The 72089-nt window shown below is 40.0% G+C and overlaps 2 protein-coding genes across 2 annotated transcripts; both read left to right on the forward strand.

Moving 5' to 3' along the window:
* The first annotated feature begins 17114 nt into the window (after positions 1 to 17114).
* On the forward strand, positions 17115 to 25928 carry CA3 (carbonic anhydrase 3). The gene is made up of 7 exons (XM_080929462.1): positions 17115 to 17273; positions 17924 to 18121; positions 20469 to 20587; positions 21430 to 21522; positions 22322 to 22384; positions 23446 to 23601; positions 24966 to 25928. The coding sequence occupies exons 1-7, from the start codon at positions 17240 to 17242 to the stop codon at positions 25083 to 25085; spliced, it is 783 nt and encodes a 260-aa protein (XP_080785588.1). The 5' UTR covers positions 17115 to 17239; the 3' UTR covers positions 25086 to 25928.
* Positions 25929 to 39057: 13129 nt separating this feature from the next.
* On the forward strand, positions 39058 to 53760 carry CA2 (carbonic anhydrase 2). The gene is made up of 7 exons (XM_080929461.1): positions 39058 to 39274; positions 40301 to 40498; positions 46990 to 47108; positions 47525 to 47617; positions 48760 to 48822; positions 49936 to 50091; positions 52972 to 53760. The coding sequence occupies exons 1-7, from the start codon at positions 39238 to 39240 to the stop codon at positions 53089 to 53091; spliced, it is 786 nt and encodes a 261-aa protein (XP_080785587.1). The 5' UTR covers positions 39058 to 39237; the 3' UTR covers positions 53092 to 53760.
* Positions 53761 to 72089: the final 18329 nt, after the last annotated feature.

Below are 72089 nucleotides of genomic sequence, written 5' to 3' on the forward strand. Positions count from 1 at the left end.
TGTTCTAAATGCAACATGCCTTTGCCTAAGTGAGGTGAGAGAGTAGTAGTATAACTAAAAATTATCCCAGAGTTAAATCACTGTATGCCTGAAACCTGAACTTACAATGATTCCTATCTTCAGCATCTTCACAGAGTTCTGATACTGGCTAGATGCTAGTCAATATTCTTATGGGCAACATAAATGAAGACATATCCACATCTGCCATTGACACAAGCCTGGAAGAGACAGTTAATAGGCTCACAGAGAAGGATGAGGATTCACAGAAATCTACCAGACTGGAACTATGGGTTGAAATTAATACAAGGCTCAAGAAGAACTGGATTAACAAGAATTCACATGAAAAAGACTTGGATATTTTAATTGACAGCCAGCTCTCAATGTGATCCAAAGGTGTGAGCCAGAGGAGCTAAAAGACTCTTATCCTGTATTAGGAGAAATGCAGTGTCCAGAAGAGGAATGCAAGCACATTTCTGGTCTCCCCTATTGTCAGATCCTGTAGTGTTTTGCTGTGCAGGCAATCATTTATAAGTGTGGTTGTCTAAGTGAAGATGGACTCATACGGCGTGGCACTGTTGAGAATTATGGCTTTGTTGAAGTAGGTGTGGTGTAGCTGCAGGACATATATCACTGGAAGAGGGCTTTGAAGTTTCAGAAGCCCATGCCAGGCCCAATGTGATTCTGTCTGCTACCTATCAATCAGAATGTAGAACTTTCAGCTCCCCAATCACCAAGTCTCCTGTGTGCCACCATACTTCCTGCCATGATAACAATGGAGTAAATACCTGAACCTGTAAGCCAGCCCCAGTTAAATGTGTTCCTTTGTAAGAGTTGCTTTAGTCATGGCGTCTCATCCCAGAAATAAAATCCTAACTAAAGAAAAGACCATCAACAAACTGGAGCAAGTTCAGAGAAGAGGGACCAGAAAAATGGAATTGTCATATAAAAAACAGAAAACTTGGAAAAGGAGCACATATACCATATAATGGGGGTGGGATGGGGAAGATAACCAGAAATGATGTATTAGGATTGAAGGATTATTCTAGTTTTGTTTGAGGGAAGCAGTACCTATGAGACAGTGATAGGGCATTCTACTTGTTTAGTATTTTCAAAGATATGGGCAGCTGGGGCAGGGACAGAGCTACTCATGGAAATTGCTCAAGAAGAGTGTTGGTGACTACCTAAAGTTGTTTAATTGAGAATCTTGAACTTCCTTGAGATTGGTTCAATGACTTGTAAGATCTTCATGAATCTTTAAAAAGCAAGACAAATCAATCATAAGTAATTTTCATGATTATTAATGAACATCATTGTATTTAGCCTTACAAGAGTTTATAAATAACTTTTAACTCCCATTTACTAATAACAAAACTGAGGACTTAGACTGAGTAACATTTCTCATTGTGACATATGACACAAACACAGGCTTTGAAATTGTGGCTATAGATAATAAGTTTTCTCCTAAAACTGTATATCTTCATGTCTTTTAGTGTGCTTAATGGGTTAATTATAGGGAGATAGTTTAACTTGTATTCTTTATGCTTAGAGTGAATATGAATGAAGTGTTGAGTGCTGGGCAACTAAATCATTTCAGGTCAACTAGAACTCTTATCTCTTTGGAAATAAAGGTTCATCTCACTGAATTTCTGAATTCTCTGGTTCAGCATAAAATAGCAGACAACTGAGCTCATGTTCTCGGTCTTGAATAATTTTAAGAAAGAGAGTGCCAGAGTATACAGGAGCCGAAAACTTGGTTTCAGATTTTCATTCCTGAACTGGGGTTTCAATGTGCATGCCATGCTAGCAAAGCCTACCAGAGCATGGAATGAATAAATGATAGAGATTACCATATGTACTTACATGTCACACAATTAACTTTCTGTAATATATGTGGTTTTATTTTCTTATTTATATCAGTTGACATTTTTTTTTCACAAACTTGGCAATATGTGTCAATATATGAGGAGAAAAGTGGTAGTGTATTGCCTCAATAAATTTTCTTCTTGACTGGTGTATAGTCATTTGGTTTCATAAGAATATTTTCATGCAAGCATATTAAGTACTTTTGCTGTATTCCTCTAGGATACTGCTTTCTCTAGAAAAAAAACTTAAAATTAAGTATGATGATATCTGTAGCATTGTTCTTTTTGCTCAGGACTGTGTTGACTATCTGAGGTCTATTGTGGGATTTTAGTTTCTTTTTCCACGAATAATGTCCTTAGAGTTTTGATGGGGCTTGCATTGGACCTATAGACAGCTTTGGGTACTACTTCCATTGTGTACAGTATAAATGCTTGTGGTCCATGATATTGGATGCTTTCCATATTCTAGTGTGCCCACCAGTTTCTTTAGTTAGCACATTACAGTGGAGAGAGGTTTTTAACTTTCTTGGTTAGATATATTTCAAGGTATTTTTAAGCTATTGTAAAGAGCATTATTTTCTTATTTATTTTCTTCAGCGTGTTTGTTATTGGAATGTACAAAGGCTACTTATTTTTGTGAGGTGACCTGTATACTGCCACCTTGCTGAATGTGATTATAATTTCTAATAGATTTCTCATGGAATGTTTAGTTTTTTTTTTCATGCATACAATCTTATCATCTGCAAATAAGGATCTTTGGCCTATTTTCAATTTCTATCTCTTATTTTGTCCTTCTTGCCTTATTGTTCAAATGAAGCCTTCAAGCAGTTTAATGAGTAAGTGTAAAAAATGAGCTCTCTTTTCTTATTCTAGAAGTACTTTGAGCTTTTCTTCATTTATTATAACATTGCTACAGGTTTCTCACATGTGACAATATTGTTTTAAACTATGTTTCATTTATTCCTACTTTCTTTAGGGAGGTTTTGTTTTGGTTTGGTTTTTTTGTTTGTTTTGTTTTGTTTTTATGAAGGGATATTGAACCTTATATTGAACACATTTGCTTTGGAACCAGGAAGCTAAAAATCCATCCATCATTCACCTATTATATGAAGTGGAAAAATGTAATATTTTTATATTTTAAGAAATGGAGGAAAGAGCCTACATCTGAGGCTCCACGGAGTGTACAGGGAGGGATCCATGGCTTTAGAAGCACACGCAGCAGAGGATGGCCCTGTCTGACATCAATGAGAGAGGTGGCCCGTGGTTCTGTGGAAGTGTGATGCTCCAGTGTAGGGGGATGCTGGAGCAGAGGGGCAAGAATGTGGGGGGCGTGTAGGAGCACCCTCATAGAGGCAAAGGGGAGAGGGGAGAGTGCGGATGAGATGGGGGGTTGAGGAGGTGTCACTGGGAAGGGGATATCATTTGAGACGTAAATGACAGGAATAATTAGTAAAACAATAGGTAATAAATAAATAAATAAAACAAATTTTATCTTCCAAAAAAAAAAAAAAGATGTAGGTGTACATATTATTCAACTATTCTACCTCTGGGTCCAGATCCAAAAGAAATAGTGCCATCAGAGCCAACTACATCCCTCTCACATGTGCTGCTTTTCACAATAGCTGTTAACAAATAAAGCTAAGAGCCCATCAGGAAAGGAATAAATAGTGATTATGTGGTATGTAAAAATGAAATATTATTTAACTACAAAAGAAATGGAACTGTCATTTGTTCCAAAACAGTTGGAAAATAAATTTTGCATAATCTGCATATGCAATTTTTCCCCTAACAATCTCATAAGAGTACACAATAGGAATTATTAGAAGCTAGGAGATATGGTGAAAATGAGACATCGGCATGTTGACCAAGACCTCAGTTCCAGAGTAAGTGTCACTGTGATAAAACATCGTGCACTGGCTGTGGTTCTCAACAACCTGGTACATATTTATGAATGACTAGAACAGACAGCTTCAAACTAATCACAACACAATGATGAAGGGATAAAATAACATTTAAAATAAATTACCATCATTTGATTGGAGCCTGTTGTATAAATGTATTGAAGTACCATATTCCACTTACAAATATGCACAGCTATTAAGTGTTGGTCAAAATTTAAGACTTTAAAATAGATAATAACTTTAAACATAGCAATTTGTTTTTATACCATATTCACATGTTGAATTCTCACACTGCATACCATAATTTTTTTGATACAACTTTATTTTAAAAAAGAGGGATGTATGTACAGATCTTTAAAATCATTTTGGCATAAAACTATATGAATATATTTTTGTCAGTACTTGATTCTTTTAGAGGTTTGATGGTATGCATTGAAATCTTACTAGTTACCATAAACATAAAATACACAGAATGTAACTTGGAAAGAGTCAAAGTTTTCTTTGTGTGTATAGATTAAACATAATGATTTTTGAATACCAAAAATTATCACAAGGCTATATTCTTAGGTCTTGAATTATTAATGATTTAAAATCTAGGTGTACCACACTCTGAGAGGGTGCTATACATTTTTTTAAGAAGGACTGAGGCTTCTACTTTTCAGCCTTTGTTATTCTTGAGCTTCATATGGCCTGTGAGATGTTTCTGGGGTGTTCAGAGCTTTCTAGGGCTAGTATCCAATTATCAGTGACTGCATATTATGTCTGTTCTTTTGTGACTAGGTTACCTCACTCAGGATGATATTCTCTAGATGCATCCATTTTCTTAGGAATTTCATAAAGTTATTGTTTCTAATAGCTGAGTAGATTATTGTATAAATATATGACATTTTTTGTATCCATTCATCTACTGAAGAACATCTGGGTTTTTTTTTTTCAGCTTCTGGCTATTATAAATAGGGCTGCTTTCAGAAGATGAATGGATACAAAAATTGTGGTACATTTACACAATGGAACACTACTCAGCCACCAGAAACAATGACTTAACCAAATTTTTAAGAAAATGGCTGCATCTAGAGAATATCATCCTGAGTGAGATAACCCAGTCACAAAAGAACAGACATAATATGCAGTCACTGATATTGGGATGCTAACCCCAGAGGCTTGCACTTCCCCAGAAACAACTCACAGACTGTATGAAGTCTAGGAAATAAATAAAACAAAAAATATATATATTTACAAAACAAGAAGACTTTGACAATTTCCATGTTGCGTTTTGTTTTGCATGTACTTTACGCTCATTATAACTATTAGGTTTTCAATGCATACTGTCAAGCCCTTGAAAAAATCAAGTACTGACTAAAAAATATATTCACATAGTTTTATGTAAAAATCTTCTCTACTTGGCTTTTATTATGGTGTCATCAATAGAAAAGGAGCAGATTGGAGGTCAGTCACAGTTAGACATTAAATTGACTTTATACATGTAGTTAATATCCGAGTTGTTTCACCTGTATGGGAGAGATTTTTAGATAGCCTACTTTTGTTCTACATAATATCTAGAGATTTTCAACATATTTCAGTCTTTCATCAAGATTATGAATAGAGCAATTTTTCCCCTAGTTTGAAAGACAATGTCAACCCCTCAGGGCTGTGCCTGAGAAGTTCAGGTTTTCACTCCACCTTCTCCTGACTGCATTTCTCATTCCTGATTGTTCATATGTCAAATAACTATCTGACATTAAACAACTTATATACCATGTGGTTTTAAACAAAATTAGGATTCATCTCTATGAAGCTTACATTTAACCAGGGGCTAGTTAACTGGACTGTAATTGTATTCTACTTTATGATTTTTTATCGGCTAGTAATTATTGAATGTCCATTAAAATTACAAGTATGTTACATGCATTGTCTCTTAATATCTTTTAATTAGTCGGTGTTCTATTGCTGTGAAGAGACATGAGGATCAAGGCAACTCCTATAAAAAAAAGCATTTAATTGTCCCTGGCTTACAGTTTTAAAGGTTTAGTCCACAGTGATTATGACTGGAAGCCTGCCTACATGGAAGTAGACTGCTGCTGAACTCATAGCTTAAGAATTCTACATTTGTATACACAGGGAGAAGGAAAAGAGAGATACTGGGTTGGGTTTGATCTTTTGAAACCTCTCAAAACCTCTCCAATCCCTGACTGAGCCCTAAGATATGTGAGCTTAGAGGGGCTGCTCTTATCCAAATCATTACAGATCCTTTTTATTTGTGTGTGTGTGTGATGAGACTCCTTTTCATCTTAATATATTCTGTTCATCATTTTTACGTTTAGTGGGCTGGCCTTTCTGTTCTTATACACATTCTCATGATGAACACTTACATAATTCATAGCTGTTTATAAAGGCTCTTTTAAGCTCATCAAACATGGTTATAAATAGCCTTAGAGTTTAATTCTATCTTAAAGACAAAAGTAACACCTACTATTCAGAAATCAAAGGGGAAAAGATCCTGTATCCTTAGTCTCAAAAGACCACTCAGACTAATACACGTTTACAAGACATTTTAAAACTCATTTATTTTAACAAATTTTATCTTATCTCTTAAATTCTCTAGTTCTTGATAATATGGAAATTTTGTATAAGGATGCAACCTAGCATATTACACATTTTGCTTTATTATTTCTGTGACAAAACATTCTGATCAAATGTAGTTTGGAAGTTTATTTGGATTGTACATCATAAGCAGAGCTCCTCACTTTGGTAAGCCAGACAGGAGCTGAAGCAGATGCCATGTGTTCTTCTTGACTTGCTCAACATTTCTTATACTACCCAGAACCACCTACCCAAGAGTGGTATTTCCCCCATTGAATTGGAGCCTCCCTGATCAATCATTTATATATATATATATATTCCACAGACTTGCCCGCAGGTCAGTCTTTTGCAGGCTTTTTTCAAATGAGGTTCCTTCTTTCTAGATGACCTTAACTTTCATCAAGGTGACAAAACTTTAAAATACCCAGCACATACACATATATAAATCCAGTGATAACCACAGCATAGAATTTCTACATGTTACTCCTTTTGTACCATTTGACCAGCAGCATCTCATATCTCTTCTATTCAGCAGTTCTCTACTTCTGTTGGTTTAGATATCAGGCCTTTTTAATGTGGTCTCCCTATTTTATGTCTTGCTTAATTTGGCTTAACACAGTTACAAACTGACTCCACTCAGTGTGGCTTCAAGTGGTAACATTTTCTTCCTTTGCAAAGGCTATATAATTCTCTCTCTCTCTCTCTCTCTCTCTCTCTCTCTCTCTCTCTCTCTCTCTCTCTCTCTCTCTGTCTGTCTCTCTCCATGTGTGTACTTGTGCTATACAATCATTTTGTCCATTCCTCTATCAAAGGATATTTATGTTGTTTCTCATTTCTAATAATGTTAAAATGAGCATGTGAGTTCAGGTATCGCCTTACAATTCTATTTCTATTTCATTTAGACTTATACCCCAAAATGGGATGACTGGATAACATATTAATTCCATGTTTAGTTTTTAGTGAATTTGTTTTTAATGTTTTAAAAACTTCTGATTTTAATTTTCTTAATTGGGAGGTTTTGAAGTCTTCCTGACTTTATTTCCAAAGTAATAGACTGCATACATAAATGAAATCAATCACATGAACAAGTAAACACTTATTCTAGCATCTCTCTGTCTTTCTGTAGCTGAAGTTCTGGGAAGGCTCAGGAGAGATTTGTGACTGTGTATCACTGTCTGTTCTGACGTATATCTTATAGACGGATTTTAGGCTAAGTCACACAATGAAGATGACTGAGGGAACTGTCGGTGGTTTCCAAGGTAACTGTTTGTGACTGGTGACCACTCCCCATCTCCAGATGAGGATGGAACCAGGACAGCTTCCAGCATGTCCATTATCTTACTTCACTGTTATCCATAGTGAAATTTTGAGTTGACTTTTGCTTCTTTTGTGCTTCCTCTTTGTGGACCTACATTGTCCTTAATGACCTATGATATTGCGATCTTACTCATATAAGGAGATTATTTTTGCTAAAACAGTCATAATGCAAGTTACTGTGTCCTTTTTGCTTGCTGGCTCCATTTTTATGCATTCCCTGCTTTGGCAACAGTTAATTAATGACAGTTGTGAGTCATGAGTCTTTCCTCCATGTTACACTGTCCAGCTCACCAGTGTGTACCAAACTGAAAGACCAGTTCTTCCTTGTGACCTTTAGGGCCTCCATTACCTAAGCTTTCCTTACACCTTCTCTCTGGCTCCATGTCTTCCAGCTGTAGTGTTCTTAGAGTGCCTGCCACTGTGGAGGCCCTTCCTTGAACTGATTAACAATTAATGCCTTTTCCAAGTGTTAGCTCTGTGACTTTATCTCTTCTGGAAGCTGTCTGAAACTATATTTAAGGGGAAATCTCTCTCCTCTGCTCTCCCCAGTACCTTATTCCCTAGCTCCACCTTTTATTCTAACATGAACCGCAAGCCACAAGCTATCTAAATCCATGGGTTTTTTTCCCCCTTGTTTCTTGACAAGTCTCTGTGCTAAGGATAGAGACTGATACATAAAAATGCTGTGTAAATTGCTGAATGCATAAAAATATAACCCTTCAGTTGTATTCTTTCAACATTTCCTTTTACTGTATTGGGATAGCACTGTATTTGGAATTGTTTGAACCTTGACATGACAAGGTAACCATAGAAGCTTCTGCAAAAATAAGTCATATAATAAATCACCCCTGCATAGCATTTGTCAGAGATTAAAGATTTATGGCTAGACTTGTGATGTTTATGTCAACTGGAAAATCTAAATTAAGATATCTGCTCAAGCCAAAATATATTACATTTATAAAATAGCTTTTGCACTTTCTGGTTTTGGTATAATCAAGTGATTTGATTTTCAGATTTTTTTTTCTCCTAATTTTTCACTACCAAAGAGAGATTATTTTCTTTTCTTCTATAAAAGACCTTGAAAAAAATCTAAAAAGGCTGAAGTACTAGAATTTCAACAGTGGGGAAACATGAAGATTGTACTTGAATCAGAAATACTTTTTTTTTTAATTCAGCTTTGAGGTTGTGCTTATTTTTATTTGTGTCTGGGGAAATTGGCCAGGTGGCTCTTTCTTTCTCTCACCACCCTGGTAGCATAGGCAGTGACTGGTTGCAGAGTCCTAGTCAACAATGACCATCACTCATTCTCCCAGTCAGATATCAAGGTGGGAAGTCTTTCACTTAAGCCAAAGATGAAAGATTTGACCAGCTGTGCCTCTCCGCCTCACTCTGATCCTTGTGTGAAAGGAAGCATACCCTAGGAAAGTACTGTGAGTCTGAATACAATGGCTGCCAAACAGGGAGTCTAGCCCTGTTTATCTTGGAAATGCCTTGTGCATCAGCTGGCTGTGAGCAAGGAATTCTTATGTGAACTTCTGCCCGCAGAGCTAACCAGATTCATCCATCTCAACAGAGCAGAACTTTCTTTGTGGATTGTTTGATTTTTGTACCTGGCACTTTCTGAACAGAAGGATGTCTTTAAGGTCAGTAACAACTGACTATGTATGTGAAACTAAAAACCTCTGATTTGATCAGAATTACCACTCTTGAGGACTGCAGCTTTGATAGAGTCCAGTGGGATAAACTGTCCTTAAGGTTAATATCAACAAAACCTCAGTGTTTAATGAGGGACTAATGGAGGGAACAGAGTGGCTCCAATCCAGCACAGGACACTCTGGTCTCTGCAGCAGGGTCTCCCCCTTCACTTCAAACCTACCCACTGTAGCCCACAAGTTCTGTTTGTCTGATTGATACTTTCTTGGCTCACAAGTGTGGACATGCTTTCCAACTGTCCCATTTGTTGACATTTATAAATATTGCCTAATAGTAATTAGTTGCTCTATCCTATGGAATATGATGGGGTGTGTTTGTTTTTCTGAGCCTCATTAGGCCTGTCTGTCTGTGACCGCAACTCACTTTTGCATGTCACACACATACTTCTCATTCAGTTCTGCTCCTGTATCAGTAGGACACTCTGGTAAGTTAACATTATAAAAAGATTAAAAAATCCAGCTTTTGTTTTTGTCAATTTCTATTATATTTCAAGGTTAAAATATATTTGTATAAAGGAACAATTTTAGTGTCAACTTAAAATTCCTCAAAGTCCTCATAATGCACAATACTTCTGAAACATGAAAATACGAACAATATAAACAAACTAATAATAAAATGCATCCTAGTACAGATAATTTAAATATGGAATTATTATTCTAAAGATCACAAATTATAGTCTCTCACTGTATTGGCTCCAAGAAAATATTCACTCTAGCATGTAACGAAACACATATTTTGGATATTGTCATTCATAGAGACCTATTTGGCTACTTTTGGCTTTGCAGAAATTCATGTCAGTAAATATTCATGCTGTATAGTGTTTTTCAAAGTCACAAGAAAATGATACTGTATCATTATAAAGTGGTAAACTGAACAGCTCAAAAAAGGGAATAGTTAATGTCTAGTGATGCTGCTTGCTCTCATAGCAGACTTTCTTGGTCACAGTTATGTGTTTTGTACATTTAAGTATATGCTAACTATAGTTACCTCGGTGACTACATAGCATAACTCCATTGAGCGCCACAGTTCCATTTTCTTTACAGTGGTAGTTTTTAACAAACAAGTGGGCTTGAGGAAATTCACTTAGAGATTTTATATTTGTTTACTTATTTAAGTATCAAATACCAAAACATACGTTAATGTGTAATTAATATTTTAATTGCCTACTATAATTTATAACCATTGTTAATATTATATCATGATAATTAATTTCTCAAAAACATTATAGGTTTGAAGGGAACTAAACAGAGTAAAACAAAATAGCCAACAGTTATTTATATGAGTGCAATATATGATTTTTCTCAAAATATGCTTCTTTTTATATCTATGTAAAATTTAAAATGTCTAAATAGCTTATGGTTCAGGGTGGCTGGAAGGAAAACACCCAAATGCCTACCCTAGCGTGCAGAAATCACCCAAGAGCCCTCTGTGGGTGACTTTATGGTGGAGACATGGGAGAGAAAATTAAGCTGAGGAATTTATACACTGTGAGGAAAGGTGACAATAGATACTCAATAGCTACAAGGCAGGCATGAGGAGCTTAAGAACCACCGGAGGCCATGGTGATATCTGGCCCAGGCTGCCACCAAGAGCCATGTCTGGGTCTCTGGCCCTGCTGTAGACAGGGTGTGTGTTGATGTTGATGGCCTGGGTTATGACCAACATGTTCCTCATCCAGGCTACTGTCTAAGGCTTTCTTGATATCTAAGCACTGTGCTTATATCAATCCTTTCCCCTCATCTTTGGCTGGAGAGCTTTCCTGGTCTTCATCGGCTGTGGCCAAGAGAGAGGGAGAGAGAGAGAGAGAGAGAGAGAGAGAGAGAGAGAGAGAGAGAGAGAGAGAGAGAGAGAGATGCCCTTCCCCTCCTCACCCGTCACCCTCACTACCTGCAGTAGTCAAGAGGGCTGGCCCACTTATCACTGGCTGCAGAACCTAGGATGAGTGGATCCTATCTTGCTTGGGCAGCACAGCAGAGTTAGCCCTGGTGGTCTGTGGGGCAGGAGAGCTGAAGGGCTGACCACCTACCACCTAGACCCATATGCACAACTCTGAGTTGGCCTACCCCAACATCTACCCTATCTGTGAACTGTTGGAGTGAGTGAGGGGGTTGTTTATACAGATACAAAACTACAAAATCTCACTGACCCTGGATAACTGAGAGAGAGGTCCTGGTGAGGATCCCATCTGATGGTGTGACAGAAGCCAGAGTCTTTGAAGCAGACCAATGACTCATTGCAATGAACATTTCAAGTAAAGATGTGTGGACAAGAGGGTATACTGTGAGACACACTTCAGTTTCCTCAAAGCAACATTTCTGCTTTGCTCTTTTGTTTGTTTGTTTTTATTTGGTGGAGTTGCAGGAGTGGAGAACAGATATGAAGATGAGTGGGATTGAAGGGTATAATATGAAATTCACAATGAATCAATATAAAGTTTTTAACTGTCTAAATAACTTTTCTCAAGTGAATGAAATATAATTAACCATAGCTTTGTCTTATAGGTATATGAGATAATAATATTAATATTATTAATAATAATAATTGGTAGTATTTTTAATTGAACAACTTTATTTTAAAAAACAAAGATAAATGTACAGATCTTAAAAGCATTTTTGCATAAAAGTATATGAATACATTTTTTCAGTACTTGATGTTTTTAAGGGTTTGATAGTATGCCTTAAAATCTTACTAGTTACAATGAACATAAAGTACATGTAAAACAAGATGTAACCTGGAAATAATCAAAATTTTTCTTGGTAGGAAAAGATTAAGCATAATGATTTTTCTTTTTCTTTTTTCTTTCTTTCTTTCTTTTTTTTTGGCCTTTTTTTCTTGAACTTCATATAGTTTGTGAGTTGTTTTCTGGGGTGTTCAAAGGTTTTTGTGTTAGTATCCAATTATCAGTGATTGCATATTATGTCTGTTCTTTTGTGACTGGGTTACCTCACTCAGGATGATATTCCCTAAATGCATCCATTTTCTTAAGAATTTTGTTAAGCCATTGTTTTTGATAGCTGAGTAGTACTCCATTGTGTAAATGTACCACAATTTTTGAATCCATTCATCTACTGAAGGACATCTGGGTTCTTCCCAGCTTCTGGCTATTATAAATAGAGCTGCAATGAACATTGTGGTACATGTGTCTTTGTTGTATGTTGGAGCTTCTCTGGCGTATATGCCCAGAAGTGGAATAACTGGGTCTTCAGGTAGTACTATGCCCAATTTTCTGAGGAACCGCCAGACTGATTTCCAGAGTGGTTGTATCAGTTTACAACCCCACCAACAGTGGAGAAGTGTTCCTCTTTCTCCAAATTCTCACCAGCATCTGCTGTCATCTGAATTTTTGGTCTTAGCCATTCTGGTTGGTGTGAGGTGGAATGTCAGGGTTGTTTTGATTTGCATTTCCCTGATGGCTAAGGATATCAAACATTTCCTTAGATGCTTCTCCGCCATTTGATATTCTCAATTGAGAAATTTTTGTTTAGCTCTGTACCCCATTTTTTAATAGGCTTATTTGGTTCTCTGGTGTCTAATTTCTTGAGTTCTTTAAAACCATTTGGTTGTAGTTCCATTGAAGTTACTTTATTTTTTATGGAACATAAGGTAACCATTTATCTTAAAAATGGAGATATACTGCATTGCATTTCTACAGAAACGTTTTTATTCTTCAATACTGAGGTTTCACACATTAGTACTCAACATTTAAAACATTTAAGAATAGACTTTAAATTTCGTTATTTATTTGGATAAACGGGATGAAATAGTGATAAGATTCATTGTCCAAGTTGAAAACTCCTGTTATTGTTGGTTATCAAATTTTAGGGAAAAATGAATAATGCCGTTTTAGTGTGGTCAGTGAAGATGATTTTGTGCCCTGTCACATGGAAGGGGAAGAAATTCAGTCATTAATATCCTGATGTCGGTAAAATATTGTTATGTTTTGAGGCAGTTTACCTCCCAAAGCTTTCTGAGCTGGTGGGGTAGTGCTGTGTGGTGGAACCTTTAAGAAGTGTGGACCAGGGAAAGGTAGTTTAGTCCTGGGGTTCTATGCTTATGCATGGGCTGATGCTGCCTCTTGAGAATGGGTCAGGTTTCATAGGAGCAGACTAGTTCTCTGGAGGATGGCTGTCTGTGCTGTGTCTGGCACATAAACAACTTTTTTTCATGTGCACTGTTCCTCATTGCCACATGTCCTCCTCTACCCAGATCCTGTCCTCCCAAGGGCCTGTCCAGAGCCAAGTCTCTGCAGAAGTCTCTCCCTACGCCTCTAGAATGCCAGCTCTAGATTTGGGACCCACCCAAGGATGTCCTGTAGAATAGCATTTACAATTCAAAAGCCAATTTTTATTACATAAATTCTTTAAATATATATATATATATATTCAATTATATTTATAACGTGAGAGTAAGAATTGATGTAATGTGTTGATTTTCAAGTGTGAACGCATTACATTGATTGCTGTGGGAACTTAGAGAAGGGGGGGGCTATTCTGAGAAGACATATAATCATCCGAGAGTCACAATTCTTTGCATTGTGAAGTATATAGGGTACCATTAAGGGAATCAAAATAACCTCTTCTAGCTCCTATAGAAATGAAGTTGGTGTATTTTTCTTCCTAGGATGCAAAGTGCTTTACATGACAGTAGATATAAAATTCTTTCTCCTTTCCAAACATGAATCATTGCAACAGGAAGAAGTGCCTTAGCCTTGAGTTAGAATGGCAGCCGAGAACAAAACAAGGCCAGTGTAATGCATCATTGATCTCACACATGACAAGAACTTGACATTTGTATGCACATGACACAGTCTACATAATTGGTGATATGAACTGACTTAAACTATGAAGTACATAAAAACAAAGGAATGGCTGAACCAAAGAAAACTGTTTGAAAAGATACACAGCAAGAGAGAATAAATGCCTTATGAGAATAGTAAAGGAGTCTCTGTAGCTGCTATGAAGTGGAGAGCACACACACCATGCTTTTGAAAACACCCCAAACTCCATTAGGGGTACAGATTTCACTGGAAACAAAAATTCTCATCACCAAGTAGCATGAATTTTAATCCCCATAGGGTGAGTTTTGGGTATTATTGGAGTGCTGAGAGCTCTATTTAACTCTGTTAGATTAATGCATTTTGAACATAATTGGCTCTCTGTGGATGAAAGGCTTGCTATGATTCCTATGGTGTATAAGCCCAAAGCATGACTACTCCAAGCAGTGCAAGACAGTTTGTAGGAAAGGTTGGATGCTGTGGGTATTAACTTTTATTTCATATACTCAAGACAAACCTGTGGGTTAGCACCAATACTTCGTATCATTCAAGGAAGGCACTGTTTATGGCCAACAAGATGACATTGCATGTTAAATGTATTGAGCAATGAATGATTCTAATTTTGCTGAGTGCTCACTCTACTATCCTAAGCTATGTTTTTTGGCTTTCCTTCTGTGCTCTGCCCAACAGTTTCCTAGCAATAGCCAGGTAGGCTAAGCTTGCTATAAAACAAAACAAAACAAAAAATTCCTGTTTGGCCTTTCTGTCTCTCTCTGACTTTCTGATGCTCTGACTGTCTTCTCCCTCTGAACCCTTTCTCCCTTTCTCCCTTTCTCCCTACCCACCTCTCTTTCACATATTCCTGCTGGCCTCCTCTCTCTCTCTCTCTCTCTCTCTCTCTCTCTCTCTCTCTCTCTCTCTCTCTCTCTCTCTCTCTCTGACAGAACCTTATTTTTGTATCCTTGGCCACTCTTGAACTCACTCTGTAGACCAAGCTGGCTGAAATTCACAGATATGGTTGCCTTGTTCACTGCTGATGCTGGGACTAATGGCATAAACTACCTCACCTGGTTTATACTTACATAGTTATTCTAAATTATGTTAAATTATAGTTTTCAATAATTTTATCCAAAGTACTGTTTTGAATATACAAACCAGTTGCAAATTCTACCTCGTGTCTCTTTTAGTATGCCACACTATGTACATCATTAAGGTGCTCATAAAGCATTTAAAAGGATACTCTGGGCATAAACAGCAGTAACATTATGAATTACTAGATTGTACGTATAATTCATTGTCTTTCCTACCTCAGTACTCAATATCAAATAAATCTTGGTAACTATAAGCTATCAATCTCCTAATCATACAGGTCAGAGAAAAGTTTCTGTCACAGTTGATAGCCTGGGATGAGACTACAGTTTACTCACACCAACAATCATGTAGCCGTACTTTAAAGCTCCTCTATTAATCTCACACACAACAGCAGACATCACAGCGAGCTAGAAACCCAGGCACACATGGCCCCTTAACTTAGAGTTAAGGGTATTTGTTTCTCTGTGTTTGCTTGGATCTTCCAAACCGAAGATTCCTGATTCCACAGTGCTATTGTGTGGATCAAGTGATCCCTGGTCACAAAAATACCCTGAGACTGACTCCCCTGGCGTCCAGGTTCTGAGTGTGGTCAGCCATTCCACATACCTAGCCGATGAGCTGTCTTTGCCATGGTGAGAGATTTCCTTCTCAGGTTTTGTTACCCACTAGGGAAAGTAAAATGTAAAAGTCATTTTTATCAAAGTAAAAGTTATGAAAAAAATGCTTGCAGAATTCTTGTTCAAGGCATTTCCAAGATGAGGTTTATCTTTCTGGTTTTAAGATATTCTTGCTCAAACAAGATTTTTTTTTCATAATCGATGCATAGAATTGCAAACATCTATTATACCGGCTTCTTTCATGTGAGCCATAACTAGATGTTTCTAATTATACCTTTGTCATGCACAAGTGGGATATGCCAAGTTTTACTATCCATTTTTGTGGTTTATTGTATTACAGAACACACTAGGACTGAGAAAAAAGTCCTCTTGCCCCCTCCAAACCGATAGGCCTCCCCCACCCCCGTCTCTAATTATGTCTTGGAGAATAAAACTTTTATGCAGCATACTCATTTTTGATGGTACCCTGTCAAAGCTTCGGGTATCTTTGGTGTCCTGAGATGAACGGAGTATAGCTCGTGCTGTAACTCTGTCCCAGACTGCTGCCGACAGGCTGTGGTACAGAGTCCCTCCCTGACTGGAGATTCGGGACTCTGCTCCTGAGTCCTACTAGACAAACGAAGCTAAGCTGAATGTGAAGCCTGGACTGTCTACATCAGAGACTCATCCCTTTAAGGATATCAAGGATATCGAGACTGGAAACATGCAGTCTCAGACTTTTCCTTGTCTCTATTCCCAGGATTTTACACGTTTTCCTTAGGAGAAACACGCACTAGTCAGAGGATCAGAGTTCTTTCCACCCTAACCGGATTCCTGCGGGGAAAGGAACTCGGGAGTCTAGAGACTGCGTCCTTCATTCCGAGGTAAAAGTCTTCTGAGGGAGGCTGCAGGGTGCAACTTTTAGTTGCTAAGTAACACACAGGACTGCAGCCTGAGCCCGCTGCAAGTCCAGACCCCTAAGTGCATGAAAACCGAAGGGAAACAGAACTACCAAAGTCGGAGCTCTTAGAAAGCTCAGCTGCTTGGTAGCTGCAAAGGGAACAGAGGAAGGAGCCAGGATTCTTGCAAGAGCCAAGAAAGGCGCCTTCTGTCCCCCACCACTCCCCCCCCCCGCCCGTTCTTTCCCCCTCCGTGCCTCCTCCCTGCCCCTGCCTTCCACCCTCTCACCCGGACAGCTGTCCAGCTCTTGTGATTCATTGGCTTCCCCCGCCCCGCCTTCCGAGTACCATCCCAATCCAGTTTAGCCCCCTGCCTCACCCGCTGACCTAATAAGGCCATGCACACTGCCGGAGACCTATATAAAAGTGGGGACTCATTTGGAGACCTTGTCCGTCAACAGGAACAAGAGAAAGCAGGAGCTGTCCAGCGCTGAGAAAATTGGCCATGGCTAAGGAGTGGGGCTACGCCAGCCACAATGGTGAGTGGGACCAGGATATTAAGGGTGTGCCTGCATTGCACAGGTATGCAGGTAGGAATAGTTAAGAAATAGCAAACACTGAGAGCTTTCTGGTGTCTCGTGCTGCTGGTCTTTTTAACATGATTCAGTGTTTCCTCTCCACGGAGAAACCTGAAGCTCAGAGACACACTCACTGTCCCTAGCTTACAGTCGGAAGAAGTGTCTAAGAAGTCACTCTGCTCGAACTCAGGTCCAGTTGAATCTTATTCTGTGAAACTGAGCAGTGGGCACTTGGCCTCTGAGCTTGGGGCTCTGAAACAATCTTCGCTTTGACTAAGTCAGCCTTGGGAAAAAGAAGAAAAGTATCCCTTGCAAGCTGCACAGTAATCAAAAAAATATGTGATCAATCCATGATTCATTTCAAAGATAGGCTTTTCTGGTTACGTGATTCTCAAGCCGGGGAAGGGAACGCAGAGATAGAAGTGCTCTTCGAGCACAGGTGAGCAAGGATCTAGATTATGCTTGAAATCAAAGTGCTGTGTTGCTCAACCTGAACCACTGTTTCCTGTAACCGCTCTTTGGCTTCTGTATATTTTGTTGGCATAGTTCACTAGATAGAGGCCTTGGGCTTTACTCTTAAATAAATAAATTTCTTCTCATTTACTTCCTAGGTCCTGAGCACTGGCATGAACTTTACCCAATTGCCAAAGGGGACAACCAGTCACCCATTGAACTGCATACTAAAGACATCAAGCATGACCCCTCTCTGCAGCCCTGGTCAGCATCTTATGATCCTGGCTCTGCTAAGACCATCCTAAACAATGGGAAGACCTGCAGAGTTGTGTTTGATGATACTTACGACAGGTCCAGTAAGTATAGCTCTTAGGAAGGGTCATGTGGGTGTTTTCAGTATCTAATGACAAGATGTAATTTGTGACACAGTAACAGAATTACTGAAAGAGGGAGAAGTTCATCCCTGAAATTGAGATGACTTTAGACTTGGCTCTAGTTGTAAAGAACTATATCCACACAACAAAGAGGAATGTCACACCCTCTCCTTGCTGCAAAATGGACAAGTGCCCAAGATAAAAGTTAGCAAAACACTCCAGAGACTGAGTATGGATTAAGAGGGGATGGCAGAGAGCCCATGTGGTCCTTCTGACCACTGAGACACAACAATCTTATAGTTTCTCAGTGGTATGAAGAGCCAGCTCCCCCGCACTGCAAGAAATAAAACAGGCCCTCTCTTACCTGGTGGCTGGAAGGAGGCTAATTAATGTGAAAAGGCGGGGCTACTATGTGAAGGTGGCCTGGCTTCCGTCAGTATCTCAGTGGTGTTAATGCACAGAATCTTTGTGCTGAGTGTTTCTGATGTATATGACCACTTTTCCTTGGGTCAATGTTAGTGTGAAATTGGAACATTCATGGGAGTTTTCCTTAATCACATTAGTAATCAATCTGTGAAACAAAATAAGACTAATTTGAAATACTTTGAATATTTGAATACTAATCTGAAATTTCAGAAAGGCTTAGTGACTCACACCTGTAATCCTAATACTCAAGAGGCAAAGACAAGAGGATTACCACAAATACAAGGCTAACACGGTGTTCCTAATGAGTTCCAGGCCAGCTTGGGCTATAGAGTAAAACTTTGTCTCAAAAAAAAAAAAAAAAAAAAAAAAAAAAAAAAAAAAAAATCGCAAGCTTTATTTCATTGCAAACAAGTCTAACTGAGAATTAGTCTCAAGTAATTAAGAATGCAATTTCCTCATTAAGCTAAAATTTTCTTTGTTGATAAATATAAAGGACCATTTTGGTGATGTCATAAGAAATAATGATAAAGTGACATACAACTTCCCCTTCCAGGGTAAGAAGAGGTCAGATGTTTACTACTTGTTGAGCAATTGCTACATGTTACTCTTTCCCAGTTTTTCTTAGCCTTAAAAGCTGAAGTGTCATTTAAGAAAAAAAAAAAAAACCAACAACAAAAAATGAAATCAAAGGCCACTCACAAAGTAGAAACACATAAAATAGTATTTCTTTAGAGAAATATAGTTGAATGTTAGAGATTTAATAACTAGGTAATAAATAGATTAATAATAAATAATTAACAATAAACTAAACAAATAATTACTAATAAATTAATGGTAATTAGTAAATAAATTACACTCATATCCAAATCATAGCTATTCACAGTGACTGGTCAGGAAACTACAAAAGATCAAACCACTTCTCTCCCATATGATCAAGCTAGTTCAAGCCTAAAATTATTGCTTAAGTCTGTACTGTGGGGTTTCCAGTGTTACTGAGAGAAATCAAGCCTTTCGAAAATAGCTGGCATTACAATGCTATTTGCATTGATCATACCTTGCTATATCTTGATTTTAGGGTTTCCATGCAATTTTCATCATCCTTGGGAAGATATCTGAACCTTTAAATTACTAGCTAAGCAGAAGAAATTGAGACCAACTTCCATGGGAGATATATATATATATATAGATAGATAGATAGATAGATAGATAGATAGATAGATAGATAGATAGAGTGGGGAGGGAGGGAGGGAGGGAGGGAGGGAGGGAGGGAGGGAGGGAGAGAGTCTTCGAACTTGACTAGCTTCCTAGGAAATTCCTGAAAGTTTGTGCCATCTGGCTTGAGTAGACAGAGTCTAAAGCAGATGCACTTGGGAGTTCTTTCTGTCTTGTCTTCTAAGGAAAAACACAACTTGAAGTGGCACTTCAAAAGAGGATTTCCTGCCTGCTCCGAGATCTCTGACAGGGGCAGTGTGAGACGAACTTAAATCTCAGTTAATCCTCACAGTGACTCACAAAGTGTGGAATTATTATCACCTTCTTAGAGATTCAAAGACAAGTGCAGAGAAGTTGATCGTCTTGCCTGAACTTACACAACTATGAGGGTGTGAACTCAGAATGGTACCTAAAGCCTGTCAAATGTGTGTCCCTTCCTGCTAACCTGTTCTCTGCTACTTTAATTTGTTTTCTAGAGTGTTAAACTGACAAGCAAGCAAAAAATAAGAGAGAGAAGAAAATTCTTACTTTGATATGTTCTGACTTAAAGTCACAAGCACTGTGGGGACGGTTCCATGTTCCCAGACGGTGACATCTTTTATTCACGGAGTCTTTTGTAGAGTTCTGGTTTCAGACAGGGCTCTGCAGAGGCAGGCTGAACTCACCAGTCACCTTGTTTCCTTACTCACAGTGCTGAGGGGTGGCCCTCTCTCTGGACCATACCGACTTCGTCAGTTCCATCTTCACTGGGGTTCCTCCGATGACCATGGCTCTGAGCACACAGTGGATGGAGTGAAATATGCAGCTGAGGTAGGAAGAACTGCCCAGCTCACTGTATGTCTCTAACAGTCAAAACCGGAAAATCAGAAACTCTTTGTTTCAAGCCTTTCATTGTAGATATTTCAGGTTTAACACAAAGTGGGGTCAGGGAGAAGTGGACAAGTGTATTGTTATGAATATTCCTCAGATTACACTGAACAGTAAGGAAGCAAATTCATGTGAAGTACCTATATGAATTAACCCATCAGATCCCCACTGCAACCTTATGTACAATGTTACAAATGGGCAACTCCAAGAAACTCCAAGTACTGACCAGGCCTGGCCATGGTTGGCTTCCATATTAGAAGAGATCAGGCACATCGAAGAGGGTATAGCCATTCCTCTACAGCCAATCTAGAGAGAAACAAATTATTAGGAATGTCTTTCTGCTAGACATTTCCTCCACTGCTGGAGAAGTTTCAGGCTAATTTTTTCCAAATGTAGAAAAGGATTTGAGTACAATATTTGAACCTGGAATTATCACACATGTTTTGAACTTGAATATAACATTTTAAAGGACATAAACTATTCTCTTGCCTCTGCAACTAACTCAAAATGGACAACTTTATTATTTAAGCTGTGCTCGTATCCAAAACTAAGATAACCCAGACACTGGAGCTCTTCTAAGTGAAGACAGGAGCTTTCATACACTTTTTATTTCAACGGTTGAAATTTCACTAAAGTATCACTTTTCAATATTTATGAATGTCATCAACTCTATGCAAATGTTCGGCAACAACCTTGAGACTGCATGCATTTGGGTCTCTTGTGAACAATAGTGCCCATTTCCATAGTGAAGGATTTATCTCACACCCTGTGTTTGGTGGTTGCAGCTTCACCTGGTTCACTGGAATCCAAAGTATAACACCTTTGGAGAGGCTCTGAAGCAACCAGACGGTATTGCTGTAGTTGGCATTTTTCTGAAGGTGAGGCAGACACTGTTACTAATTTCTTCTCGATCCGAATATAGTCCCTTACTACTGTTTAGGAGAGCATGATTCCATTCTTTCCTTGTAGTTGAGGCATGTGTGAGGGCAGAAGACTCAGAGCTTCCAACGGCAAGAGCAATCGCTGACATGCATTCATTTCCCTTCTCCGTTACTCCATTTCAATCACACTGGAAACCAAAAAGCTAGAGCTGGGAACTTCTGTGATGCCAAGTGCCTGGCTAGACCTCTCCTTGGCTTAAAGAGGCCACCACCCACAAGATCTCGGGCTAGGGTGGCAGAAGGAATGTGTGTGTTGTTCAGCCAACCTTGGTTTAAAGTGGACTTAGTGTCATTAACACATGAACTTCATGGTAACCCAATCTGAATTTTAAGCTAGCAGTGAAAATCTGGCTCTTTATTTTCCATTCCAAATGACCTAGTTTGTTCTAGGTTCAGAATTCACTGACTGTGAGTGGAAAGAGGAAAGATTTGGCTGTGGATACAAAACCTACTCTGGTTTTTACTCCTTTAGAGAATGGGTGGGGTGACTTTGCAGAGGGTCAAGGGCCAACGTGTAATTCTGTGGTTTTGCACTTCAGAGAACTGAAATCCAAATTTAGATCAGAAAATATAGACTCCACAATCTTTCAGGGTGAATTTGGCGTGGATTTGGCTTAGCCTGAGAATATGGAAGACATGAATATCGATTATATGTGGATGGGTCAAATCAGTTAATAAGATGATCTTCAGTTATGGTGGAAGGGAAAATATCTCATTGGGTGTCATCTTCTTACAGATAGGACGGGAGAAGGGGGAGTTCCAGATTCTTCTTGATGCCCTGGACAAAATTAAGACCAAGGTAAGAGCAAATCATGTTTCCTCTGAAAACCTAAGACAGTATCAATTGCCATTTTGAATTTCAGGTAGAGTCTGCCACTGTCTGATGGACATTTGCCAACAAAAGTAAATGTTGTGACATTTAGTACTGAGGCCTTAGAGCACTGTCATGGCTGTTGTTTCAATTGCCAGTCATCCTGTTAGATAAGGCCGTTCTCTAGGAAGAAAGGGAGAGATCCTGGGCTCTCCTGTCCCCTCTCCTGCCACCGTGAGCACAGGGTCACCGAGGTTCATCAGGCTAGCCACTTTCACTCTTTCCGCTCTGGTATTGTCCTTTTCTGGTAGCCCTACATATTTAAAATATTCATAGTAAACTTTTCTAACTAATAGACACATTTTAGTTGTCTTTGAGATTATTCTAAGGAGCTGCTTTTAGGTGCAATACTAGGAGTAAGTATTCTAAGCCACCAGTGTACTAAAGTGCAAGACTTCATATCAAACCTCCAAGAAGTAATTCTATTCCAGCCTGAGTCTCCTCTGGGAGAAAGGGCAGACTCGCAGGTTCACCGTGTAAACAAAGAATAAAATATTACCGACTATGGCAGATAAAGTTGGAACGCCAAGCAGATTCCTTTTGGTCTGTGGTTGACAAGTGAAAAGCCTGAACCTGTTCAAATACCTGCTTTCCCTTTTGCTATTGAAATATGAAGTTCAAGAAAAAAAGAGGGGGAAGAAAATGAAAAACCATTATGCTTAATCTTTACAGACCAAGGAAACTTTGACTAATTCCAGGTTACATCTTGTTTTACATGTGCTTTATGCTCATGGTAACTAGTAAGATTTTAATGCATACTATCAAACCTTAAAAAAAAAAAAACCAAGTACTGACAAAAATGTATTTGTATACTTTTATGCAAAAATGCTTAAAATCTGTACGTTTATCTTTGTTCCTTAAAATAAAATTGTTCAATTAAAAATTTTTTTAAAAAAATAGAAAGGAAATCAGTTCTCATGAACCGATGAGGCCTCTAGGGGGCGCTTGGTGCCCTTGCCTACTTAGACAGCCTGCTTGGTGTCTTCCAGGGCAAGGAGGCTCCTTTTACACACTTCGACCCATCATGCCTGTTCCCTGCTTGCCGGGACTATTGGACCTATCATGGCTCCTTCACCACCCCGCCCTGCGAGGAGTGCATTGTGTGGCTGTTGCTGAAGGAGCCCATGACTGTGAGCTCAGACCAGGTGAGCCCAACTGCAGAGCCCTGTGTATGAGCTGTGGACTACACACACCTAAAAGCTGAAATAGATGTTGAGAGTCAGATTGCTGGCTTGGTCCTCAGCTGTCTCACAGCTTGGCCTGTAGAAATACTCTCAGCTTGTTCCGTTCAATTCCAGGATGCTTCCCAAGGGTAGTCGGACAACACAATCCTATAAGAACCGGTGGGATCATGAACATATATTCATTAGTAACAGTGAAGACTGGCTAGTTGATGGGGTAGCAAATTCAGGTCCGAGGAAGAGAAAGGTACAAAAATTACATAGCAAGACACCTTTTTGAAGAGTGTTGCATTTCTCTAGTTTTTACCAAAAAAGAACTTGAGGCTCAGAAACAAAACTATTTCTTCATAAGGGCAACCAAGTGCAAATTCTTCATCCCTGGCCCAGCGTGTCTACTTCCAAGAGTCCCTAATTTCTCTTTTCACTCCTACCTAACTTCCATTTATCTAAAGAATGTGCTGACAGCACTTACTAGACCTGGCTTCAAGAAAAGCTAAATGGGTGTGGGCATGGAGAAATAGTTAAAGCAGTGAACCCCACAGGGCTCACCGCCTGGAACAGGATGTCTCACAGTGAAGTCACTTTACCAGCCTGACTCCTTGGCTTAAAAGAGCAGCTTGTATGTTTCTTCTAGGGTGGACCCAAGAATAAACCAAAGCTTAAAAAAAAAAAAAAAAAATTAAGATTCAGCTTTAACAGTCTTGCTTATTGGCATAAAGATTTTTAAAAGTAGAAGAACAATTTTTAAAGGGAGAAAGCTAAAAGAATATTTAATACTGAACCATATTTTAACATTAACAGTGTAGCCATGATGTTCAGAGGACAACATGCAGCCCTCCACCTCATGGGTTCAGGTTGTCAGGCTTGGCCATAGCTCCCGAACCTGAACCCTCTCGACTACCAAGTCATACTATTTTTATGAGAATTCCCTATTTTCTGATCCTTTAAGAAAAAAAAATCGTTCACGGTTTAACTTACAGCTTGGTTTTAATTTCTTCCTAGTCCTTTAAAATGTAACTCCATAAATACTTGACTACACAGTGGGAGCCTATGAAAGTTTTTCTTACTTGCAGGCATATGATAAACCCTCACCCCCTTCTATGTAAAGTGTATACATACTTCATGCTGAACCCTCTATTTAAAACCGAAGAGAAATCCGGGTGAGGGAGGGGTTATCTAGAGAGCAGGGGATTCTGGATGTAACGAAATGTCTATGTTATGAACTGGGGCTTGCAAACTCAGGGTCTATCCCTGGAGCCTGCTGGTTTGTGGTTTGTCTGGCCACGTTTGAAGGCCTGTGGTTTCTAACAGTCTGCTTCCCCTTGCAGATGGCCAAGCTGCGCAGCCTGTTTGCCAGCGCAGAGAATGAGCCTCCGGTGCCTCTGGTGGGGAACTGGCGCCCTCCTCAGCCGGTCAAGGGCAGGGTGGTGAGAGCCTCCTTCAAGTAAAGCTCTGGGCTTGTCCTCTTCGGGAAAGGAATTCTGCCCCTGAAGAGCCAGCCCGCCTCCTCCTGGTGCTCCCTGCTTCAAGCTCCCTGCTACAACACCTAGAGGAGGAAGAGAAGCAGTCACATGAAGCCTTTTGACATGATCTAACCCAGAAGCATGTATTTCACACCTAACCTTTTTAATAGTCACCTTTTCTTTAAAAATTAGTACTTCTAGTATGAACCCTAGTGAAGAAGAAATAGATGGAAAAACAACGATAGAGAACAGTGGCTTGTTGGGCATATTAAATTTCTCAGTCTCAGCACTTCTGCTTTCAGGCTGAGTTTCTGAGAAGTGGTGGGCCCATGCTGTGTGTGGGTATGAAGGTGAATGCCGACCTTACCCCATTCAGTAAAAGCACAAGATAAGATCATTATAGATTTCAAATCCTGAATTCATAATAGCAGCAGTACCCCATCACTTGTTAAAAATCTGCCTACTACCAAGTCTGCCTGGTTTTAATTACCTATAGAACACACACCCATAAGGCCAGGTGTTTAAAACTTTTTGATCCAGCATTTAAATTTCTTCTTCATAAAGATGGTTTTCTTTGCCCAAAGTAGGGCCATATATTTTTTATTTCACTACTTTGATCTTTGCATGCCTATTCAAAACAACAAAAAAAAAAAGACAAAAAATAAAACAACAATGATAAAAAAAAAAAAAGAATGCCCTGTCGCTGGTGTCTTTTGAGTTGGAGGCTGGAGTGACTGGTTCTTGGAACAGGAAGGAGGAGAAAGCCAACACCGAAGCCAAGAGTTTGTATTGATCACAGAAACAATAAAGACAGGATGCAAGTGAAAAGCGTGTGTACCTTCTTCTTTAACTGAAATTCAGAGTAAATCATTTGTTTTAAGGTAGCATATGCAGTGACAAGTTCCACTGTGGCATTTTCACGCATGTTAGTAATTATATTTAGTTGTACACAATTCCACCCTCCATTACTGCCCTCTCCCTGTGACAGCTGCCCCCCTAAGCCTCCTCCTCTGCTTCGATGTCCCAGGAATTCCATTGTCCTCTTCCTTTAAGATCTATCTCTTCCTCGGCTGTTCTAGTTTCATGAGCCCCGATAAGTCTACACACATGCAATTACAATCCTAAACTTCATGTACGAAAGTTTCTGAATCCTGCCTATTTGTGGGGAATAGGACTGAGCCGTGTGTGCATACAATTCATGGAAAACCAGCACAAATGACAAGAGAACGGAAGGCCAGAGAGAAAACTTTCCAAGTCAGCGTGTTTGCGTTTTTTGTTAGTTTTGTAACTGAAGTAGCGATAAAAGACCCAAGTTCTGACTTCAGCTGCTACCATGGGAGTCTGCCAGCCTGGGCAGTGGTGTTGGTCCATCTCATCATGTGAATGTTCCCAAAGCATCAAGTCAAAGTTGACTAGAGCTCTAGGATTCAGGCCAGTGCAGCAAGCTAGTGTTCTTCGTAGGCATAGCAGCACCTTTTATAGATTTTTTCTAAATGTACTTCAACATGACATGTCCCAACAATGCAGAAATGCAATTAATACACTTAACATTTCTAACACAAAGTCCAGTTGTACAGTCAAAAGCTGGTTATCTTTCAACCCTTTAAGTGACTGATATGTTAGTGGCTGTAAAAAGGGAAGGGGGTGGGCAGCAATAGGCAGTGAGAACAGTCCTGGGTCAGGAGAGCCCGAGGCACTGGAAGTAAAGCCTTGTGGTAAAAGTCCTGTGAGGCTGAAGTTATTTAATAGATTACCACTTGGGTGAGGCAAAACCAGGTTGGTCAGTGTGAAGAGGATGTGTTAATTAAATCCCTTGAAATTAGGAGGTGTGGAGCTCTGATCATTAGTGGTAATGTACAAGCTGCTTGTCTCAGGGCATTTAGCTTGTAATGCTCCGAGCTCTGTAACGACTGTATCCGTTATTTAAGCTATGTGTGGGAGGCACGTGGATTAGAAATGGCTACTATTCTCCTACCTCACCAGGACAAGGCTGGAGGGGGCTGTCTCCCTGGACCTTAACCTCCGAGAGGGCATAGGCTCCATTTCTTCCACTGGCACCTAATACTGTGAACAGCATAGTTTAATCACGTGCCAAGTTTTAGGTGAACAGATGATGTCATAGAGAGTGGTCCAAGGAAGGCTTAGCCTCTCGAACCTCACAGCACTTTGAATACTAATATGAATACTGACTTCCTTTATCTGAGTTTACATCTTGGGAAATTATTTCGTTGACTTTAGGTAGAAACTTCCCCTTGCCCAGTCTGCCCGCACTGTCAGCGATTAATGGAGCATACAACCATCGCCCATCTTACCCTGCCCGCCAGCTTCTCGCTGCCTTTAAAGTTTGCTGCCCTAATAACCTTCTTTTGGAGTACTGAAAACAGACACGAGCTTCTGCTCTCAAGGGACCATCATTTTCCAGCTTAGGTACAGGCCTCCAAACAGTAGCACTTCAGGCTTCTGTAGTTTGTGTAGCAGTTTGCCATGAGCTGCCATCTAAAAAGGCACCGGAGCCTGCCAACCTTATTCTTCTGGGTATAATTGCGGGTATCCCAACATTTCAAAGTGGGGAGAAGCCGATGTAAATGAAGTGTTTCGTAAGGTTCATATAATAGCATGCTTAAAAGCCAGTATGAAGAGCAAGGCTGGCAGAAGTCGTTAGACTGAGGGGCGCAAATGCATTTTAATTCCTATATTTGTAAATTATATAATTGGGGACTCCAATGTAAAACGTTTCAAAATGTAAGATATGTGGCTAGTTTTGTAGACAACTACAGTCCTCAGGATCTAACTGGGGCCATTTATGTGACTAAACAAATCTAGTGAAATGAACCAGGCAAAAACAAGTACATTCGATATAAGAATAATAACCGAAACAAGCAAAACTGAGCTAAAAATTAGCTGCATAATCCAATAACACCTTAGCTGCATTTACTGAAAATTAGCTCTAGATTTTCTACAATATAAGAATGAACTTTGGACATGCATAGTATGTTATTTAGCTTAAAAATTACAAAATGAGTAAGAAGAAACAAGAACTCTGTATGTCAGATTTTAGTTCATACTTAGTGAATTTTAATAACTGAATCCCTGGGAGTAAGACTTAAATTGTACATGTTATTACATGTTATTTTCATTTTGAACACTAGATGGCAATAAAATCTCTGTTACAAAATAATGGCTCCTAAAAGCCACCTTGTGTTTCAATCATGTAGGTGTTTAAGTTGCTAAGTTTTTCAAAGTTTTTTTGAACTGATACCATGTTTCCTTTTCTCACAGGTTTAATATTATCTATTCATAGTTATTGACTAAAAAGATAAAGAATTTTTTTTTTTTACTTATTCTTAAGAAACTTAGCTGAAAAAAAAAGGGGGTTGAGGCTAACTGGGAAGCAGTTATCAAAAGAGAGACTGAGAAGCACTGAGTATCTGAAGCCCTGTGTAGTGTGTAGAAGGAGGGGAAAATCACACAGCATCTGCTGGACAGGACACCATGGGGGGTTGTAATCTGTGTGCCTGTGTGGATGAAAACAGTATCTATAAGGAGGGTTATTTTAAGAATTAAATCAACACACTTAAAATACAAAGAAGTGACATTCTGACAAATTTCCCAGTAAGAGTTAACACCTTTTCAAAACCAATTTTGCTTCAAGCTAGAAAAACTCCAATGGCTTAATACAATCCCAAACAGCCTGTGTTTATGTAGCTGTTCGCAGGGATCTACATCTCATCTGTTCAGACTGGAGGAAAAGATGAGAATTCTCATTTATTTTTGCTTATATCTGGTGAATTTCTTACAAAAGTGTGTGTGTGTGTGTGTGTGTGTGTGTGTGTGTGTGTGTGTGTGAGTGTATGTATGTGTGCGTGCGCGTGCACTTTTGGTCGTCAATTTGTTTCTTATACTATGTGGGTCTTGAAGAATGTAACTTACGTCTTTAATCTTGGCAACAGGAGACTTTACCATCTGCTGGCCCAGTGATGACAGTTAAAGCAAAAACCCATGTACTAAATACGCAGCAAAGGAAAGCGTGGCCACACTGAAGGAACCCATTGCCGAAAGAAGGAGTTTGGAGGAAGGTTAAACAGTTTTTCCTAGGGAAGTTTCTGCTTTGGAGGAGACGCATGATTAGTCAGACAGACATCCAGCAAACCAGGCAGAGAGCAGAGTCCAAAGAATTACAATGTTCATTTCTGTTTGGCACTGGCCTTTCAAATGTCATGAAACGGGGTCCCCTACAGTACATTGTGAGGGCGAATAATCCATCTTGATACTGAAGGCAGAAAGACTCCTGTGGTGAAATTAATTTTGAGCATGCCTGGGCATGTCCTACAGTGAGCATGCCAAACGTGATACACAGATCGCACGGGAAGAAAGTGATTGTGCTTCTGAGGAGTCTCAACTCTAATGGAACAGAGTGAAGTCAGGCAGTCTAAGCACAACATCTTGGACCAAGGGGATGGCCAGTGCTAATGATGTGTCCTCTGCAGATGAGAGGGTGTTCGGCAGGGACAAGCTGTGACAGCTTGGCCAGGTAGATAATCACAGGTGATCAGCCAGAGTAAGAGAGAGTAACAGCACAGTCCCGGGGGACAGGGTGCACTGCGGCAGCACGAGCCCAGTGATCTAAAAGCTAATTTTAGCCACTTGAGAAGCTGCTCTGCAGTAAACAGGGAACCAGGTTCTCCTTTGTATTTGAGTCAGTCCCAGGCAGAGAAGCCTGAAACCTCTGGGAAAATACGTTTTTCCATAAAGTAAATACTTTCTCCGTTCCGACTTGCCTGTACATTTCTGTCCCATCCATGGGCTCTTTTGAAATGTGCATGGTTCCAAACACATTTGTTAAAAGAAAGTCAGTCCCTAAAGGCCTCTTGATTCCCATGGAAGCATGGTACAAATGGAAGGGCTGGAAGATACAAGGCTTACAGAAATCACACTTCTGCCTCTCCGTGAACAGTTTAGAGCAGGACCTCAGGTCACCAGGGGCATACCTGGAGGGAGCGAGAGCCCTAGAGAAACTGGCAAAGGGGATGTGATTGAACAAGTCAAGGAGAACCAAGTTAGAGTAGGGCCCACTGCTGGGTGGAAATGAGAGAGAAGGGTATGTGCTGATGTGAATGTGATGAACCTAGTGGGGAGTACTAGGTTTCATGGCAGTTATGAACTTGGTCTCGAGGTCTGAGGACCTAAGTTAGAACCAGGCACCTGTTAGAACTCAGACTGTATATGTGTAACAGAGGAGGGAGGGATAGATGGTAAGATGAGACTTTTGTAGTATAGTTGTTAGTCTTTGTCAGCACTCCTGTGAAAATTATTTCCTCTCTCTTTGGAAGTCAGAGATAGTTCAACGAGGTTTTGGAGTATTGGAGGATCCAAGTTTGTTACTGAAGAAAATGTGTGAGAAAAACGCAGTTTTACATGTATCAAAATGCCCGGTGCTTATGAACTGAAAACTGAACTCGGTAAAGAAGAGATGTGTTTCAGGAGATAGAGAAGGGAATTCTGTACTTGGGTTCTTATCTCAGGTAGCACCTTTGCCTCTGTGTGCACACTGGAAAGGGGCTGGCACTGTGCCCGTGGAATAGGATCCAGCAGCGCTCATTTGTACCAGCACCCCGTGTTCTTTTTCTGTCTAGAAGTTTTCCTTAATTTCTCCAGTAGTGACTTTAGTTCCCCAGTTGTCCCAAGTTTTGTGTGAGGATAGTTAAAGTGATTCCATATACCTGGGTCTAATCTTTGCCTCACGGTCAGAAATCAGGGAACAGAATACTTTTGAAGATTCAGTAAGCACTCCCAACTGATACAGTCCACTAAGTTCAGGGACATGGGCCCTCCACATTGAGCACAGACAAACATATTATCAAGTATGTTCATGTGCTTATAATTGCTATTATATGTGTATGATACTTGTCCTCAACCACAGCTACTACATTCTGACTCCTCTCTATTGTCGCCATCATTATCATCATTTAATTCTGAGACAAATTTGCATTAAATGATTAAGGTTTGTATTGAGCTTATGGTTTTCTCACTCGGCCTGTCTGATGCTTAAGACACTGGGTATACAAGGCAAGGCCATCTTGATATTTTTGGAAAAATAAAAACTGAAATGTGGCCTTAGATAATTAAGAGAAGGATTATTTTGGTATGGGAAGGTTGGGTAATTCTTTGTGTTTGAGCTCATAGGTTGATTTGTATTTTTCTAGCTGCCTGCTGAAAATTCTTTTCTTTTAAAGGAATACTTTCTTTCATTAAAGAAAGTCTAATTTCTCCTGTTTGCTTTGTTTTCTTCAAAGGGCCTGTTGTCAAGATTGTGAGGTATGCTGAGTCTCTTGTCCTTAGCAGCCTAATTGATAGAAAAACATAGATTGGGCCCCAGGAGGAAGGGAGCGTTCCAGAAGAGTAGGGAAACAAGCAAGGGCTCCTTGAAAAGATGTGGCAAGAAGCAATGCCTTTGGCTGAGCAAGCATTCTATATGAGACACATGTTACAAATATATACACATGTAACTTTGTCAAGCCTCTTCTCAGAATGAGCCTATGCTTTTCTAATGTGCTCCTTTGTCAAGAGCACAAGAGATCAAACCAGGTCAATAAACTACTTGGATGCAGGAAGGAGAAGAGAACAGGAATATTGAAGAATATTCTTCAATGTCTGAGCATTGCTGATTTGGGCTGTGGCTCCCAAAAGGAGGGCTTATCAGGCACAGGCACCCCAGCAACACTGGGCAGTGCTCACTAGAGATATCAGCACCCGCTAGAAAGGACATTTAGATAACTGGGTTTGGAGCAGGTGACCTGAAAAGCGTGGTTGTATGTCAGCAGGCCTGAGGGCCCACAGCGAACTCAGGCATATTTGGGATGATGTGAGTGAGCCCCAGGCACACAGCCCCCAAACCAGACTTTTTTTAAAAGTTACATAGGAATGCATGTAACTTACATATGTGTTATATAAAATAAAAGTAGATAATTTTAGAGGATGAAAAAATTAATCATAAACACAAGTTCCATTTTCTCCCTGCCTCGAAGTGACACACCATGGGTACCTCTGAACTGTGGAGTACTTTCTCTGGAAAGCTGGGTGGAGATTTCTGCTTACAAGAGCAGCAGTGGTCTCCTGTCTGTCCAGCCTGTCTGCCTTACCAAGTGAACACCTGAAAATGAAATAAAAAGAGTCAGGCATCATGAACATTAGAAAGGCAGAAAATCCTGCCATGGTGGAAGAAGGGAAGCATGTAGCCTTGACTTCAGCATTAGCATTTGGTGGGTGTATCTTGAATTGTTTTTAACCCTTTCAGTTTGGTCAGACAAGCCAAAAAGAAAAGAAAAAAAGAAAGAAAGAAAGGAAGAAAGAAAGAAAGAAAGAAAGAAAAAGAGAAAAAGAAAGAAGGTTTAAAGGGCACCTGTTGTAGTAGAAGAATGGAGGAAGGTAGGAAAGGAAGAGAAAAGAAAACCCAAAGGAGGACAAGGGAGGGAAGTAAAGAGGAGAAACAGAAGAGAGAGAAAGCACATTTTGTCATATATGAGCCAAGTGACAATTTGTCTGCCAACTGAAATGACATTCAGTTATTCATTCAAATGTGTGTATTTATCTTTCAGACACTGTAAGGTGGGTCAGGAAGGAAAGACAGAAGCATAGAAATACTGTTGACAATTACAGAGTACAATTTTGAAATTTTCATGTTAAGCGGTTAAAACGCATACAATTATTTTATGAAGCAAAGATGCTTAAAGAAAATGCTGTCAGCATCAAAGTCAGACCAATCTTCTTAGCTTATATGCGTTTGTTCTTCCTGAATCCTGATTTTGAGTAGTACAAAACTTTTAAAACATTTTTTTTTGTCTGAATAAAAATACATTTTCTTTCTGCTTCTGAATTAACTTGACTGGGCATAAAATGAGAAAGTCAGAGTTATAAAGTGCAGCTAAGTTCATTCTCTGAAGCCCACTCACACAGGTTACAGGACTGTGACAGTGCTGGCTGCGTGTGCTGTCTGCTCCTGTGAACAACACGGCTGACTTGGGCCTCCTGCCCTTAAGCAAGAGGAAGCATTTAGTTCTGAGGCCTTCACCCCTGCACGGAAAGTGTTAGAGTGCTTCTGTTCGTAAGAGGAAGTCAGAAATTCCCCAGAGTGGTGATTTATTGGTAAAAGAGAAGTTTAATCATGCGGTGAAGCTAACGCTCACCTAACAAGCTGTTCGGATCTGGTAGTGCTGGGTGCACATTCAGGCAGCATAGACTGACAATTTCCCCAGTGCAATGGCAGTGTGGGTTCTGTTCTTTTCTCCTCAATGCACTGGGCCAATGACAAGTGAGGGAAAATTAGGAACATAGCACTGTTGTGGGTCTCAGATGTTTTTGAATGCAAAGGTAATTATCATAATTGTTTCCCAGACCTTTGAGAAAAGAATTACCTTATAGTGTGTGTGTGTGTGTGTGTGTGTGTGTGTGTGTGTGTGTGTGTGTGTGTATGGGGCAGACACAGAGACACAGACAGAGATACACATGGAGAATGAACCCAAGACTCTGACGTGGTAGGCAAGCATTCTACTTCTAGGTTCTATCACCCTTTTATAGAATAGACAGTCTTATGTAAGAATTTCACAGAATGACATAGTGGGACTTCCCTTATTTGAGGGATTTCTACTCCTACCTCAAAATGTAGATAGAAAACACACACACACACACACACACACTCATACACACATACACACACACACACACACACACAAATTGCTATTCTTAAGTATTCTGCAGCTTTGGCACAGAGTTCTAGAGTTACTCTGTCCCCCCATGTTTCATGCCCTGCTTACGACTTTTGTGCTATGGGCCATCACTATGTAAAACAGGTATTGCTTGAACAAAATCCTTTGATACACGGGCAGTCGATCTGGTAACCACGATGTCTGCAAAATAGATATTGGCAGGTAGTGTTCACAGCACGGTTACCCTGGGCAAAGGATGGGCCATGTCCTGGGTGGGAAGAAGCAGAACACTGTTGGGTTTCACGAGAATAGTGGATGATAAAAATCTTAGAAATTGTCTATTTCAGGAATTTCCCGTTTACGACTTCCTGTATATGGCTAACCATGGGTACCTGAGGCAAATAACAAAATGGGTAAGAGAAGTTGTACTAAGGAGGTGGCACTGGGGGCTAATATCTCCAAGTGTCTTCCTCGTGCATTGGAGCATATGTAGTGCACCTTCGGAATGTGTCCATTGGATGCCAGCCACACAGCACCCCTGTCTCCCAAACTGGAAAATCCAGAAATATATCCAGTAATATATTCCAGTAATGTTCCTTATAAGGCAAATCGGTTAAGAATGGATGTTCTAAAAGGATGTAGGCCTTTGTTATATTTAGAGTGTTGTTTCTGGTCAATGGCAGCTTCGCTGAAGAACCAAATATTAAAAAGGTATAATTTGCAGACAAGTCTAATTTTCTCATTTTTAAGTTGATTCCACTTCTGCGTAAAATGGAAACTTGTTAACATACTTGAGTTCATTGGCTACTTTAGATGATTTTAGTTCTTATAGAAGTTAGCAGGTATCATAAAAAAGCAAAGACATTTTAAAGGTCTTTACATTTGGAAATGTACATACTGCAAACTTATTTTTCTAATCTAAAAATAGAGCTTGCTAAGGGCAGTTGAACTCAACTATTTGTAGATGTAACGTTAATGTTATCTCTGACCCATATTTTAGTTAGAGAGACTTTGGCAGGCAGGATCCTGTAAAGGTGTTTGGCATGTTGAACACAACTTGGCACTGTAGAGTAAAACTGCACATACAATCGTCACCCATTGCTACTCCAGCACCGTGGAGCAGGGTCCTTGACAAGGAGGAATGCCCTGACTCTTAGTGGGCCAAAGGACAGGTGGCCGAGGGATCAAACCGGAGCTGGCAGTTTGGTTCACACCTGGCTTTCCTGCTTGCTCACTGAGTGACTTGTACTCAAGAAACTTGTTTCTGTCCCCCAGGGTTCCTGCTTCAGTGTAGACTGATGTGGAGCATTTGGTAGATACATGTTTTTATTTTTTTCTTTAGAGTTGTATTGGTAAATTAATACTTTTAGAAAGTTTAGAACATAAAAACTCAAACACGCTAATTAAATGCACTTTTCCATTCAAGTTGGTGGCACAGAAAAGACTTTTTTTTTTTTTTTAGTGAAAAGTATTATAATAACCATTATATTATTTATCCAGGCATGAAACCACACCAGGACTTTGAGATATTCCAGACCCTCATTCTTACAATATGCTGGAACTAAAATTCTCCCTCATCAGTTTACAGTGGGGTAGGGAAGTTTCCAGAAACTGCCTGTCTTGCTTAGGCTATACTGAAGCCCTATGATGGACTCAGCTCACGCTGAAAGCTTAATTCTAATTTCACAAATGGGCACTTTTTCCTACAATGGCAGGGACGCTAAGGAGGAGCTAATAACACAGGAAGCCTCAGCTAAGCCACATAAACGAAGTTTGTCGCTCAGCAACCTCGGTATACTCTATACATTACACACATGAACATGGAGGCTTGAAGCCTAGATTAAATCATGGAGGCTTATGCAGTAGGTGAGACCTAGGGACCCAGTACAAACCCACAAGACCAGGGTCTCATTCTCTAAGAGGAACTCTGGTAGATTCACAGGGCAAAAGGGAAGCCAGAGCCAGAATTAGATGACTTTCTATACCAGGGAGACCTGGACTCTTTCTGGATGATTCTTAGAAAGGCACACACAAAGGCACGGGTAGCAGGAGTCACACAGACCCTCTGTTTGATTCTTGTCTGTAAAATGAGGATTTGGAATGGATTGCCTAAAACTCTATTGTCTTAGTTATAGTTAGTGTCATTCTCTCCTTTGCATGGCTTCCTTGTCCACTTAACAGAAAACCTCTCCTTGGTACAGTGGTCTGTTCGGTTCTCCTGTCTTGGAGTCCTGCCTGGCTCTGATGTCACTCCTTTTCTTCTTTTTCTTTATCCCAGTGGTAAATCAGCAAGCGTTTCTATTCTAGAACCTTCTTTGTGCAGGCTTTATACCTCTTTGCTGTACTTGAGCCGTTCTGTCCCTGGTCATTCCTTACTAGCTCTTGAAGGACTTCCTTCAGCAGGGCTTCTAGGACCCTTGGCCTACAAGTGGCCTCTTCTCCTATGCCACTCTGACTCATTTCTGGCTCATGAGCTTCACACTGGCTGGCACAGGTGGAATTCACTTTGCTTATGTTCGCTTGCTGTTCCCTACATCCTCCATATCCATTCATCATGGGCTCCAGAAAGACCAGCCTGAGTCGGCATGGCAGCAACCCAAAGTAGCAGTTGAGATCTTGGACCTTACATTGTATAGCCCCCCAAAATATGGAAAATATAGAGAACAGTTAGTAGGGGCTCAAGAAATACAGTAGTAAAATGATAACTCATATTTAATAAGCTGTAACTGTTGGCATAATGTCCAACCCATTTATACATGTTATATTATTTAGTTCTTACTGTGACCTTATGACATAAGTACCATTATTATCTTAGGATTATGGCTGACATGCTAAAATTTAATTTAGAGCTACCTTAGGGTTCATAGTAAAACCATATATAATATATATGTGGATATCTATTTACACACACACACACACACACACACACACACACACACAATTTATATAGTGTTCATGTCCTAAATATTCTTCATTCTCCCTATAAAAAAAATCCAGACAGGTGGAGGCTCTCTCTCCTTTTGGCCACATGTTTACTTTTGCATTATGTTTTATACAGGCCTGTTTAGAACAACCTATAAAGCCATAATTTACTGGTGTTTCAAGTTGCAGGTGGTTAATGTGTACTCACTATCTGAATTCTTACAACCCTACTGGGTGTGACTATTCTCACTTCCCTCTTGAGCCACCAACAGCATATTGGGGTGGTGGGTTACAAACCGATGATTAGATAGTTGTGTCAGCATAGAATGCTGCATCACACACAGTAGGCTAGGGAGATGTCTACATACAGAACTCTGGGAGTCCTGTGGGGTAAATGGCTCCCAGTCTCCCTAAAAACTTAGTACTCTATTGACTATGAAACTACCTACTTATGTAATTAATTACTGAATAAATCACATGTATTTCTTTGTAAAGATATATTAACTAGCTGTATTTAGCTTTCTCATTATGTTTTAAATTTTTGCTCTGATTTATCTTAAAGTCTTTTTATTATAATAATTGGAACATGTTTTAGTAATTTTATAATTTTTTCCTAATTATGTTATATATATAAATATATATTTGTGCATATATGTACATATGAATATACATATGTATATACATATATTCACCTACCTCCTGGGTCAGAAGGAGGTACATTTCCTTCTTCTAAAATGACATGAACACATAAGCTCTGGTTTTATTTTTAAAAACCCAGTGTTACTCTCTGGCAGCCAGTGAACAAGGATAGCCTGGGAGGAATGTCCCCAATACAATAGAGCAAGACAGTGACTGATCCACATGAAACTACAAAGCCATCTCTTTCCTGAAAACCTGGTAGAAAGAAAATGCCTACAACCTATATAATTTGAAAAGGAGATGACTATGAAATGTAATACCTGATATTCTCTTGACCATCCAAAGGTGGGCAAGGAAGACTCCCTAGAAGGAGCCTGGTTCCCACTGAAATATACCAGACATGAGAACTCCCGTAGCTGCAACCAGAATTGGTGGGGGCTCCTGAGCCTTAAGTGCTTAATCCAAAGTTCTTATTCCACGCACGGCAGTAAGGGAACATTGTGCCTCACAGGAAATGAGAGACTCTTAGCAAAATATGCTGCTCTAGTGTCACAGATGGGAGGGACTGCTTGTGAACTGCATTTTGAAATGGTCCTAGAAACCTAAAAGTATAGTTGAATATTCTTTGTCAAAAGTTCCCTTTAACATCAACGTGAAGAGTCATGTATACAGAACACCATAATTTTCTGAGTCTTAGAACAGGAACAAGGAGATCTACGTGTGTGTGCATCATCTTTGTGTGGCACCGGCTGAGATAAACGCACAAGATGATTCTGAGAACGCTTAAAATGTAGTCCTATGATATTTTTCATTTCATTCATTTTAATATAAAGGTAACGTGATGTCTAGGTGCCCCTATAAAAACACAAAAACTGTGTACCCTTCTCATTTTGAATTCTAAATACTAGGACCTCATGTCCACAATAGAGTCATCACAAAAAACGTCCTCAAAGTCAAAATAGGAAAAACAAAGTGTTAGGTGAAGAGAAATGTTTAAATAATAAAAATGCACAGAAATACCATTGAGAGGCGTGTCCCCGGAACGCCCAAGGTCCTTGGAAAGTCGTGGAGTTTTTTTTTTTTTTTTTAAGTAATTTTTATTAATTTGCTTGTTTGTTTGGTTAGTTGGTTTAGGCATGCCAAATACAAATTCCTTTACCAGGAAAGGAAAGTTCTCATCTCCTTGGAAGACATTTTAAAAATCCAATTCCTAAGAGCAAAGCGAAGTGCCTAGGGATAAATTTGTGGGGCAACCGAGAAGCTGGAGGGCGCCCTGGCGGCGAGGCCCGATCGTCTTCCCGCAGCCGGGCAGCAGGGGGCCCCCCCGCACCCCGCTTCCCACTCCGGGATCCCCGCTCCGGGAGCCTCCAGGACGCTCCCCTCCCAAGGTCAAACTCCGCACCCGCGTGCGTGCGGGCCGCGACCTGGTGGCCCAGTGGCCCGGTGGCCGCCCGGAGCTGGGAAGATGATCCGCGCTGTGCGGGAGGTGGCTAGGTCTGTGCTCACAATGGGGCTGGCGAGTAGGGGCGCGGGCCGGGGAGGCAGCGCCGCGCCCGGGCGAGCTGGAGAGCGCGCAGCTGCTGCTGAGCGGGTCGGACGCAGAAGCGGAGAGCAGCCGGAGGGCGCCCCGCCCCAGCCAAGGTGCGGGGGCCCAGAACACCAAGGCCTCCGCCTGTCACCTCTGCCTGTCACCTCCGTCCGCCACCTCCACCGTCTCCTCCCCTTGCTCAGGTCCACTCGGTCCCACCCCTGGGCCGTCCAGAACACCAAGTTGGCGGGAGCCTATAAAAGCCGGGCCGGGCGACCCGCGACACATACTGCAGGACCGCTAGACGGACGACAGCTGCTGCCCTGCCCCAATCACCGGCGCGACCATGTCCCACCACCACTGGGGATACGGCAAGAGCAACGGTGAGTGCGGAGGCCGCGCGCTCCGGGCCGCGCGCTCTCGGTCTCGGCTCAGGCACCTGCCTTGCTCCGCAGATCCCGGAGCGCAGCTTGGATGCTGGGTCCCCGCTCTGGGACATCCCTGGCGCCAGACTCAGACTGCTGTCGAGGATCTGATCTCAAACTTGCCTGGCCGTGCACAGGGGCTGGGAGGGATAACGTAACTCAAGATTCCGGGACGGTACTTATGGGGACCACAGCCCGTCACCAAAGGCCAACCTAGACAGAATCAGGCAACGGGTGTTACTAACATTTAAGTTGAGGGTCGCAGAAAGGTTAAGGGGAGATCATGGTCTTCTTCGCATCAGTATCTGCTGTACTGTGGCTAAGATTCCCAGCTTTGTTTTGTCACCTTCTAGAGCCCGTTTGAATCTAATTGCTCTGGCTCCAGAGTTTTCCATCCATCTCTCAGCTTATAAGGTCAATCGGTAGATAACCAGACGTCTTCCAGTTCAAAGGCCTTGGTATATGAGGCCAGCCGAAGGAAAAGGAAGGTGCACCTGGCTTGTGGTTAAAGGGTGTGGGCTTCCCTTCTAATTCTAAAGAAGGTGTCTGAGCCGGAGTATTGGTCTATATGGTCTTTACCTAGTACTCGGACCTGTTATAGTGCTTTAGAATTTATATCCCAAACTCAGTCACAAAAGGATTTATATCCCCAGTCGGACCACATCGTTGTCAGGCATTCTGTCCAGTTTTAGCCACTGAATTTGAGTAGAAAAATTTCAAAATTGTTAATGGTTGTCTGACATCTGTTAAGAAATTGAGGCATATCGATTCTAATTTTCGTGCTGGCCTTATGAGGTAGACTCGAAATATTACTACCCTACGATACAAATAAGGGGACAGAGGCACATTTTGTTCTCATACGTGTTAACTTAATAAGTATCACCTCTGAATTTGGAAATGAACACACGGTGTCTAGAATCACCAGTGGCTTCGAGTGGCTGGTGTCCCACAACAGTGACCTCACAGCTGTCTTCTCATCTCCAGGACCAGAGACTTGGCATAAGGAGTTCCCCATTGCCAATGGAGACCGCCAGTCCCCAGTGGACATTGACACCGGCATTGCCCAGTACGACCCTGCCCTGAAACCTCTGCTCGTATGTTATGACAAAGCTGCTTCCAAGAGCATTGTCAACAACGGCCACTCCTTCAATGTTGAGTTCGATGACTCCCAGGACTACGCAGGTCAGTGTTTAGGAAACATCAGGCTTTTTAGCCAACAGTTATTTTCCATCTTAATGAAAAATACAGGGACCCAGGCGGGAGGTCCCTGCCACTACAGCTTGTGTCCAAAAGCTAAGATGTCACTCTGATTTCTTTCATAGGTCCTAGAAGTAGGCTAATTACTGTGAACTATCCTCAGGGATTGTATTCTTCCTTGTCATATTGTCAGATATGTAGGGCATCAGGCAAGGAGCCTGAGGGAAGTCGAAGAAAGCAAGTCAGGTCTTTAGTAATACAGAAACCAGGGAGTTCATGAAACTTTTAAACTTTTAAGATTCTCTTTAAATCATGTGTCCTCACAGATGATAGCTGTCCTCAATTGGCATGTCTTACTTAATGTGTACTGCCTTCAAGTCAGCAGGGCAGAAAGTGATCATAATCTGAAGACTTAAAGGGCTGACGTTCCCGGTAAACTGGACGCATTTGTCAGTGTCGACATTGCAAGCATAAAGATATCAGTATCTTGTTCAAAAATTTATTCCACAAGTGGAAATTTTTTAGAGTTGTTGGGATATGCTTAGGCAGTTAGTGAAAATAAAAAAATCCAGTTACCATAAAATTTATTTATAATAGGGCCTGTTGACAGTATGCTGGTGGATGCTTTTCTTCTTTATTTAGGAAAAGGAGAGCCGGTCCCATTTAGACACAGTGGCTGCTTTTCCCGGCTTGCTGGTTGATTTAATTAGCAGTGTCCTATTTTCCTGATCACTTTCCTTTGAAGGTCGCTGGGTGGAATGGGGCTATAAACACATTGTTTGCTGGTGGTTTGAAGTATTAGAGGGAAAGGACAAAGACAGAGGAAACAGTGACTATCACTGTCAAAGTAGGAGCTAATGACCGTGGCAAATCGCAGCCTCCTATATAATGTGCAGTTGAAGCATTATAACCAGGTTGGCCGCTATGTTTCAATAGCAGCAGAGAAATTGCAAGTGCCTCAGACAGAATCAACAGCTGAAGAAAGGTGGGTTTATGGGGGGGGGGGTGAGGAAACAACGCTACAGACTCACATGGGGGGAAAAAAAGAGGGGGGCTCAAAAAGAAAAAAAAAAAAAACAACCAACAAAAGTCAGTCTTGCCTCCAGGGCAGGGTGTTTCAAAGCCTGATAAGGTGATTCAGGGTTGGTCAGTTTGAAGGAAGCTAGGATGGTTGATTGGTCCAGAGCAGGCTTTGGAACTCGTTGAGCCTGTCCATCAGCAGGGGGCTGCGGGTGAGAGATTGAAACCCCACAGAGCCTTTGTTTTAAGCTGGCGGGTTTTATCTCAAGTCTTAAGGGTGACTAAGAAACTGGCCATCCTGGAAATTTACCACAGTGGGCCCTCATCCCTGTCTGTCTAACAGGGAGTCTTTCTCACTCCTAATCTGTTCCCATGACTGATATCAGGGTCACCAGGGCAGGTGAGCTGGATTCCTTCCCTGTGTCCTCAAAATCCAGCAAGTACTGAAAATATATAGAAGAGAAGGATACAAAAACATATAGGCTCTGACTGTTACTCTGATACAACCAGAAAAGAAACTTTTCAAGGAACTGTGGGCTCCTGATTTCAGATCCAAGAAGTTATTGAAATGTAAGGTGTAAGAATTCTCTGAAGGAGAGTCTGAGGCCTTAGCACCCGAGACAGACAGCATGGGCAAGGGTGGTTTGAAGAGAGGAATGGAGGGGGAGGGGGCTCACCTGCCACAAGTCAGGTTCCAGAGCTTTCAGAGACTAGGGGAAAGGAGATGTTTCATAGCAGGAGTCTGCAGCTAAGGCCTTAGATTTCCAGGCAGCCAGTAGGGAAGGAGGTGGGGAGCAGGATGTGTGGCTGCCTATACTTCTTTTGACTTAAAACTCCCTTCTCTGGTGGAAAATCCTGGATTAGAAAGTTTGTTACCAACAATGTTCTCAGTTGGGTGACTGTCAATGTCTGTGAGAAGGAAGGGCCGTCACTTTGCTGCTTGTAAAAATAATGTGGTCGTAGAAACTGTGGAAACATAGATGAGGCTTAGTAATCGACGAGCTGCTTCAGTGAAGGCTTTCCAGAGAGAATAAGGTTCATTTGGAGAAATAGAGGGTTTGGGTGTTTTGGAAGAGCCTCCAGCAAAGGGCTTTAGGAAACTCTAGGGGATAAAAGGGAGTACAGGATGTGTGTCTGTGTGCCCTAGATAGCAACAAGATCTAGGAAAAACAAGGGTCAGAAAAGATTATACTTCTCCTTTGCCCATGAAAGACTCCTTTGTAATTTGGCCAGTATCTCCTATCTCTTTAGGTTACTTTGGTTAAACAAGAATCTAGACTGTATTAAGATACAGATGTAAAAGGAAAACCCACTTACTGGGTACATTAAATAGTAATATGTCACACGGAAATATGCCGCTTAGATTTGCTTTTCTAAAGAATCTTAGATTCTCAGAAGTGTAACAAATGGAAGGGATACTGTAGGCCACGACAGGAAGGAAGGAAGGAGTGAAAAAAGGAAGGAAGGGAAAAGAGAAGGAAACAAGGAAGGAAGGAATCACTTGCCAAGCCTTGTTCTCTGTAGCACTACTTTCTAACTAACTAGCAGCTGTTTCAAAAGAGAGTACAAGTAGGAGTTTTCAAAGGAAAACTATTATCAGTCTTTAGTTGTATGTATCATGTTTTAAAAAAAAACATTGTCCTTTTTTTTTACACTTAGTCTAAAAAAATAATTTATTTTGGACACTTGATATTTTATTTAGAAACGTAACATTCTAGCAATGCTTTGTTGAGTTACTTTTGTTCGTTTTTAGTAGTTGTAGAATTTTTCAAATCTTTTTCTTCCTGCATCAATCACTTACTGCCTCTCTGCGCAGCCCCCACTCCCCACTCCAGCACTGAGAGCTTAGCCTTCTAGAATTTATCTTTAAGTCAGGCCTTGCAATGTGTTCTGAATGTCATCTTACACCCAGGCTTAAGTACCTGGTGTCAGAAACTAAGCTGGCTGTGCTTGGTGTTGTGTTTATTTACGTGGAGGTAATTCTTTTAAAATGAGGAACTAATAAGTTTAGAAGCTCACACTGAAGTTGTCAACATCCCTTTAAAGCCAATAATCTTAAATTAATGAAAAATTGCCAATGCGTTCTTTTTAAAAAGTATTATTAAGAAATAACCTTGTCTGCTTGAGGTGCTTTCTTGCCAGCTTTTTCTGGTACAAAAAAAGAGTCAAAGTATTTAACCATTCCCAACTAATTAACTCTGGTTGATAAGTTGACAACTCTCTGCTTTCTTGCATAGTTAGGGAAAAGTAATGAGGACACTGTCAGCATTCCTAGGTCAGCACCCACACCAGGTTCACCTCCATTAGTGCTCCTTTTAAAAACATGAAGTGTTTATTTGTTTATGCTCCTCCGAGAAGAGGCTGAGTGACTCCCATGTGCCTTTGAAGCTGACCATTGTCTGGGTAACATAATGGGGCTTTGTACCTGGGTTCTGCTGAACTTTCCCAGGGACTCAGTTTTAAAGCTCTAAATTCACTGGCCACAAGCAGCCAATGAGGAGTTTCCATGCACGTAGTTAGTGATGTCAGAATAATTATCAATACCTAGGACAGTGGCCAGAGCTTCCTAAACACTCTGAGTGGTGAAACTTACTCCTAAAACGTGTCCGGTTTAAACCTATGCAATCCCTAAATACGTTAAGCTAAAACTGCTGTACACGTGTGATTTTTAACTGGTCAGAAGAAATGCAACCTGAGGAACCCCTCTCAGATTTGCTCGCATGACTGTAGTTCTAGGATTATTCACACCTGTCAGTGTAAAAGTATGCACAATCTAATCAGTGAAGACTGTAAGCATGGATTTTAGAATTTCAGAGTATTTGTGGAAGCAATGTTTCGGCGATTAACACTCACATCTTATCTGTGGAAAGTATTCATTTGTCTGAAAAGAAACTGTTGAAATAATTGTCTATGAGCAACAAACACATTGAAAGGATGTTTACTTGTAAACTGGGATTCAGGGAGCTTACCTACCCCTGTGGGCTTTAGCTTGTTGTTCAAATAGATCTTAATTATCAATAGTGACTAAGAAGAAAAATAGCGAAAAATGGTAAATTTTCAGTGATTTTTATATGGGTTTCTAATTTATTTCAGTAGTATAAAATCTCCTGTCTAATGAAAATACAGCTTAATGAGTTAAGTATGCAGTGTAAGAGGAGATTATTATATAATGTTATGTTGTATTTACATTCTGTTTAACTGATGACAAATTATAAAGGTTAACATCGGGAAAAGTTTTGATACAGAATTTAAATTAAAATTTGAAAGTCCTCTTTCTATATCTGCCACCTGGTGGGACATGTTTCAGTGACACACTGAGAGCACGAACTCTGTAGAACACCTGTCCCATCACCGACGTCTGGGTTTTTATAGAGGATAAGCATACAGCCAGTAATTTCTGCCAGGTTGAAAACATAATTTTGCATAAGAAAAACTGATATCCTTATAAACCGAGACAGTTTAAAAAATGGTCTAGAGTAATCAGAATGAATAAATGAATCTTGTAATATAGTGTAAGCCATATTTAATAAAAGTGTTGTAGTTTTTATTTCTTAGGCAAAGTAATACATGTTGCATTTATCTGAGATAAAAGAACTGTATGATTATAATGTTTTCCGAGCATGAAATCAACTCCATGGTCACAATTTTCGGAAACCCGAATTGCTGCTGTCTGTAGCAATTCACTTCTAAAGATTTGATAACCTTTTTTTTTCTAATTACAAATGGACTTCTAATCTGCATAGCAACAGTTTCATTTTAATGTGAGCTCAAACAGCTAACAATTACCACTGGGTATGTTTAATCATTGACTTGCTTCTTTTTGTGTTCATAAAGCCTTTTAAAATAAAGGTGTATGTGGACAAAAAGCATATTTGTACTTAAAATATCTGCTAAAACAACTAAAAGGGGATGGAAGTTCAAGGCCTGAAAGGAGAGAATAAGAATTTCTTCCCCGGGAAAGCACCTCTTACCCTGGAATCACTGAACAGGATTTGCCCCTTGGCTGAACCAATGACTCTCTATAAATGATATTTCCTTATATGATGGGTCAATTGGTCGTGAGCTTTGAGGAAAAATTTTAAAGAATTTTTCCACAGTACTAAGTTCCTTTGTAAAGATAATTTCATTGTTACGCAGGTATTATTAAGTGTTCTTTCACTTCTAAAAAACAAACAAACTAACAAACAAACAAACTAGTTTAGGAGGCCTGGCTTAATTTTTTTTTTCCTTGCTGACTCATCAGATAGATAAACATTTCTGTGCTTTAAAGAATTGATCCTAGTGTAGTATATACAAGTTCATATTTTTTCATGTGTGTGTAATATGGCACCATTAATGATTCATTCTTCCTGTTTTCTCTTGGCCCGCTGGAAGAGTCCGAAGCCAGTGGTTGCATAGTTGTTGTGTAAAGACCACATGGTATATCTCAGCCAGATTCATACTTTGCTTTGAGTAGATTAATAGGCCTTGCTACTGAAAAACACATTTAAATGAAATGAAGCCAATGACATTTATTGTACAGACTCTGTTCTGTGTTTTACAAAGCCACCATGGAGTTAAGCTCATTGTTTTATAGAATCACAGTCTAAGACCAAAAGATGCACCTAAAGGGACAGACAGATGCTTTAATCTAAGTCCTAGGAAAATAAATTAGTAGAACCGAGCTACTTTTGAAAACATTTGACTATATGGTTTAAATATCACAGATACATACAAGTAAGGTAAAACTCTTAATTGTTTACTTCTGTTATAACCTCTTCCAAGACACACTGGTCATGTACCTATGAATGGAGGAATTGAAGTATGTGGCTTCTGTGATGATTTATTAATTAAAGCCAGTCTACTTCCAGGATAGAGAATCCAGGATAGTTCCTGTCCTTAGAATTTTAGCTTGTGGGAGAAGACAAAAAACCTTAAACAGCACATATGATGATAGAGAGGTTATTATTAATGAAATAAATGATAATGCACATATTTTACAGATACAGGTTTAATACAGGTTTTCAGGGGACAAAGCCAGTTAGTGTAAGTCTAGTTAAGTTTTATGATATTTTGATTTTTTTTTTCTCCAAATCCTGGTGTTTGACTGACAGAAAGTCAAGAAAATCTATTGGTCACATAGAAAACAGATCCTTGAGTTCACAAATCAATCATTTCACTAGTTCTTTCACTAACTGTAAATTAATGTGATTGTAAATCTCTCTCCGGATCTTTACATATAGGAGACAAACATACCAATAGTAAGCCCAGCCGTGACTGACAAGGTTTCCATCATCTATCCATAGCACATTGGAAAAATAAAACAGTTGAAATATCTTTAGTCAGCACTATGTTATCTTTGTCTGGTTTTAATTTCTGTGTACGTGTACGCATGTGCATGCATGTGTATGTGTGTGTGTGTGTGTGTGTGTGTGGTAAGTATACAGAGGCATTTTACCCATGCATTCTAATTCCAGTGCTGAAAGAGGGACCACTCAATGGCACCTATAGACTGATCCAGTTTCACTTTCACTGGGGCTCATCTGATGGCCAAGGCTCCGAGCACACTGTGAACAAAAAACAGTATGCTGCAGAGGTAAGATCATTTCTTCCTTACAGGGAAAATCCTATTCAACATTCATTTCCAAAGCTGTTTATAAGTCCAGTGCTCGGTGAATGAACAAACTCGGCAAAGGCTCTTCCATTAGTTTCTTAGGTATTTTGTTCTCCAGTTAAGGCTGTAAGAATAGCGTTGAGTTTGCTTTTTGATAAACCCATACATGAAATCTGCCTTTTCTAAAAATTCTACATGTTCTTGTCCTAGTATTGCTCTTTGAAGTGATATGCTATTATATCCAGTATAATTAGAATTAAATCAAGTTTCACTTAAAAATATCTACATTTTATCTGTAATGACCATTAGCTATAAAGGGAAAAACAGTCATTAGGTAAGATCTGTTGGCTTTTATCCTGTGAATCATTTATTGTGGTTTTTGTCTCCCATGACTTTAGCTTCACTTGGTTCACTGGAACACCAAATATGGCGATTTTGGAAAAGCTGTGCAGCAACCAGACGGATTGGCTGTTTTGGGAATTTTTTTGAAGGTTAGTTAATGGCCCAGTCCCTTGGTTTTTTTCCTATGTTTAAGGTCATTGATTAGACAGAATGTTTACAACAGGGAGAACATTCTACAAAAATTCTGAGGAAATGCTTCTTTCTGATGCTAAAGTATGTTCAGGTTTAATTCTCCCTCCATCACTCCTTGCCTTCTTTATCTGAGAGATATTTTGGGTGTGCCACTTAGATACCAGTTATATATTAATGTGAGGAACAGAGAAAGTTAGACTAAAGATGGCCGATAAGATATAATCTAAATTGAACCTTCAGTGAAGGTTACTACTCTTTTTTTTTTTTTTTTTTTTTTTTTTTTGGATTAGACAATGCTGTACTGAGACCAAGTTCTGATGTGGGACAGGACTTTGATGCTGGCAAATTTCAGGACCTGTGGGATCTCAAAGTTGAGCTGCCCCTAGCACGTTGGAAAGGGGAGTGTAGATCACCGTGGGATAGACATTTACGAGTGTCCCATGCAGAAATGAAACCTCAGGGGCTCCTTCAGTCACCCCAAGGCAACAGAACGAGAAACATGATAAAAGTGCTCAGGATATGATCCTCAGAAACTGCTAGTGTGAGGCTCTAAGCACTGAAGACACGGTTACTATGAATGAAAAGAAACGGAAGCCAAGAGACTACTACAAAGACCGGGTGGAGGGGGAGCAGGAAGAGAGTGTAGGAGGGAAGGCAAGAGTGTGAGCTCCTCAAAGGCATCCACTGAGGTCAGATCTCCTTCTGTTGGCTTAGTGGTTGGGTTGGAGGTGATAGGACATAGAGCAAGCTAACGCAGCGGAGCGAGTTGCAGAGGCAGAAGCTGAGGTGGGTTGAAGATTCAGTGGCAGCTGCCAGAGCGAGTGTTATCAGTGTTTACAAGCCACGAATGTCCAAGAAATAAATTTTTCTTGTTCTTCTTTGAGCGGTTTTTGATAGCGTTGCTCAAATCCCTCCTAGAAACAGGACAGAGGGGTTGGGGGTTTGTGGAGGGGAAACCAGGAAGGGAAATAACATTTGAATGTAAATGAATAAAATAACCAATAAGAAACAAAAACAAACAAACAAACAAAAAAAAAAAAAAAACAAAATTGTTGTACCAGTTGATTCCTGAGGCCTTATAACCCCTGCTTTTCTGCAGATTGGACCTGCCTCACAAGGCCTTCAGAAAGTCCTGGAAGCACTACATTCCATTAAAACAAAGGTAACTCTTCCAAAATCTTTACTTTTAAAACTTTTTGTGATCAGACTTATTGATGACATGTGTTTCGGTGAATAGTTTACTGAAGGTAAATAATTACATATATAATGATTTTTTTTCCTGCAAAGTAGGTTCTAATTCTGGTAAATAGTGTGGTCTGTGATGGTTTGCTATTAGAAGCACACATATGCAAGAACCTGAGAACATCAAAGAGCCAGAAAAACCTTCTTGACAAATTACCCAGTGATTCATATGGGAAGTGCTTGTGAGAAGCTGGCTATGTTATGATCACTATGCTGATCCAAGAGACTCAGAGATGTGTGGGATGGACAAAGGCCTGCTCCACGGAAATTCCTATTTGATGACCTGAGTTCGTCCATTCTGTGCTTAAGTCCTCTGGGCAGCACTGATGTGCTGGGGCTTTTGAGCATCCACTTGCAATGACTGGTCATCTGGCTGGCGGCCTACACAAATCTCATCTTCAATTAAATGTAAATCTTTGCACCTGTCATTCCTCTCATTGAGTCACATGTGATAACCCTGGTGCGTTTTCCACGTGGTCCTATTCTCTCTGATTGCTAATTACCTCTAGTACCGGTTATTTATTCTCATCTTACTCTGCCTCATCTCACAATGACCTTTTAAAGAAAACAATGGTGTGAAATCTCACATTGCCACCCACAGTTGCTCCTTTGAGAGCACCATGTCCAGAGCCGATTCTAATTCTAGAGCCGATGCTCTAATTCTAATGGATCTGTGAAACACCACTGCAAACTTATCACCTTATTATCAAAGATCCTATATTTCTGTTACTGCAACCTAATTATGTTTACCATTTTAGTGGTAAGGCGTTAAATGCCAGATGTAATCAGCTAAGGGCACCGAAAAAGCTCAGGAATTGTTCTGATGACAAGAGGAAACATAGTAGCTAATTTTTCATGGTCTCCTTGCCAAACTGTTTCCGAGCAAAACATCTAGAGGTAACTCTCTTCATTTAGTTTGTCAATAAACCTGAAACCTCGGCCCAAAAGCCTTGCAGTAAGAGGTGCCTAGACCTGTAAATGATCGTCTTCCCTACTGTGGATGCTGACTGTCTTCTGTGCTGTTGGCCCACAGGGGAAGCGTGCGGCCTTTGGTAACTTCGATCCTTGCTCCCTTCTTCCTGGAAACTTGGACTACTGGACATACCCTGGCTCCCTGACCACTCCGCCTCTGCTGGAATGTGTGACCTGGATCGTGCTCAAGGAACCCATTACCGTGAGCAGTGAGCAGGTTGGTTGTCTAGGCAGAGTTGTCTTTCAGTGGAGGCAGAAAAGCATCTCTTACCAGTCAGGCCTGGGATTTAATCCTCCTGTGATGTCTCACCTACTTGGCAGTTCTGCTGGTATTCGGCAGCACTTAGATAGGTTGTTTAATCTGGTGAAAGTGTTCTTTATTGTGAGGATTATGTGAGAATGATATCTGATTATTCGCTTATTCTTTTCTAAACAGCTAGGAGGAAGTAGAAACTTTGAAAAACGAGATTTTATGTGGAAAGTTACATAGATATCAGTGATAGTTTCCAGCCTCCTGATCACTGACGTAAGACTTTAGCTCAGTCTTGAGTGTGAGATGCACTTTGGAATGCTGACAGTCCTCCTGGCTCCCTTAGCCTAAGACCAAAATGTGGGAAATGGTCATTTCTCGAGAATCACAAAAGGCAGATAGATTCCAGTCATATGAAAGAAAGCTGCAGCCAGTTTTGAAGTGACAATTATTTGAGCACCTGTATAATTTAAACCTGGAAATGTTTGGAATCACAAACGTCCCCGTCTGTAAAATGCAAGAAAGGTCACAGTGGCAGAGTTTATGTCACTGTCTAGAATTTGCTGAGTAAAAACTGTAGGCACAGGAAGATGGAAGCGAGTTTCATGAAGTTCCTTGGGCAGCACCAGGTGTGTCTGGGGAAAATACTTTCTCTTCTGTGCTCTCTGATGGCATATTAGTGTGTTAATGATAAAAATGATTCATACCTGTTCTATGAGGAAATCAGTGTGCCACTAGAAACGCAGATGTAGTATAATCAAAGTGGCCGGTAACATGGAATGCTTGCCTGGTATGTGGCTTGAAAATTAAACCGGGAGTTTTAACAGTTGAGCAAGCACCGTGAAGTAGCAAAGGGAAGAGGTGAGAACGCCACTTCGTGCTGTAGACGTGGTGCTTGAGATAGGGTGCAAAAACGCCCGCATTCCTTTCATCCCTCCACTGAGAACTTAGATATTTCGAAGTCTTCTATCAATAGCTGCTTTGATAGGTGGATTTATCGTCTGCACACACTGCAAATGCAGAGATAGCCCTGGACGATGAATTTGCCCTTTACCCTAGAAACTGGTGTGAAGCTACACATATGAATTTCATGTTTCATCGGGATTGCATAGTAAGTGCCCATTTGCAGATCATGGTACACAGGACCTGCAGGTCTTATGTACAGCTCAGCGCCACAGCTCTGGTTCCTCCTCTGAGGTTCCCTTCGCTCTGCTCTGCTTCTTGGCTCTGTTCAGCCTAGGTGGTTGGAAACACTCTTGAGTATCACATCCAGGCACAGCCACCTCCGAGGCACCTTCCACCGATTCCCTGAGAACACGGTAGCCTTGTTTTAAAGATCAGCGATGCTCAACAAGTCTGCCCATCTTGCTGACTAGCACGGTGCCCCTTGCTTGTTTATAAGTCAGACTTCAGCAAGAGAAAGTGTAAGCATGATAGATGAAGACTTACTGCAGTTACCTGTTGTCATGCATTTTGTCTTCTCTGGGACAGAAACTGATATTAGTTTAGAGAAAGTTTGTGGGCTGAGGTGATTGCTAGATAAACAGTATACACAATCTGTTGTATTCTGATGCCTTACTCCTCTCTACACAGCTGTGTCTCTGATCCTAAAATGATGAGTCAGTGTTACTGACATCTGGATATAATGTGAATGACGGAAAGGGACCGTCATGGAACAATCTATATCAACTGATCAAAATGTCTTAGGACTGAGAAGTGGCTTAGTCAGTCTGTACAGTACTTATCCTAGAAACACTAGGACATGGGGTCAAACTCCAGAGACCATGTGACAATGCTGGGTATATCCATGCTAATTTGAGATCCCGATGTTAGGAGATCAAGGACAGATGGATGCTCAGAGCCCAAGAGCTAGCCAGCCTCCCCTCCCAGGCGAGCTCCAGGCCGATGAAAGTCCTTCTCTGAGAAAGCCAATGGCCCCAGCACTTACTGAACTGATCTTGATGTGATCTTTATGTATCTTTATCATGCCTTTATGTGCATGCGTACATACATGTGCACATATATCCACAAACATGTGAACACACACAGAGTGATTTGAATCTGCCCCTGTCTGTGCTGAGCCAGGAGCCAAGAATAGGCGCAAAGGAGAATAAAAGCAGCCAGTTCACAGGCTCAGCTATCTCAGCACTGCAGTGCAGCCTGTGGGTCCAAATATCCAAGTGCATGGTCAGCATTCCATTCTTTTTGGGAGCAGGTAGGCTTGCTCCTTTACCCACTCCAACACTGGATGCACTTTGTCTTCCTTGGGACAGAAAACAAAACTTTAACATGTATTTAAAACTTTATATTGCTTTATAGATCGTAGGTATTTACAGATTTTTATTCAATTTAAAATGAAAGTAAGCTCATGAATATTTTTATTTAAAGAAAGACCCGCGTGTCTTTGTATATTCTACGTAAACAGATTTCTCATGTGGAGGTTGCATTTAGTTGTTTTTAATGTTTTCTTTTAATTTCCTTTTTTTTTTTTCCTTTTTATTTCTTGTCTGCTTCTGCCTCCCAAGTGCTGGGATCAAAAGTGTGCACCACCAACACCCAGTTTAGAGGATGAATTTAAATTAAAAATGTGCCACTTTAAGTGTGTAATATTGTGAAACTAATTTTTGAACTCCATTTATTTGTATGTTTGTTTATATGTGAGTACACTGTAGCTGTCTTCATACACACAGAAGAGGGCATCAAATCCCATTACAGATTGCTGTGAGCCACCATATGGTTGCTGGGGAATTGAACTCAGGACCTCTGGAAGAGCAGTCAGTGCTCTAACCACTGAGCCATCGCTCCAGCCCGAAACTAATTTTTCTTAAATTCCATTATGTTTTTTAGATGTCTCATTTCCGTAAACTGCACTTCAATGCCGAGGGGGATCCGGAAGAACTGATGGTGGACAATTGGCGTCCAGCTCAGCCGCTGAAGAACAGAAAGATCAAAGCGTCCTTTAAATAAAATGGCTCCACAGCTGGGGTCCAAACAGCACAAGTGTGGCCGCCTCTCTGTAGCGAAGCACAGTTCCTTCAGCCTTGGTGATTCAGATCCCGACCTCGAATCTGATATATCTGGTATCGTAGGCCTTTTACCTCTCACCCTTTGTGCATACTAATAAAATGTGAAAGGAAGACTCAGCTGTCTCATGTGGTGGCAGGCTGGTGGCCGACTTAGGGTGTACTTTCTCAGCCACAGCAACGCAAGGCCAAGAACAGACATGGCCTCTTGCTTCTCTTCAGAGCCATAACATAATGAGTACTCAGGCCTGTTTGTTAAAATGCTATTTTTAAAATTATGTAAAGCTATAAAGATTGATTACAAGTCCACATCATGAGACAAACTGAGGTAATTTAGGCAAATCAGGTAAAACAGTCATAGTTTTATGATTATGAATTAGATGAATGTCACTATTCCAAGATCTTATATTAAAGAAAAACTTTTAAGAAGCTTATATATTTGTAGCAAAATTATTCTTAAATATGAATTCTGTTGTAACTTAGTGACTTTTGATTTCTAGAGATGTAAATGAAGATGTAAAAATTGATTTAGTTGTGAAACAGAGTATATTTCCCTTCAGATAACATCCCATAACCCGATGAATAATGTATTTTAGATATATTCTCTAATAAAATTCAGAACTCTACTTTGGGTGCCTTATTGTCTGCGCCACAGGGACAGAAATGGGTAAACAAATGCCTGTGTATGGGAGTCATGTTAATTAATTATTGATATTCGGCCATTGCAACTGAAGCCAGTCCCTGACTCAGGCACTCTCTCTATTTACCGGTGGTACTTTCTGAGCACTGGTGTGATTCTTTGAGATTGCTGTGAAACTCATCCAGGAGAGCCAGGACTGAAGGAAGGTACCACAAGGAAGACACATCTCCACACAAATGCTCCTCCATAACCTTTTGCCTTGTCCCATGCCCGAAGTCATGGGAGAGAGAGCAACGAATCATGGACTCAAATTATGAGCAACTGTGAGCCATGTAAACTTTTCTTCTTTTAAAGTTGCATATTAGGCATTTTGTTATACATAAGGCTAATTACCACACAGCCCCATTGCTTTTTAGTAAGTAGGCTGTTTTACAGAACGAGACAGAAGTGAGCTGATGGTTCTGAAATTGAAAGATTCATTTTCCAGTAATAGAAATCTACACAATTTCCTTTCAATGCCCTGCCATGCTGGCTTCAGGCTGCACATTGTTCCTCCTGCCCATAAACTTCAGGGTATGAGATCAGTAAGTAAGGACTTACCTCAGACATTAGAGAAGACTGTAGCAAGGGTTAGAAGTGGAAGGCATTCTTCCTGGCAGAGGCTCAAGGTTACCTATGAAAGAAGTCTTACGCAGTTCAGGTCGCCTTGCACATTCTAGCAAGGCCAGAGATGTAGATAGTTTCCCATTCACATCTGTCTTTGGTAAAAAGGTTGCTTCTTGGAGAAGATATGGATCCCAGTTCTTAGTACATGGTTCTGGCTTGTCTGACAGAGGCACTACCTTCCAAGAAAAAAAAAAAAAACCATCCACATCTCCCACATCTGAACATCTCCCACATTCTCAGTTCCTAAAACCTTTGAAATCTGTATGCTTCATGACCCAAAGTCAACCCTCAGAAATGTCGTATGGGCCAGAGTCCGGAACACTGGATGCATAAAGAATTCCAACAATTACACACACACACACACACACACACACACACACACACACACACACAAACACACAGCGTGTTTGCAAAATGTGTATGCATTGACATATAAGATCTTATAAAGTATATTGACCTATTGGTGACAACTGGCTTCTCCAAGGGACAATGTAGTGAGGTTTACCATTGTGTCTATACCCTTCCTGGTCATATTCTACAGATGGACACAGCAGTTTTTAGACACAGCAGTATAGGCTGGACTATCAGAAAGTAGTGTACTTTTTCCCACAAGTGTGTAATAATTTGAGGTCCAAACTTCACTCACCAACAGCCTCCTTTTTCAAAAACTCTGAATCTACCCTTACTATAATACTTAGAACCTTGGCTGGGTCTCATTATTATCTAAACACATAGCCATATTTTTTAGTTCTACCTCTCTAGCTACATCTAATCTATGTATAGGCCTATGTGTACTCAAACTTACATGCTGCTGCACACTTACATCATGCAGGAGCACATGCGTACATGAACATATGTGTATATAGAGTACATCATTCAAGCAAGCTATGGAAGTTCTCATGCTTTCAAATCAAGACTATTCATTAGTGATAGCTAGAGAGTTAAAACACTTATTTTTCTTGTTATTAGTGATTTAGAATTCCTTTCCTATACATCTATAATTCGTCATGTACTGAATATAATAAAATAAAATTATTCAATTTTAGACATGAAACTTTGATGCCATAAGAATTAGTGTTCATATTCCCTCCATGGCACCTCCTACAGGGTAACAGGCCCGGGTATGCTCTCCAGTCTTATCAAATCATCATACCCACTCCTAAGCATCTGGCTTTAGCCTCCAAATGAAAATGCTAAGCTTGTCTGAACATCTTGACAAAGGACGTTTGAGAATATGGCCAGACTAAGCCCAGAAGAAAAAAATTCAACTAGACACCTGAATGATTTTTGAGTAATTAGATTTTTAGAGTATTTATTTTTGAAATTATAATTGTACTATTTCTTTCTTCCCTTGCCTCTTTCCAAATCTTTACATGTATATCCCCCTTTACTCTTTCAAAATTGTGGTCTCTTTTAATGTGTGTGTGTGTGTTTCTAAATACATGCATACAACCTTTTCAGTCTCTATAATGTTACCTGTAGATCCTTTAAATGAGGTTCACATGAGCTTTTATCTGTCTGACCTGTGTGTGGCAAAGTAGCCCTTGTATGAGATTGATTCAAGCGGGCTGCAATACTGGGATCCTGGGCTCTATGATTACTTAACTGTGTGACTAGAAAAGATATTAGGCTGTCTGGGTCTTCAGTTCACCCATCACCTAAGGGGATTTAATAAAGGGATTCTCACAAAAGTTGGTTTGAGGATGTAAAATGGCAATCTGATTAAAACTCTTAATTTTATTTTATTGTTTTATTCACTTTACAATCTGATTAAAGACCCTCCTTCTTCTCCCAGTCACATTCTTGTACCCCTTTCCCTATTTCCCTATCTCTTTAGCCTCAGAGAATGAAACACTGAGTCATAGCAGGACTAGGCACATCTCCCCCTGAGGCCAGGCACGGCAGCCCAGCTGTGGGATAGCAAAGGCAGGAAACAGAGTCAAAGACAGCTCCCACTCGAATTGTTGGGAAACCCACATGGATAATAAGCTGTACATTTGCTACATATGTATAGGGGGCCTCCATCCAGTCACTACATGGTTGGTGCTTCAGTTGCTGCAAGCCACCCTTTGTCCCGGGTTATTTTGCTCTGTAAGTTTTTTGTGGTGTCCTTGGCCCCTCTGGCTCCCTCAATCCTTTACCCTACTCTTTTGCAGGACTCCCTGAGCTCTGCTTATTGCCTGTGGGTCTCTGCATCTGTTTCCATTAGCTGCAGTGGAAGGAGATGGGCCACAATCCCACACGACCTTCTGCCCAAAATTTGTCCTGCCTATAAGTAGTTCAGGGATTTAAAAAAAAAAGAAAGAAAGAAAGAAAAAGAAATGATGGGAACAAGATGGAGGGAATGGCCAACCGATGACTGACCCAACTTGAGACCCATCTCATGAGAGAGACAACAACCCCTGACACTATTAATAATACTTTGCTATGTTTGTAAACAGGAGTGTATTATAACTGTCTGTCTTAGTCAGGGTTTCTATTCCTGCACAAACATCATGACCAAGAAGCAAGTTGGGGAGGAAAGGCTTTATTCAACTTACACTTCTGAAAACTTACATATTGCTGTTTATCACCAAAGAAAGTCAACACTGAAACTCAAGCAGAACAGGAAGCAGGAGCTGATACAGAGGCCATGGAGTTCCTTACTGGCTTGCTTCCCCTGGCTTGCTCAACTTACTTTATTACAGCACCCAGGTTTACCAGCCCAGGGATGGCACCACTCACAATGGGCTGGGCCCTCCCTCCTTGATCACTACTTGAAAGAATGTCTTACAGCTGGATCTCATGGAAGCATTTTCTCAACTGAAGCTCCTTTCTCTGTGATGACTCCAGCTTGTGTCAAGTTGACACAAAACCAGCCAGTACACTGTCTCCTGAGAGGTTTCATCCAGCAGCTGACTAAAACTCTTAAATCATGCCTTTTTCATAATAAGTGCTTTCAATAAATGCATTAATCTTTGAAGCAAATTCATTGACTCATGATGTAGGAAGTAGCTCCCCCTCCCACCGGTCTTTTGGAAATAAATAACCAAATAAGGAAATACGTAGTTGATATTCCTGCCCAACAGACATTGACATATGGTGAGCCTGTGGAATGCCTGATGCCTCTGGGAATAGCTTGGGGAAAATCCACAGTGACAACTCTGAAAATGTCTGAACTCCAGGAGACACATTAGTCATTAACTGTCTGGCAGTCCCTGATGTAAGACTGCGAAGACGGAAGAGTCTGTCTTGCTCAGTGTGGACCTAGAGCTGTCGGCCATCAGGGTCTCCAAAACACATGTTTGCCAGGATGTTCTCAAGAATTTTAACTTGGATTTGTTTTTCGTTGCTTACATTTTAGTTGGTTTTAATGAGTAATTACAAAATAGTCAAAAAAGCCTTAGGTTTAAAATGAGTTGTTCTAAGTGCTATTGCCTTTATAATACTTAATCTTACACTGAACACAAATATACATTTTAATATTTAATGTCATGTGTATGCTTACGTGAATTTATGTGCACCACATGCATGGAACTGGATTTATAAATGGTTGTGACCTGCCATGTAGATTCTGGGAAACAAATCTTGTTCCTCTACAAGAGCTATTAACTGCTAGATCATCTTTTTATACATTTATATTTATGTCTTAAGTGAACTTAAAATGTACCATATTAAGATTGTTATATCCACCTTTGCATACAAATCAGAAAACCATTTACATTAGTGTTTACATTTTTGATGTTTTCATTCTACCGGATAGAACTTCAGGTGTGTCTTGTCTCTGAGAGATACTTCACAAATAATTGTTCAGATCTGAGATTTATATACAGTTATTTTAAAGACAGTTCTTGATCGTAATTCAATGTGATTGCTTGCTGAAATAGTAGAGAAACAAGAAACTCAGTGTACACAAAATCTGTAAGTGATGGGTCAATACAGGTTCCTGATTCTGAGTCCACATGCTTTGCTACTCATCAGGGACTGGGACTGAGAATAGAAGTCTCTGCCAACTTCTAGCTTTCAGCAAATCCTGATAGCTACATGGGCTTCATGCATACATCTTTCACTCAGCTCATGTGGATTGTTCTTGAGTCATGTCTCTTTCCTGATTTAGAATGAATGGTATGTGCTCCAAAATGCTACAGGCCAACACACACACACACACACACACACACACACACACACACATGCACACACAAATATATGTACACAGAACCAATGGTTTTAGGGATCTCTCTCATAGCGCTGGGCCCATTGGATCCTCATGCTGTGTGTAGTTACACCCAGACTCTTATTTCTCCTCATGGTACTTGTATTGTCATGGTACATTCTGGTTTTAATCAAATACCACCCTAAATTTTTCGTGTTGTAAAACTGGAATCCTGATGAAGTCAGTGTTCCCAGGTCTTTTCCCACAGACAGGAATATTTTCAAATTTAATTGATTTTAACATATACATATGAGAATATACAACTTTGCTTCACAGTATATCAACTTACATTCTTATGGATTTACCGAAGGGGGACTAAACCTACTCACTAGCAGTGCTCTGCTATCTGTAATGGGTGGGTTGGGTTTCTGTAACAACAAGCTACAACCTCTGTGAATTAAAAATACAGCTTAATTTCACAACCCTCTACAGAGCAGAGGTGTTAATGTATTAATGAAGCCCTCTGAAGATGATTAAGGGAGGTCTGTCTCCTAACCTTCACAGAACAGAGTTAACTTTGTGAACTCTTGTGCAAACTCATTTTAATAAAAATAATGTTCATAATGGATGCTAAACATACCTACCCAGAAATAAGCACATCTGAACAAATTGACACTCTTTCTAACTAAGAGGACACTGGGATAAGCTGGTAGTTAGGACTGCAGCTCCAACACATCTTTATCTTTTAACAATAGGATGCAGGTCAAATACAACTTTTGTTGTAAGAGGTATTTTACATGAAAGTGAACTTATAAATTATATTCTCCACCAATTCTGAAGTAACAAATGTCACTTCTTAAGAATGTGTTTTATGGATTATATAAGATAGCTTTTAGTCATGGTAATAAAAATCTAATATAAAGTTTAAAGGGGAGATGTATAAAGTAGAACCTTGTATATTTATATTGTATAAACTTGTCTTTTACAATAAACAGGATTTTTTCAACAGGATTTTTATGTAGGTGTCCAGCAAGAAATAACAAAGTTACCAAGGTATATATCTCTGAAGTCTTTAAATGTCTTTTATTTTTTTATAATGCACGTATCTCTTGCCTACATCTTATGCCTCACCAACCTGTCGGTTATCCTAGATGGAATGGCCAAGAGTTAGGTAGTTTCCTAATGAGGAAAAGGCTATTTCAATGACATATGATATGATATTGCTGCTGGTGTATGAGGTAGAGACCTAATAGCCTTGTTACTTGACAAAAATAGTTCATGTTTAAACATGAAAGTCAACATAAATTCGGTTTTGTACCAACACAGTCTGGGATAACTGTTTCTTTGAACTTCATTAAAACCCCAGAGTATTGGCACATCTGGACTCAAACATTAGGCTGATTTCATAAAGAGCACTGAAAGGTTTACATAGCTTTCCTTTGCTCCATAAGAAAAAAAATTCAAGCTTGTACTGGAAAACATGCAAAGAGTTTGCGAAACTGAATCTGATCATGGGGTCAGAGATCAGAAGAGCAATCAGTGCCTTAGCCATGGTCCCTGAGTCAGATTTTTCCAATTGATCTTGTAGTCACTTTCCAGTTTACAAAAGCTGATTCTTATTCTCTGAGCACCTAAGGGACACATATTGCACCATCTAAGTCTTAACTTAGATTTTGCACAAGAAGCATCTTGGAATAAAGATTTATACACCATAGAACTTTCCATGAACAAGTGAGCATACATGTGCTGGGTAAACTTCTTGTATGTGCTGGACTAGAGCTGCACAGAGAATTGTCGAATAGAGAACAAGTCAACTTGCTGGGCCTGTAAGACAAGAGCAGACCACACAGGAATGCAGGGAGAAGCTCATCCTTAGAACTGTCTGGCTCTTACTCTTTGTATTCCTCTTTGTGAAATAAGGTGGCCTGAGTTGTCAGTGTTCCATTAGGTATTGTCAGTGTTCTAGGTATAAAACCAAGTGGAAACCCGTTAAGATTATTATTTCAGGAACAGAAGCCACTTACACGTATAACCTCTACTAATAGAGTAGAGATATGCTATTTACTTCCTATTCCCGTGTTCTGGACAGTTTGAATGAGTTTCAGACTGAGCCAGGAGTGGACTGTTTCATTATATCTCATGCTCCCTCGAATGCCCGCGACAAGCACTCAGATCTAAGCTTAAGTGGACACACTTTAGCAGAAGTTTAAGAATTTATACAAAATTGATTTCTTTTCAGAGCAAACAAACTTACCAACAACAAACTCCCCAGAAAGTGAAGGAGCACGCCAGGGCCTAATGACAACGTTCTGCTAGTTTTGTGATCACATTATACTTTATTGCTGTAGTTATAATTTGATTAGGCCATACATATACTAAATCTGTATAGAATGTATGATTTTAAGGAAATGACTTGTCTGAGCCTCTCTTTTGCCATGTTGTAAAAGAAATAGCTTTGAAAGGCCTCTTGTGAGAACAGAAAGACCATGCATTTTAAAGCTCTTCACTCTGTGCCGATACACATGTGACCAATCATTTTCATGCTCTCTTTCCCTTCCCTTTGCTCTTTCTGTTCTTGGTTTTAATAAATTCGCATTTGTGTTTTAAAGTCTACTTCCTGCATTACATTTACATTACATTACATTGGGATATGCCATTATCTCAAACCTCAATGGCAATATAATTTACTATTTAGAAATAGGTCTACTTGGTGTGAAATTCATTTCATGCATGGTGTATATACTGACCTTAAACAGAAGCCATGCAGAAAGCATTTGCGAGGTGTGTATCAGACATGAGATTTCAGAGGAGTTTGCTGGGATCACTTTTACCTTGGCTTCTTCTATAATAAGGCATATGGTTAGAAAAGCGATTTTTTTTTCTTCTTCAAGAAATGGTCCCAGTTACACAGCATGCAGTTCTGTTTCTTACGAGAGGTGAGAATCTCATCACAAGCCTGTATTAGACTTCTACAGTCGTCTCTGGACCCCTTCTAGCTCTCAAGCTGCTTCTCGAATTGATTCTAACACTTTCCCAATACCCAAAACTGTGTGAACTCCAGTATTATTGCTCTACAAAAATTAATAGTGTGAGGATAAGTAAGCACTTAGAAAGTACTCTAGATGCTAATAACAATATAGTTCAGTTATTTAGTAACAAAACTACTTGAGGTTGAAGGTATGACCCATTGCCCTGAGCTCTTAGCACACCTGGGTGGGTTTCATCATCCAGGTTGTCCAGGTGAACTCATAAATCTATGTCTTCCAGGCAAAGCCTGGTGAAACTGTACATATTTGTCTCTACTTCCTTATTCCCTTCTTCCTGTCGCTCAGCTGAGTCAGCATCTGCAGCGCTGGATCAATTAAATGGTGTTAGTTACCATTAGAGCTGTAAAGTCCCAAATCACAGATATATAGAGGAGACCAGCTCTTCTTTCTTTATCCTCTTCTTGTCATGGCATAATTTTGATATGGGGACCAGCCTTCCCCGTTTGCTGATAAGTCAACTTGCTCTCTTGGGACTAAAGAGTAATTGGGTGTCTGTTTCACATTAGCCTCCATGGCTAGCTTCCTGTTCTACTTTTGTTTTGCTTGTTTTGTTTTCCTATGATTAAAAAACCAAATGAACAACAACAACAACAAAAAAAACTTCAAAAAGCAACATAAGCAAGGACTTACTTGGCTTAGAGTTCCAAGTGATAGCCCACCATTTTGGAGAAATTGGTGCAAGACACTAACAGTTTGTCACCTCAAATCTACAGTCAAGCAGAAAGACAAGGTAAATGCATCCTTGCTTGGTTGTTCTCAGCTAGCTTTCCCCTCTCTTCTACTGCTTAGGACACTTTCCTAGGCACTCACTAGGTAGCACCCAAAATAGACTAGGTCACCCTACATCAATCACAAGACAATTCACCACAAAGCTATCCATGAACCACTCTGACTTAGATAATTCCTCCAACAAGACTCTTTTCCAGGAGATTCTAGGTTGTTTCAAGTTGACAGTTAAAACTAAGCAATATACTTCTTTCTTGGTTGGGCCTCTTATTGATAAGAGTTTTCCACAGACCTTTGTTTCTTCTTCAGATATATTTCTTAGATACGGGATGAAGACTTCTAAATGTAAATTTCAAGCTCCTTTAAAACAGTTTTTCCAGGACTATGGACACTAGTCAGTAAGGGTGAAAGGTCTAGGTAGGCACCAGCTTGACTTCTTTTTGTTCAGAGGGTTGTGTGGGTGGTGTCTTTAACATCAATTTGTAGAGCCTTGGAAGTAGCTGGGGTTGTGGGGGGAGTGTCAGCACGGGGTGGGGGGAGAGATTCATGGTGCTCCTTTGGCCACTAACTCCATTAGATAGATGTAACTCACACATGGAACTGGAGGTTTTATTTGGTGGTGAGAGATATTTTGTTTCTACTTTGGTTACTGCTCACCATTATGTGACGAGCTTTAGTTTTAGCTCTCCATCCCTGTATTTCCTCTCTTACCCTTACTGTACTTTTCCCTTCTTCTTCCCACATGATTCTCTTCTAGTCCGACCCCAGTACATACATACATGACTAATTATATCCCTTTCCTAGGAAGCTATAACCCTCCTCCAGCCACTTACATTGTATGTCCTCACATCTGTGGTTATATGGATTGTAGAGCTTGCTTATTGAAGACTTCAAAGATATAATATATATTATTATATTAGTGATTTTTAGTCTGGGTTACCTGACTTAGGATAATTTTTTCTAGTTTCATTCATCTGAAAATTTCAGTGTCTTAAGAGCTGAGTAATCTTCCATTATGTAAGTATATAACCTTTTCTTTATCCATTCAAGGTACTCTGCCTGGTACCAAAGGGAGAGAGGTAAATACCAATACAGCTAGAAACTCTTCAACCTATAATGATGACCTGCAAAATAAGATGGTGCTATACTGGCACAATGCTTATAGTAGTAACCAACCAATATATGATTGGATTTAAGGTCTACGTCATGAGATAGAATCCATTTCTGACAGTGTTTGGATATCCTAGAACCTGAAACTAGATAGGCCAGAGGCATAGGGGAAAAATTAAATACTACTGTTCTGCTTAAGAAACTATAGCCATAAAATGACTAAAATGACTTCTAAATACATTCTGCTATGCTCATAGAACAATACCTGGCTTAAACATCACTAGGGAAGCTTCCTCTTACAGTAGGTGGGGAAAAGATCAGTACCACAGCAATGTAATGAGCAGAGAGTGAGAGATCTTGGAACACTCAGTCCCTAAACAGGATGTTTCTGTAAAATCTGTAGGAGCTCAGGGAGCTCTATCTGGAAAAGAAGGCAGAGATAATGTAAGAGCTAGTAAGGATTTATGCTGCCAAGAATATGAGGCCTTCCAAACACAGCAGGACTGACATCACACGGTTCAGAGACTGTCACGGCATACACAGGGCCTGCACAGGTCTAAGTCAGGTGGGATCCAGCGGTGAGAGGGAAGGTGACCTCAAACTCCTCTCCATCCCTAACCCAGAAGCTGTCACCAGTTGATAGCCATTCGCAGCTGATTTTTCCAATGGAATCTCATTGGGCATACAGACCACTTTTAAGGACAGGACTTGTGCTCAGCAGTAGATGCTCAACACAAAATACACTAAATTGCACTTGTGAAAGTTCTTTGTTTCACAATGCTTTGTCTGAAGAACGTTCCACCTCTTCCCCCCCCCTCCTTTTCTTTTACTCTGTTGTTCCCCTTATAGGTCTTTGCAAGTGTATTCTGATTTCCAGTGTTTTTTTTTTTTTTTTTCTTTTTTTAAATGGGATTTCTATGCATATGAACTTATGTGTTTCTTTATATATATTTCTTGTGCTTTCTTTATGGCTCTTTTTCTTCCATTAGTTTGTTTCATCCTTTTCTGGTTTGTTCATATTAATTTTATTTTTTTTTTCCTTTAGGTTCCTTGTATTCTAATGAAAAAGATAAAGAAAGAATGGGAATTTGGTGCGTAAGGAAGTGGGATGATCTGAAAGGAGTTGAAAGAAGCAAAATGAACAACTTTATTTAAAAAGAAGATAAATGTACAGATTTTAAGCATTTTGCATGAAAGTATATGGATACATTTCTGTCCGTACTTGATTTTTTTAAAGGTTTGATAGTATGCATTAAAACCTTACTAGTTACAATGAGCATGAAGTACATGAAAACAAGATGTAATCTGGAAATAGTCAAAGTTTTCTGGGTATATAATGATTAAGCATAATGGTTTTTCTTTTTCTTTTTCTTTTTTTTTTTTTTGGCTTTTGTTTTTTATTGAAGATCATATAGTCTGTGATTTGTTTCTGGGGTGTTCGGAGCTTTCTGGGATTAGTATCCAATTATCAGTGACTGCATATTATGTCTGTTCTTTTGTGACTGGGTTATATCACTCAGGATGATATTCTCTAGATGCATCCATTTGCTTAAGAATTTCATAAAGTCATTGTGACAGCTGAGTAGTACTCCATTATGTAAATGTACCACAATTTTTGTATCCATTCATCTACTGAAGGATATCTGGGTTCTTTCCAGCTTCTGGCTATTATAAATAGGGCTGCTATGAACATTGTGGTGCATGTGTCTTTTTTTTATGTTGGAGCTTCTCTGGGGCATAGGCACAGACGTGGAATAACTGGGTCTTCAGGTAGTACTATGTCCAATTTTCTGATGAATCACCAGACTGAATTCCAGAGTGGTTGTATCAGTTTACAACTCCACAAACAGTGGAGAAATAAGTGTTCATCTTTCTCCACATCCTTGCCAGCATCTGCTGTCATCTGAATTTTCATCTTAGCCATTCTGGTTGGTGTGAGGTGGAATGTCAGGGTTGTTTTGATTTGCATTTCCCTGATGGTTAATGATGTTGGGCACTTCCTTAGATGCTTCTCAGCCATTTGATATTCCTCAATTTAGAAATTTTTGTTTAGCTCTGTACCTCACTTTTAATAGGGTTGTTTGATTCTCTGGTGTCTAACTTCTTGAGTTCTTTGTATACCTTGAATATTAGGCCTCTATCAGATGTGGTGTTGGTAAAGATCTTTCCCCAATCTGTTGGCTGCCGTTTTGTTTTCTTGACAGTGTCCTTAGCCTTACAGAAACTTTGCAATCTCATTAAGTCCCATTTGACAGTCTTTGACCTAGAGCACGAGCCATTGGTGTTCTATTCAGGAAATTTTCTCTTGTGCCTATGTGTTCTAAGGTTTTCCTTACTTTCTCTCCTAATAAATTCAGTGTGCCTGATTAATGTGATGATCTTTGGTCCACTTGCCCTTGAGCTTTGTACAAGAAGATAAGAAAGGGTCTATTTTCATTCTTCTGCATGCTGAGTGCCAGTTGGACCAACACCATTTGTTGAAGAGGTTGTTCTTTTTCCATTGAATGTTTACAGCTCTTTTGTCAAAAATCAAGTGACCATATATGTGAGGTTCATTTCTGGATCTTCTGTTCTATTCCATTGATATACATGCCTATTTCTGTACCAGTACCGTGCAGTTTCAGCACAATTGCCTTGTAATATAGCTTGAGGTCAAGGATAGTGATTCTCGCTGATGTTTTCTTGTTATTGAGAATGGATTTTGCTATTCTAGGTCTTTTGTTATTCCAGATAAAATTACACACTGATCTTTCCAACTCAATGAAGAATTGGGTTGGAATTTTGATGGGGATTGCATTGAATCTGTAGATTGCTTTTGGTAAGATGGCCGTTTTTACAATGTTGATCTTTCTAATCCATGAGCATGGGAGATCTTTCCATTTTCTGTGATCTTCCTTCATTTCCTTCTTTAGAGATTTGAAGTTCTTGTCATACAGGTCCTTCACTTGCTTAGTTAGAGTCACACCAAGGTATTTCATAGTTTTTGTGATTATTGTGAAGGGTATCTTTTCCCTAATTTCTTTCTCCACATGTTTGTCCTTTGAATAGAGAAAGGCTACTGATTTGTTTGAGCTAATTTTATATCCAGCCACTTTGCTGAACTTGTTTATCAGCTGTAGGAGTTCTCTGGTGGAATTTGTGGGGTCACTTAAGTACACTATCATGTCATCTGCCAATAGTGATGTTTTTACTTCTTCCTTTCCAATTTGTATCCCTTTGATTTCCTTTTGCTGTTTAATTGCTCCGGCCATGACTTCCAGTACTATGTTGAATAGGTAGGGGGAGAGGGGGCAGCCTTGTCGTGTCTTGATTCCCCTTTTCTTGGGAACTGAGTACCTTCAAGAACTGCAACGTATTCACTGATTTATGGTCCCTTATTCTGTAGGTAAGTACTGTTTATCTTTGGCCGATATGCTGTCTTGTTCATGTTCACAATTACCTTTAAATATTTATTGCTGAAATCCTAACCATGCCCTTACTCCTCCCTTTTATCAAACAACCTCACCTTCAATTTCAGTGAGAAAATGAAGGCCATTTGGCAGGGATAGCATCTTCCCTTTATTAGGACCAGAGGTGAGCCTGGTGTTAGCATCTCTCCAAAGAGACTCAGCTTGTTCATTTCAGTCCTTTCACATGATTATGTCTGCTTCCTTGGATTGGTTTTTATTGAGAATACAATTCTTGTCACCATTTCAAAAATTACCAGTGTTTCCTCTCTTTTCATTTAGACAGAAATCTCACGCATGCCAAAAATGGCTCCTGTAACTTTTCTCTTATTTTTCCCACATTAAAGGTAGACTGCTCTCCCTGTCTGTTGCAACCTTTCCCTGACAATTCTTGTGACATATTCTCATGCTCATCTTCACTAAGAAACAAATAAAATCCACCCAGTATGGCTTTTGGCTAACTTTCTCTGTTAAAAAAATAGAAGTAGCTTGGAGAACTCACAGCTGGTTAAGACCACTGGGAGAACCTTCTAGAAATTTTAAGGCTGGCAAGCCAGAAATGTCCAAGTCATTTCAGCTTGATTTCTCTACATCTTGCAAACAAGGTATGTGCTGTCTTCAGCAACAGATTTACATCTGTGTCTGTTGGGTATTCAAAGACTGACTCTTGCCTATATTTTGGGGGGATATCTTAGGCTTCCCTGACAAACAATGCCTACAAAGTTAGCCATGCCTGGCACTGGAAACTTTGTTTAGTAATCCACAGCTTCTAGGAGCACCATTATGGAACCATGCAGGGAAGCTCCCTTCAATCTCTCTTTTGGGGTTCTTAATTTAGTTAAATAATAGTAGATTTTCATATGTCTTTTTCATATACACTTTTTGTTGCTTAACTGGTCTTCCCTTGCCCATCTCCTTGGCTGCACCCTGAACCTGCTTGTCTGTCCCCCTCAATGTCATTTCTGTTCTCCTATTATGTATGTTTGCCTACTTCTCCTTCTTTAAGACATCGCTCAACCATAATGCCTGCTTTCTAACATCCATAGGAAACCCATAGGTATTTCATTGTATTAAACAAATAGACAAATTAGTGGAAGCTAGTACTCACATGCATGACATTTGCTCTATTAAATATGGATCATCCTATTCAAAAATATTTTGTGTTCGATCCACTTAGCTTCAAATTATGTAATTTCACTTTTTAAATATATGAGTAAAATTATAGTTTATATATGTACCACATTTTCATGATCTATTAATCAGTTGATGTACATTTAGGTTGCTTCCATTTCTCAGCTACTATGACTCTAGAAGCAGTAAACATGAATGTGTAGGTATCTCGGTGGTACAGTCCTTTGGATACATGCTTAGGAGTGGAAAATATGTATGAAAAGTGTGCATTATAGTAATGTACAGGAAAAAATATGGATATTATATTGAACATCACGATGCCTGTTTGATTCTGCAATGCTTTGGGGAAAGACATCAAGTCAAAGAATAGGCAGAGAAAATGACGATGCAGTTGCATATAATGTTCTGTGGTGTTTTGCTTGCTTTTATTTCTCTTTATTGAGTGTTTGAATTTTTCATCAACATGTCTTTTGAAAGACATATATACATACAAATGTGCTTGCTTTATATGTGTGTATCTCCACTCACGGTTCATTCTTATCTCTCATTTCCTCATTTTCTCATGACAGTTTTAGAACCTTGTGGCTAACCATGCCCACTTCCTTGTTTACCTACAGCATCCTGACTTATGCCCATACATTTCCTGAAGCTGATCTACCAGAAGCACCTTGCCTTTTTGTCATCTTCAAGGTTGATCTCCAGCTCGTTGCAATGGCTCATTTGCCCAGAGAAGGGAAGAGGACAGGAAACATGGTGGGAGGGTGGGATTCTACAAAACGTGTCACATGATGATCTGGCTTACATGCTTTATTATCTTCCAAAAAGGACGTTAGAGTCCTTTGGAAAAGTGCACACAAGCTATGAGGACCCTTCACTGAAGCAAAAGGTACATTTCTCTTCAGTGTTTGCTAATGGTTCTGTGAACCAGAATGAGTGGGATGTGTTTTTTTGTCTTTCCATCTACCTTGTTATAAGAACTGAAGGATATTATTGGCTCAGGAATAAAATGTGTTCTTAACTAAAGACCAACCATTGCCAAGTGGACTCTCAGTCCTGGCAGGCTGAGATTTTCATGATATGTATGACACAAGGCAGCTCATCTTCTATAAACACCACACACAGTCCTCTGGTGCATGGCTTCCCAGATGACTTTGTCTCATTCTTTTCCCAGACAGCAGCAAATGCAGGACTCAACATCATCTTTACTTTCTCAGCAGTTTATGACACTTGCCACTAATGTCTCCCACACCCTTCTCCATTCTTTGCATTACTGCTTCTTGTCTTTAGTGGCCTATGATTTTACAAGTGTTGAGTTAGTGAGAAAATATGTTCTCATTATTTTAATTTTTACTCCTACTCTTTCCTTCACTTCCTTTTTTTGTTTAATAATTTTATTTTTTGATAACATTATATTAGAGTACTACATCTACATTCCTCTTGTTCATCACCCCTCTTTTTTCACTAACTACCGTCCTCTCTCCAAAATTAATAATCTCTTTAATTATTATTGTTATTTACATACATGCACACATCTTCACAAATAATTAAGCCAACTAAATAGATTTACTATCTTCCAAGTAACAGTCACTTAATAAGTCCTCTGTCAGTCTCGTAGAACAAAAGCCTTAAAAGCCATTTAAGTTCTCTTATCTCAGGCTGTTCTTTTCTGTGCCTCTTGCTTTTAGTACATCACTGATCTATTCCTCTGATCAAATCTAAACCTACAGACAACAAGGTCTTCGTGTACTTTGAGATTTAAAAGTCAAGTTGTCACTTTACATTCCAGTTGATATGTCAACAACAACAGAATATCCTATTCTCATTATTTTGGGTATAAGTTGTCTGTCTGACCTGCTTACTTCTCACACAGAGGAGGGTGACATGTTCTGACAAAGCATCAGTGATTTGAGTGGTTATGTGGACTGGTGACTTCACAGTTCCCTGATACCCTGCCTCCAAAGACAGTATACTTCATCCCAGCTCTGTCACACATGGTCATAATATGCTAAGTCTTGTTACCAATCTAAGTCCTATTAAAATCTTCAGTTCTCAGAGCAGAGCCTGGCCTACCTGCCAGGCAGAACGGCAGCTCATAGAGGCTGAGCAACTGCGATTGGGAACAGAAAATTAGAACTTCTGTTTCCACCCGGAGGCGACTTCCGAACGCAGAGTGGAGCCTGGTCTACCTGCCAGGCAGAACGGAGGATCATAGAGGCTGAGCAACTGTGCCTGAACCAGCAAACAGAAACAGAACGTTGGAACTTCTGCTCACACCCGACGACTCTGAGGCATAAAACAGGGCTTGACCCATCTGACACCTCAACCAGTGGAGAACGAGGGATACAGACCAGATACAAAGGAAAGGTAAGAACATATCACTGACAACAAAATGGCAAGAGGAAAGAGAAAGAGTATATCCCAAGGGAACCAAGACAATCTAGCAACACCAGAACCCAGCTCTCCCATAACAGCAAACATCAGAACTCCAAACACTCCAGAAAAAGAAGACACAGACCTGAAATCATGCCTCAAGACGCTGATAGAGTTACTTAAACAAGAAAGGGAGGAAAAGCAAAAAGATTCAGAAGCTTTTAAAGAAGAAACAAGAAAAACACTCAAAGAACTCAAAGAACTAGAGGAAAACAGAACCAAAGAAATAAAGGAATGGAAGAGGGAAATTAAAACAGAGATGGACACAATAAAGAAAACACTAAAAGAGATAACCCTAGAGTCAGAACACCAAAAAAAGAAATCAGGAGTCACAGAAGCAAGCATTTCCAATAAATTACAAGAGATCGAAGAGAGAATCTCGGGGGCAGAAGACAACATTGCAAACATAGACAAAACAGCCAGAGAAGATGCAAAAAACAAAAAGCTCCTAACCCAAAATGTCCAGGAAATCCAAGACACAATGAGAAGACCGAACCTAAGGATAATAGGAATAGAAGAGGGAGAAGAGTATCAACTAAGGGGCACAGTAAATATCGTCAACAACATCATAGAAGAAAACTTCCCTACCCTCAAGAATGAGATGACCATGAGCATAAAAGAAGCCTTCAGAACTCCAAATAGGTTGGACCAGAAAAGAAATACCTCCCGACACATAATAGTAAAAACATCAAGCGCCCAAAGTAAAGAAAGAATACTAAAAGCAGTAAGGGAAAAAGGTCAGGTAACATATAAAGGCAGAACAATCAGACTCACACCCGATTTCTCAACAGAGACTATGAAAGCGAGAAGAGTCTGGACAGACATCATGCACTCCTTAAGAGAGCATAAGTGCCAGCCCAAGCTGCTATACCCAGCAAAACTATCAATCACGATCGATGGAGAGACGAAGATATTTCAAGACAAATCAAAAATCACACAATATCTGACCACAAACCCAGCACTACAATGAATTATAGGTAGAAAACCCAATACAACGAGGGAAAATACAGCCAAGTAAGAACAAGAAAACTAAAAGAAGAAAAAAAACACAGACACAACTCAATCCAAAAAAGCAATAATAGCAGGAAACAGAAACAACTATTCCTTGATATCTATTAACATAAATGGTCTCAACTCCCCAATAAAGAGACATAGACTATCAGACTGGATACATAAACAAAATCCTGCCTTTTGATGCATACAGGAAACTCATCTAAGAGACAAAGACAGACACTATCTCAGAGTAAAAGGGTGGGAAAAAAACTTCCAAGCAAACAGCTCCAAGAAGCAAGGTGGAGTGGCTATTCTAATATCGAATAAAGTAAATTTCCAACCAAAAGTTATCAAAAAAGATAAGGAAGGACACTGTTTACTCATTACCGGGGAAATCTGTCAGGAGGAACTCTCAATCCTTAACATATATGCTCCAAATAAAAAATCACCCACATTCATAAAAGAAAGCCTACTAAAGCTCAAAAAATACATTTCACCCCACACAATAATAGTGGGAGACTTTAATACCCCACTCTCACCAATGGACAGATCAGGGAAACAGAAACTGAACAAGGACACTGCAAAACTAGCAGAGACTTTGAACCAACTAGAATTAATAGA

Source organism: Micromys minutus (assembly GCF_963924665.1).
Source record: "Micromys minutus genome assembly, chromosome: 15".
NCBI lineage: Eukaryota > Metazoa > Chordata > Mammalia > Rodentia > Muridae > Micromys > Micromys minutus.

Bases quoted from the DNA above. Each gene is read 5' to 3' on its own strand.
- CA3 (XM_080929462.1), top strand. From the start codon at position 17,240: ATGGCTAAGGAGTGGGGCTACGCCAGCCACAATG. The intron at 17,274-17,923 runs GTGAGTGGGACC...TTTACTTCCTAG, and splicing joins GGGCTACGCCAGCCACAATG to GTCCTGAGCACTGGCATGAA. The intron at 20,588-21,429 runs GTAGGAAGAACT...TGGTGGTTGCAG, and splicing joins GAGTGAAATATGCAGCTGAG to CTTCACCTGGTTCACTGGAA.
- CA2 (XM_080929461.1), top strand. From the start codon at position 39,238: ATGTCCCACCACCACTGGGGATACGGCAAGAGCAACG. The intron at 40,499-46,989 runs GTCAGTGTTTAG...TTCTAATTCCAG, and splicing joins TGACTCCCAGGACTACGCAG to TGCTGAAAGAGGGACCACTC. The intron at 47,618-48,759 runs GTTAGTTAATGG...GCTTTTCTGCAG, and splicing joins TTTTGGGAATTTTTTTGAAG to ATTGGACCTGCCTCACAAGG.